This window comes from Sphaerodactylus townsendi, linkage group LG04, assembly GCF_021028975.2.
Source record: "Sphaerodactylus townsendi isolate TG3544 linkage group LG04, MPM_Stown_v2.3, whole genome shotgun sequence".
Taxonomy (NCBI): domain Eukaryota; kingdom Metazoa; phylum Chordata; class Lepidosauria; order Squamata; family Sphaerodactylidae; genus Sphaerodactylus; species Sphaerodactylus townsendi.
The window spans coordinates 63,189,891-63,251,385 of record NC_059428.1 but is presented as its reverse complement, the minus strand read 5'-3'; the positions used below and the strand labels follow the sequence as shown (position 1 = coordinate 63,251,385).

The 61,495-nt window shown below is 41.7% G+C and overlaps 1 protein-coding gene across 1 annotated transcript; it reads left to right on the top strand.

Moving 5' to 3' along the window:
* Window positions 1-1,184: 1,184 nt before the first annotated feature.
* Window positions 1,185-17,071, top strand: ADAMTS1 (ADAM metallopeptidase with thrombospondin type 1 motif 1). The gene is made up of 9 exons (XM_048494559.1): window positions 1,185-2,180; window positions 6,144-6,490; window positions 7,356-7,488; window positions 7,709-7,876; window positions 9,665-9,942; window positions 11,415-11,601; window positions 11,688-11,863; window positions 13,517-13,692; window positions 13,917-17,071. Exons 1-9 carry the CDS (start codon window positions 1,259-1,261, stop codon window positions 14,656-14,658), a joined length of 3,129 nt encoding a protein of 1,042 aa, XP_048350516.1. The 5' UTR covers window positions 1,185-1,258; the 3' UTR covers window positions 14,659-17,071.
* Window positions 17,072-61,495: the final 44,424 nt, after the last annotated feature.

The window sequence follows — 61,495 nt, the reverse complement described above, 5'->3', positions numbered from 1 at the left end:
CAAGGCACAAACATATTTGTTCTTTACCTTGGGTCTCCACAAGAGGCCTATCTCCACTGGGCAGCGGGGGAAACACAGACAAGAATGGGCAGAAAGGACAGTTGAAATAATGCACATCTCAAAAATGACGTATATAAAGAATTACATGAATTAACTGTACCGCTGAAATTTAGTTGGGATTTTAATAGAGGCTGATTGGCAGCACAAATGCACCTGTTTAAGTGATTTGAAAGGAATACAGTTTCCCAGAAATACAGATGCACAACAGATTGCAATAATAAGGTATATTATGAAAGAAGGGTGCAGGCTATACAGAAATGTATTCTTAAAACTGATAATAATATTCTGAATGTGGTCTTCCTTTCTATCCTCCTGCAACTAGAGGTCTTTTAAATCACCCTGTCAGATCTAGTGTTCCACATGAACTTCTGTTATCTGCAAATCAAGTAGTAAGGAAAAATAAATATTTTATTCTGAGTCAAAATAAACTCCAAATCATCATTGCCCCTTCCAAGGTGCAAAACAGAAGATATTAAGATGTGATCTACAGGATGTGAACTCCTCTTTTATGCTGCTGTTTGGGGCTTTGTTTAAAATGTTAAATAGTGATAACAACTGGCACTTGAAATCTGATGTGAAAAAACCCACCTGTTCAAAACACCTCCCACAACTTACTATTCTGTGTGAGAGCCCATTCAGGGTCTTGCAGCAGGTGGTTGTCTAGAAAAGAGCCGGTAACTCGACACTACTATTTAGCCTGCTGCAATGACAGAGAAGGCTGGCTCCCCTGCAAAAGGAATTGCCCACTTCCTCCCCACATTTTTAATCGTAGTCCTGAAGGCCTTGACTTCTCAAATGGCTTGGAACAGCCGAGGGTGGGGAAAAGGAGGATCTGGCAGGGACAGAGGTCCGCTAGGGTGGAAGGGATTCAAGGAAACTTTTGATCTCCCTCTCCGCCTCCTGTTATCCTTTCCTTGGGGCTCTCAGCAACCGCAGTAGCCTCCTCCTACGTGGAAAACCTGAGCAAATCGAAAAAGGGGGTAGAAAGAAAAGAAATGGAGCGCGATTCGAGTGTTTTTCCTGGCCAGTTCGGATCGGAGCAGCAGCTCCACGTGTGTTGCGCACGGAGCTCTAAGACAGGTATCTCCCTCTTCGCCCTCGCTCGCCTCCCCTCCCCTCCGCTGGAGGGTGTGGCAGCTCGTGGGGCTGGAGGCAGGCGTACAGCAGCTGGAGCCGCCACGAGTTACGCACTCCGAGCATGTCCAGGGGGTCCCCGCCTACCAGAGGAGGGGCAGTGGGGGCGCCCCGCTCGACTACAATAAAAGGAAGCGCGGGCTGCCCCGGCTCTCACATTCAGGCCGAGAAGCCGAGGCGCTTGATTCTGAGGAGCCGGGCGGCTGCAACTTTACGTTGGGGCGCGAAAGGAGTCCAGCTCTGCAGCAGCAGCGTCCCTTCCACCCAGGCTTGGCGAACCGCGAGCCATTCAGCTGGGGGCTCAGTCACTCCGCGAGACCCGGGCTCAGGCGCTGTTGCCGTGTCAGTGAACCCCCTCAGACTCGCCAAGCAGGTCTCTGGGCCGCCTTTTCTCCCGGACTGCGAGCGCAACATGCAAGGGACGGCGGCGCGCCTGGCGCTAAGAGCGCTGCTCCTCTGCTTGGCCGCTCGGGGCAGCCCGCTGCTAGAGGAACAACTAGTCGTGCCCGTGAGGCTGGACTCTCCCGGGCAGGAGCCGGCTGAGGAGCGGCTCTACCGCCTGGACTCCTTTGGCCAGCGCTTCAGTTTGGCACTGCAACCCGATAGCAGCTTTTTGGCGCCGGACTTGACGCTGCAGTACGTGGGCGGCCGCCCCCAGACGTGGGAGGAGGCGGAGGCGCCCGAGCAAGCCGGACGCGCCGACCCGTCCACTTGCTTCTACTCGGGCACCGTCAACAGCGACCCGGTTTCTGCGGCCGCCCTCAGCCTCTGCGGAGGGATCCGCGGCGCTTTCTATCTGCGCGGAGTTGAGTACTTCATCCAGCCTGCCAACGCCTCGCACGCGCAAGGAGGACTCCAGCTCCACGTTCTGCGGCGCCGCCTGCAGAGGAATCCCCGCCAGGGCAGCAGCGCTAAATGTGGCGTGACGGACAGCATCTTCCCTCAGTTCGTAGACGTCCAGCAGCCGCAACGCGTGTTGCGTGCAGGTATGGAGCCAGCCTTGAGCTGCCCTTGTCTGACAAGAAAGAAGTTCTGCTTCGGACCGTCGGCGGGACGCTGCGTGGCACGCATGCGCCCCGCTGAACCTTTTAGGGGGGAAAAGGCCCGAAGTAGTACGAAAACTCTTTTTGGGTGTTTTTTTTTCTAGTGGTTGGTCCCTCCAAACGCTGCCACCCCCAAAAAAGAAATCGCACAACAGAGTGAATCGAGGCTAATTTGTTGTGGCTTGCAGTTTGCATCCTGATGTCTCCTTAAAAACAAACCAAAGCCCAAAACTGATGTTTGGCAAGCAGCAGTTGTTTGGAAAATAGTTTCCAAAAGTGCCTTTTAGTTTTTGATCCTAAGTACGCTTGTTTGGAATTAAGTCGTACTCCTTGCAATAGACACTGTTTCCAAAAAATTTTCAACACTGAACCTCTCATGGGGAGGAGTTAACGGACAGCTTGGGACTGCCCTGGAGTAACTGTTGTGTGAAGTGTAGCCACTGCCTCTCAGAAGAGTTTTCAAAATTCCTGATTCCATTCTATGCCCATCTGCACAACAGTAGCTTAAGTTGGTAATTAAGTATATGAGAAACGTCTGAGTGTCTTTAAGGCTCTTTTGAGCCTGTGTATTTCAGCCACAGGTATCTCCCACCTCTTCCTGTACAATAAGTGGTTTGAAGTTCATTTAGTAATAAAAATATCCCCTCCCCCCAAAAACCGCTAGGGATGCCCAGTGGATCAATATATCAGATTTAAAAAACCCTACAAACACAATCAGATCTGTTACATTAAAATCGTGCCATAAAGGTCTATGAGCATGTTGTAGAAATTAAGAATTTCAGGGGACCTTAATTGAAAGCCAATTCCATTAAAATCAATGCATTGTATAGTCTAATTTGATGCATGTTTGTCAATTGCATTGAATTCAAAAGGTTCCTGATCCAGGGTAAATCTGTGTAGGATTGTAGCCTAAATGTAGTGCACCAGAGGTATATTTGCCTAGGGACATGGGGTATCCAATGTCCCCGAGTGCCACCATTCTAGTCACGTGGAGGGAGCCAAAAAGTCCCCACACACAGACTGAACATTTAGCCCTTCATTCAAGCAAGCCTCAACTAACATGCGGCACTCGGCTGCCTCATGCTGCCTGTGCTTGGTTGTCTCAGCCCCACCCACTCTGGACAGTGGCCCAAAGTGTCCGGGGGTGCCCTCCCAGCACTCCCCCAACCTCCACAGCTGCTCAGTACCTCCCGGAAGTCACTCATCCGGAGCTGCTCATTTCACTTTTGGCAAACAAGTTTTTGCAGTTTGTGTTCCATCAAACGCCCATGGAGCTTCTTTTGGCCAGGTCAGTGAAAAGGCAAAAAGCCTCACTCAGCTGCGTTGCCTCACACATGCCCCTTCCGTATATCTGTCCCTCATTAAAAAGAAAGAAAAAAGACTTCTTCCCTCTTAAGAACGACCCCCATCACCACCAAAGCCCCTTTCCCCAGCAAACCAATTCTGCCTTTAATACTGTAATCCTCCCTCTCCCCCATAATCAGGGCTTTACACAAGGTGATCCATCCAGTGTGGGCTGATTTATATTACTGCTCCGTGTGTGCGTGTGTATGTATGTGTGTGTTATAACTGCAACAGCACATTTAGGTTCCACCTTATCAGCCCACCTTAAAAGATTGTCTCGATTATTTCACAGGCACCCATCCGGGCCAGGGCCGGCACTAATAGTCCAAGGCAGATATTGAAAAGCAGCGCAGGGCCAGGCAGATCCATGAGAAATTCCCATCCACGCACCTCATACATACTGCTTTCTGATGGCAAGCAGCTGTGAAAGCCCCCGTGGGAATAATATATGTAGCAGGGTTTGCTGCGAGGAGGTCACAGCCAGGGTGCATACAGGTTAGTTGCAGAGGACCAAGGTTCTGGTGTAGGAGCCATTTGTGAGATTTTATATATTTTAAATCTAATCCTTTTAGCTCTTTCTCTGGGTGGCAGAAGGAAAGCTTTTCTCTGCACTGCTCGTGCATACTGTCCCCCTTCCCCCAACTTCCAACAATAAATGTGCAAATGCTTTTATAATGGGGAGGAAAGTACCTTTCCTGTAAAGCCACAAAAGTCACCAATGGATTTATGTTTTTTTTTAAAAAGCCTAATGACACTACCAACTTAATTGTTTACTTTGATAGCAAGTGTTGAAGAAGTACATGAATTACTTGTCACCATTATTTTTCCTAGAATGTTTTACCTGCTAGCTGTTGCTGGACATTCATGCAGATATTTTGAGTTTACTCTGAAGCACTTCTTCCTTTTATAGCCATGATATTTAATTATATGGGTTCTTGTCTCAATTAATAGCATTGTTTCATATTGTTAGCATATTTAGGCTAGAACATGATAAAAATAATTGAAACAAATTTGAATTTTAGCTACTTCTGTTGTACTATAAACTCATGCCAATAAAAGGATGATGATGATGTAGATGATGAATTTAAGCTGAGACAAATAATGAAGTTGCAGTGGAATGACAGCAGAGAAACTTGTTGAAACTTAGCTGAGGACCTGATTAACCACCAATTCATAGCTCACTGTCTATAACTTAAGTGAGAATTGGATGAAATTTTTTTATCAGGAACTACCTTAGGTAGTCAACTACTCTAACTATATCTATCTACTTATAGTTTGCATCCTTTTCTCCAGTCCCCAACATGATACTCACTGGTGCATTTTCTGGCACCTACCAAGTGGTATTGGAAAGTATGTGGAGACAAATGGTGCTTTTATCCAGTGAGTAAGACTTCTTGGTTGGCCTCTGGAGATCTGATTGCCTTTCTTTCCTGGCTCTGCTGTGTTGGGCAATTGGGGGGACTGGATACAACAACATAAAATGTTTTCACAGCAGTAATAAAACATTTTGAAAGCATTTTGAAGACGTTTTCCATTTTTTAAATTTCTACTGTGTGGTATGGCCCATTGCTATGTTCAGGTTTGTGAGTTGGGGCATGTGATGGTGACTTTGAAATGACCTGTTGCAATAAATCATTGTTCAGTCATGGTAGGGGAGGGTGGCCATCCATTGGGGGGAGGGGTCAAAACTCAGATTTTGTCCCTGGGCTCCATTTTCCCTAGTAACACCTCTGCAGTGCACTCTTTAGATCAAGATGAAAATGGAAGTTTAGTGTGCTGCAGTCACAAAATGCAATGTAATGTTTTCAAATCCAATGTGATTTGCTTGGTTTTTAAAGTTTAAAAGATGGCTGGGCCTAAGACTGAGATTGCAGTCTTCACATGCTCACTAGGAAAGTTCTTGATTGCATCAAGGAGAAGAGAATTCCTGACTGTTTGTAACACACTAATGTGTTTGCTTTGTGAAAGTGGGCTCCATTGAAGGAAATCGGTACTACTCTAGGTATTAGAGGAGAGACCTACACAGGGAAAATAATTCCTTATTTCCATACAGTGCTGGACAAAGTTCAGGCAAAGTTCTGCTCATTGATACCATCAGAAAAATGAACCTTCTCTGTCCAAGGAACAGCTCCTCCTACAGAGGAAAGCAATGCTGTTCCCAAATCAAACATATCTACTTTTATAATCATACAGATGTACCAGTTCTAGGAACAGCAGGGAAAACCCCACTCACAGCATATGACAGCATAGCTCAAGGACATTGTGGATATATGTAACATACATTGGATCCGTGCCCTCAGTGGAAATATTTTAGTGTAATCAGTCTGAGAGTTGCAGACTTCACAAATGAGACTATGCTAAACACTGCAGAGGTTGCAGAAGACAAAACAGCAAAAGAATGCTTTTGAGCTCCCTTTTGAGACTCTTTTATTAGTAACCATATTGCCTCTTTCCTAATAATTTAAATGCTATTGACTGTATTGTTTGTTGGTAATGCTCAACACTGTTACAGTAAAGAAATTCGAATTTGGCTGTTAGTAAGTCTTTATTTCTTTAATACAGGACACGGGAGTACAAGGAAAAAAAGATTTGTGTCAAGCCCTCGCTATGTGGAAACCTTACTCGTAGCAGACCAATCTATGGCAGAATTTCATGGCAGTGGGCTGAAACACTATCTCCTGACACTCATGTCTGTGGCAGCCAAGTTGTACAAGCACCCTAGCATCCGGAACTCCATCAGCCTGGTGGTGGTGAAAATCATGGTCATTTATGATGAGCAGAAAGGACCGGATATATCCTCAAATGCTGCCCTAACCTTAAGAAATTTCTGCAACTGGCAGAAGCAGCACAATCCTCCCAGTGACCGGCATTCCGAGCACTATGACACTGCAATTCTTTTCACCAGACAGGTAAGGGACAAGGAAGAGCAAGATCTGCATTTTACACATTCCAGAAAATATACTTTTAACATTTGCTGCAACTGTGCTAAAAGAAACAATCGTTTGTCTGCAGTTTTGGATAAAGTCTTGATTGACACTTTGGGAGGGGTGTGTGTTTAATGCAACAGTTTTTATCTATTGTGAGGTCACTTTTTGTAGTTGCCACTAAGTGGAAACTGTAAAAAAAATCTTAGCATACCTACAGCTGATAGTTTGATTTTTGAGCCTTGTTTAATGCATTGTTAAAAGACAGCCAAATTCACACTGCATTCACAAGAAGTTCCAGGTGAATCACATTGCTCCACAACTGTAAAGTCAACTGCAGGTAAGGAAAATTAATAGAAGAGTATATAGACTGAAAGTATGTGTCACTAAAAATAGTTCCCGTGAAAAGCTTTTGTATGGATTGCACTATATACATAATATACATATTATGCAGCCTGACTGTAATAATTTGTGTACTAAAGAGAAATTATTTCTTTGTGCCTTAGACCAGCAATATCTCGGGGGTATAAGTTTTTGAGGTCAAAGCTCTCTTTGTATCTTCCAAAGAGAGTTTTGACTCTTGAAAGCTTATACCCCGTAAATCTTATTGGTCTCTAAGATGCTACTGGACTCCAGTCTTGCATTCTACTGCAGACCAACTCAACTACCCTCTGAAATAAATCCTTTGTGTGCTTTCCATGGAGGGAGAGAGAGAATTATGTTTATACCTGTTCTAATACTGAGCATTAATGGTCTAAACATAAGGAAAGGCCACTGTCAAGGTAATATTTTTTCTGCCAAGATTAAAATCTGACATAATGAAAATAACCTTTTCTCCCGCCACTTTTAGGATTTGTGTGGTGCTAAGACATGTGATACTCTTGGGATGGCTGATGTGGGAACAGTTTGTGATCCAAATCGTAGTTGCTCTGTCATAGAAGATGATGGCCTGCAAGCTGCCTTTACAACCACTCATGAGCTAGGTAAGAGAGATTAAAAGGACATATGTGGCAAGACTGTTCATTGTGAAATCAACATAAGTATATCAACATGTCATATATATCAAAATAGGTATATCAACATATTTTCCCAGAATATTACTATTTTGCTTCATCAGTATAAACATTTAAGAATGGGTGCATAAATGATTTGAATAGATGTATTCAGCAGAGTTATGGCATCTTTCTGCTTTTGTTTTTAAAGGACATGTATTTAATATGCCTCATGACGATGCAAAACAGTGTGCCAGTGTTAATGGTATAAGCAGGGATTACCACATGATGGCATCTATGCTTTCCAATTTGGATCGAAGCCAGCCTTGGTCTCCATGCAGTGCTTATATGATTACTACATTTTTGGACAACCGTCATGGTGAGATGTATTTGTTTTATGTTTCTATAAACGTGTAACTCTTTGTTTCCCACTTTACTAAACATAACTCTGCATAGTCATTCATGATGAGAAATTCTAGCAAGAAGCTGCTGAGAGGTATCCTTCAGTTGTTTCCCCAACTGCATGGGATCTGCTTACTTGTTAGCAGTGCTTTCAAGGCTGGGAGAATGTTTATTTGAATGATCTGATTGTGGCAGCTGGGTCTGTTCCTGTGGGTCTTTCCTACCATCTTCTGACATGATACTGTGTTTTCCCGAAAATAAGACAGTGTCTTATATTAATTTTTGCTCCCAAAGATGTGCTAGGTCTTATTTTCAGGGGATGTCTTATTTTTCCGCTCCACAGATGCATGCTCTGGTGTTCTGTTCAATGGGCATGCTTCCAAACAAAAACTTTGCTACATCTTACTTTCGGGGGATGCTTTATATTTAGCACTTCAGCAAAACCTCTACAACATCTTATTTTCAGGGGATGTCTTATTTTCGGGGAAACTGGGTATTAATTGATTGGGAAACACCAGACAATAAGTCTCCACCTGCATGGCTCAATAATTTTAAGTAATGTTGCAGTCATCACATGGATAAGTAATTCACATCATAAATGGAGAATATAATCTAGGCACTTCCCTTGGCCTACATTTGTATCAGACTATAGTTAGCCATGCTAGATAAAGGGAGCCTGCTATACCCAACTACAGATTACCCCTGATCGCAGAATGCAAAGTACAGGACAGAATTGATATAGTCATATTTTCATCTTTCTGAAATCATTTGGATGATCACAGGATTCTTGAAAAGATAAACCTTTTCTTACATTCATACAATAATATGTTCTGAATCCCTGGGTCCTGTCAAGCAGATGTGTGCTATTCATGGGTTCCTACAGTAACCCATTAAGTGTTTTAAAGCTGATAATCAAGATTTGATAGAGCCACTTATATAGACTACTAATAAACATGCAGAGGACCAAATCCAAATGTTAACCCCACAGATTACAGCTGGGTTATTCTAGACCAGGGGTAGGGAACCTGCGGCTCTCCAGATGTTCAGGAACTACAATTCCCATCAGCCCCTACCAGCATGGCCAATTGGCCATGCTGACAGAGGCTGATGGGAATTGTAGTTCCTGAACATCTGGAGAGCCGCAGGTTCCCTACCCCTGTTCTAGACTAAAACATATATCTGTTTCTAGTCCTTACAACAGCACTTCTAATGACCCAAATTTTTAGAATTATGTCAGTAATTTTCTCAACAGCTTATCGAAACTGGTGACTGCTATAGTCATCTTGTTCTGTGGACTTGAGGTTGAGAGAGAATCCAAGCTACTTAGTAAGTTTGTTCATGAGCAGGCCCATGAATACCAGTATTCCAAATCCAAGCCTTATGTTTTGCCTACTTGTTCATACTATACCACCTACACAGCTCATTGTTACCAGATTCACCTGTCAAACAGTCATGCACAGAGAGTACTTGGATAAAATTCACATCAGGGCTTGTGCCTCCCACCACTTTCAAACCTGAAATGGCCATTTCCACTTGGGAAAATAATGCTGGGGATGGGCTAATGCCTTCTCTCCTTGTTTGCAGTTATTATAATTGAAACTGGCACCTTTGCTCATGGGAAACCTTAGATTTACCTGGGAACCCCCTGAACACATCGGCTTGACAAAACCCAGGAACCCAGAAACAATATATTCTATCATTAGACCTTGTTTAAAATAAATAAAATCTAATTTCTTACCATAGTTTACCTGTATCCTTTTTTCAGGTGAGTGTTTGCTGGACAAACCTCACAAACCTATACAGCTCCCCTCCGACTTACCTGGAACAGTGTATGATGCCAACAGACAGTGCCAATTCACATTTGGAGAGGAGTCCAAACATTGTCCTGATGCAGCCAGCACGTGTACGACCTTGTGGTGTACTGGAACCTCTGGAGGAATGCTTGTATGCCAAACCAAACATTTTCCTTGGGCAGATGGTACCAGCTGTGGAGAGGGGAAGTGGTGTGTGAATGGCAAGTGTGTAGACAAGAAACATTATGATGTAAGCATTTTTTTAAAATATATAATATTGCTGTATATAGATAGATAGATTTGTTGTTGTGGTCAGTGGACCCATAAAACATACATACATCAAAAAACAGTATCCAGTCAACATTAACAAATAGTTCCATAGATTAAAGAAACAAAGGGGGTAACGTTACATAGACTTAGGAGCAAAATATTACAACAGGGGAAGAGCTGCTTGAGATCTGTTTTTTAATTCTGAAAACCTCTTCCAAAAATTTTACAGCCTCAGATGTGATCCTAAATTTTTTGTCTTTTAACAAAAAATGTATGCAGGATTGTTCTGTATTGCCTCTAAATTTCAAACATAGAGGAAAAATCCTCTGTTGATGCTCATGATGATAACATTTGCAAGAAAGAATGTGTGGTAAGGTTTTGATATCCTGAGAGTTGCAAGGGTATAGTCTGCCCTTGTGAACAGCCACTGATAGTGAAAAACTGTCAGGGTTCTCAAGCAATTAGAACAACAGCCTGGGACCACATAGCTTATATGAAAACAAGTTGGGGATGTGTGGGCATGGGACCAGAGATCAGCTGTAGCAATATCCTGTAATCTCTGTGCTAGAGATTAAGTGCCATGTTGAACTCCAAAAGAGCTAAAAAGGAGAGAGAAAGACCTATTGAGGTAGCATTTCTTGCTGCCAGTTTCATCCAGTTACTGAAGTAATCATCCTGAGCTAAGTAGGTTAATAAACCTTTGCCCTGTGAGAATATCTTTATTTTGAGCCAAAGGCTTAATGCTATGGACCATGCTCTGTAAGTCAAAGGACACTCACCCATTTCTAATAGGAAAACTCCATTCGAAACACAGTTGGGTACCTTGAGGATCACTCTTACAAATCTAGCTGGAAGTCTGTCCAGCTCCTGAGAGGCTCCACCAATCCATGGTGCTGCAGCATACAACAGTTGCATCCCCACCTTTGCATTAAAAGTTTTTATAGTGGTAGGAGCATAATGCCCCCCTCCACGGTGGAGTAAAAACATAGGATGGATAATAGATCAATGTTTTCTTTCTTCAGGGCTAATTGTCTGTGGTTTGTCCAGGAACCAGAATGGTGAAAATTTAAGCCCAGGTATTGGAGGTTCCTAACCTGCTCTAAGGAGTGGCTGTCAATAGGGCATCAACATTGTAAATAAATTTTCTCAAAAACCATGACTTTAGACTTTGAATAATTTATCTGTAAATCATTTACATTACAGTAGTCAAGGAATTTTCCCAATAAATATATCTGCTGTATACGTAATATTTGCATGGAACAATAGTTGTATGTGTAATTGCTGAGAATTGTGAAATAGAAAATATGGGATATTCCTTCCAGTATTTAATGTTTGTAAACCTCAATATTTATAATTAACTAATTTCTCCCACTAAAGCACCATGCATTTAAAAAATATTTTTAATGTGAAAGGCTTGCCTTGTGTGTGTGTGTGTATGTATTTTTAATGTAGGTTCCTGTCCATGGAGCTTGGGGACCTTGGGGACAGTGGGGAGAGTGTTCAAGGACATGTGGTGGAGGAGTCCAGTATTCTATGAGGGAGTGTGACAGTCCAGTTCCAAAGAGTGGAGGAAAATACTGTGAAGGGAAACGGGTGCAGTACAGATCTTGTAACATTGAAGACTGCCCAGACAGCAATGGTAAGCTGTAATTAATGTTTAAAATGGAATGTTCTGAAATAGAAAATTGGCTTCTAATGCCCAATAAATGCCTTTTCTGTTTGCAGGCAAAACCTTCAGGGAGGAACAGTGTGAAACTCACAATGATATTTCCAAATCTCATTTTGGGAGTGGTCCTGCAGTGGAATGGACACCCAAGTTTGCTGGCGTCTCTCCCAAAGACAGATGCAAGCTTGTCTGCCTTGCAAAAGGCACTGGCTATTTCTTTGTTCTTCAGCCAAAGGTAGGTGTGTGTTTGCTTATCTAAACATGTTTGAGGCACTAAATATAACCATTGCTGAGGATGATTAAAGAAGGTTCTTATATGAACATCAACAGTATGAACATCAACAATTTATTCCAATAACTATTTATTCATTGTCTTCTTCTTCCTCCTCCTGCTCCTTCTTCGCTATTTCTGACTCTCACCATGGGATCTAAAGTGGCTTACATTATTCTGCTCTTCTTCATTTTATCCTACTATCCAACAAGTCCAAACAAAAATTACTCGTATAGTTATTCTCCTTCTACATCTGATTTCCCCTTCTTTAAATTTAATTCTTTTAATATTAAAATTCTGATTTTTTTAAAGATCTACCTGTTCTTGTGCCTAATTCACAGTGTTCACAGTGCCTACTTGGTAATGCCTAATTATTTAAAAATATATTTATGTAAATATTTAAATCCTGTCTTTTCCTCCTTCATTGAAGGATAAAAGATGGCCAAGCATGACAATGATCTATTTTGTTCTGTTTGAAGAAATCCTCACAAAAAGTATTATCACATGTAAACTGAGGAATATAATATTTTTATAAATATTATTATATAGTGATATGTTGATTGCCTGGGCCTTTAAAACAGGCTTCTGCAGACCTTAGTGCCTGAAGACTGGAGTCTATTTGTTGCCTGTACATTTATTTTTTATAATGACATCAATGTATAGAGTAGTAGTGTGCAACTACCGTACAGTAGATGGCTACTACTGTATATTCTGACAGAGCAGAACACTTATTTGAGAAGAATATAAAGGAGCTGAATTCTGGCAGGGAAGGAGATAACAACAGGAGACAAGATTCAGCCCTTCATTCTTGCTTCCATTTCAAAAACAGATGATTGTCACTATCAAAACTCACTGGGCAGAACTTCTGTTTGGTGTTACACATGCAGCCACTGACCCATAGTCAGGAACAGTAGATGCGGGATGCCAAGGTCTAGCTCTAAGAATCTAGCAACTTTTTGTATATGTAGCTTGAAGGTGTCCATGTGTACCTCACCAGCTGGACTGTTTCTGGGCATGAATCACACTCAGTGCATGAGGAAAAAACATTTTAAAAAATGTTGAGTGTGTTATATATGGCCATGGACTAGTGTGACTTTTAATTATCTGCCCTACATTCCTGAACCTTTTTTCTACTTCTACTTAGATGTATGAGACAGGTGTGACCTGGGAGGATGACATGAATTTACCCTCAAATGAAATTTCCTGTTGCTCAGCCAGGACAGTTGGTAGTACATGTGGCTGGGCCAAATGGCCTATGCTTCATTGTTTTATTTTCATACGTTTATTTTCTAGATTCTAGATAGAGGGAAACAAGTACAGTTGCAAAAAAAAAAAAAGAAGCACATAAATGCTTAACTATGTGTCCATATACAGTGTAATCCTTAGTAGAGTTGCATTTCATTTTTCATAGTTTTTGCTCTGTTGATGTGGTTTTACAATAAGTGGGCCCAAAGTTAAGCACACGTTTATATTTGTTTCGAATGAGGCAGTTTAAAATACTTTTAAATCTGAAATATTGTGTCTTAAAAGTTCTTCTCGCACTACGTCATCCCCAGTATTCTTATTAACAGTATTTTGAATAATTGTGATTTTCCTGGCTTTTTTTAAATTAAAAAGGTGATAGATGGAACCTTATGTAGCCCAGATACCACTTCAGTCTGTGTCCAAGGGCAATGTGTAAAAGCTGGATGTGATCGCATCATTGGCTCCAATAAGAAGTTTGATAAATGTGGTGTTTGTGGAGGCAATGGCTCTACATGCAAGAAAGTATCTGGCATGCTTTCGAGTTCCAGGTATGTGATTAGCTTTTTCATTAGAATCATAGATCAGGTGTATTTGTTTAGTTTAGGAACTGAACTATTTATCTGTTAATAATAGCTGATTTCAATTATTTAGGAACCTGTAGTCTTGGAGCTAAAACAAGCCATCTAAATTCTTATAATAAGGATAATTATATTCTTGAAATAACAAGGAAATGCAGAACACTTACCTTATGGTTTTTTTACTCCCTCTTTAGCCGTGGTTACCATGATATTCTTGTAATTCCTGCTGGGGCAACAAACATAGACATTAAACAACGGAATCACAGGGGCACAAGACAGGATGGCAGCTTCCTAGCTATTAAAGCTGCTGATGGCACCTACATTCTTAATGGCGACTACACACTGTCAACATTAGAGCAAGACATTACTCATAAAGGCAATGTTTTGAGGTACAGTGGCTCATCGGCCTTTTTGGAAAGAATCCGCAGTTTCAGTCCACTGAGGGAATCTTTAACAATACAAGTCCTGACTGTGGGTGAATTGCCACGTCCTAAAATAAAATATACATACTTTGTGAAGAAACCAGTACAATCCGGGCCTGAGAAGCCTTCTAGTAAAAAGACTGACTCTTTCAATGCAATCAAAGAGACAATTTTATCTGAATGGGTTATTGAAGAATGGAGAGAATGTTCAAAGTCATGTGGAACTGGTTGGCAGAGGAGATCTGTAGAATGTAGAGACCTCAATGGACAGCCCTCAGCAGACTGTGCAAGAGAACTCAAGCCAATTGATATCCGGCCGTGTGCAGACACTCCATGCCCACGGTGGCAGCTAGGAGACTGGTTACCATGTTCTAAGACATGTGAGAAAGGTTTCAGGAAGAGATCGTTAAAATGTGTTTCATTTGATGGCATCACACTGACACATGAAAGCTGTGACCTCTTAAAGAAACCTAAACATTTAATAGACTTCTGCAATGTTAAAAAATGCAGCTAAACCATTGTCTTTTATGCATGCACAGCGGTCAGACCTGGTGGTGGGATATCATCCATAATACAGAAGAACAACCCTCTCCCCCTTTTTTCTTTTTGCACTGAGATTCTAGCATTACTTTGCAGTTACAATTTGAGGCAGCAGTTCAAAAATATCTCAGCCTCTATTTCTACTATTAAGAACTACCAACCCAGAATGGAAGCCTAAACAACTCCTAGAGCAGACACCATTGTCTGAAGGAATAGAAACAAGTAGCCCACCCAGAAACACAAACAACCACATTTTTCAGCTGTATTAGAGTTGCAGTAACACAATTGTTACTGCAGCAGTCCTTTGTCAGTTTCCTCCTAACTGTAGCCACAGTGTATCTTCAGCTTAACATTGCATTACTAATTCAATATGAAATTGACAAAGATGATAAAATCAATCTGGTTTGTGTATGTGCCCTAATGTTACATCACAAATGCAATATGACTAACAGACCAATCCGGAGTGGTTGGGCTGGTAGAGATAGTGCCACTCTGGCGCTGCCCCCTCCAGAGGGCTTTCCTTCAGGATAGGAAACCCTTAAAAGTTTTTTTAAGGCAAAACTCCCCCATAGGGAGTAATAGAAATAAATCATGCAAATTGTGGCATATCTCCACTGGATTAAGTGGGTCAACAGGGCTCTTTAAGTCAACTAAGGTCAGCCCCACCCCTGACTCCCACTGACACACCAGTGCATTTTGCGACAGTCAGCTTCCAGGTCAGAGCTGTATGGCATTTGGCCACCTGGGGCACGTTGCCCCTTCTTTGGCACATTTTCCCCTTACACCAGCAGAAAGGCAGTTTCCGCTGGTGCAGAGATGCACACATTCCAGGGGAGAATTTGGGCCTCTCCTGGATTGGGCTGAAAGAATCCTTTTGAAAACTGAGGGGAAGGAGAAAATAGCTGGCGGGGGGGGGGGGGGGGGGGATTGGGTGATTACACACGGGTATGAATAAAAGCCAAGTGTTTAGTGGGGTGGAGAAGTAAAGACTTTCAACAGCTCAAGGGAAGCTGGCTCAGAAATGAATGAAAAAACATTGTGGCAAAAGTGCTTGGGAAAACAATGGAGGAAATATGAAAGGAAAACAATTCCAAACCCAAATGAAGGAAAAAGCATCCAGAATTAAAAGGAAAGGATAAGTTGTAAATAACTTGTGCAGAAAAGTCCTGTGAAACATTGAAAAAGCTAATGATGTATGTTTCAGACCTAAGCGCCGAAAAGGAGGGTGAATATATCAATCGTGTAATTTTCATTGCAGAATTCACAATGGAGAATTTACTGAGATGCAGCATTGCAAATAGTGTTGTATGGGGTGGGGAGAGGGGAGTTTGTCAACTGAAAACCTGATAAAACAGAGACCTAATGTTACTAGCTATTTCATCTTCAGCACATAAACCCCAAGGCATTACAATTTCCTCTTTTAAGTCTGTTACAAGTTAAACAAAACATAGGCAGTGGCCAAAGCAAGTTTAAACAAACATTTCGTCTTTTTTTTCCCTTGTGTTGCTGTACTGACCAAAAATCTTGTTTCCTCAGTCAAAGTTGGGAATGAGAATGATAATTTTTTTTCTAAGCTTAATTATTTGTCAGGTATTGCCTACCTCACAAAGAGCAAAAAACAAACTTTCAGTATTTGAGAAAAACCTTCAACTATATTGCTCATGGCTGCTATTATTTTAGATAATACTTTTTTATATAAACAGAAAGCCATATTTCTGCCTGTAAATAAGCAAGTACAAAAATGGCTGTTTGTTAAATTTCCTGATGACCAGAATGTAGTGCACTTTTAAAGTTTCTTGATTTCACTGAGGTGATTTTCCCCCTTGCAGTCAGCCTGCAGAGCTGGGATCATAACAGTTCCAACAATGCATACCAATCTCCTTGGTTCAGATGTGCTACTTTTTCTGTCTGCAGTTCGCACTCCTACCAAGTACTTAAATCAATTTTAACTTGGGAGGATATCTTTGTTTTTGAGTAAATTATAACAGAATTTCTTGGTGGAAGTGTGGTTCTACCATGCTGCCATTTTGATTTAGGGTAATGGTCAGATCTCTAAGATACAATTTACAGTGTATAGGCCAACAGTATCACACTTGCTGCTGCAAACATATAATGTCATTATGAATAAGAAGTCTTTAATATAAGGCACCTGGTGTTTTTACACTTCTAAGACAGGGAAGACTTAGCTGAAGGATAGCAGGTCCATCCACAGCAATATGCCAATATGTGTGTATTTAAAAGTTTGTGCCAGTCCATGGACTCAGAAAATATGGCTCTCTATATGTACATAGTAAATATAACTATAGATGATACATACTTTAAAAGTATTTATATTATATCTCTTCTGTGAAGGGTTGTAATTGTAATAAATGCATATATTGAACCTATTTATTTTTATATTTCTTGTCTAATGTGATCTAAGTTATCACTTTTTAAAAGAAAGACATTTAACAAGGATAGAGTATTTATGCAATATAATATGATATTAGAAATAATAAACACTATGTATTTTGGAAACAGTGTTTTTTTCCCTTCATTCATGTGTACAATGAAAGAAAATGACTGCCATTGCATAATGTAGCAAGAGACAAAGCAATTGCACAATGATCCCAAGTGGAGAATCAGCTCAAGGCTTAGCACCTGTCCCCCCCCCCCCACACACACACACACACACACTCACAGTGTACACACCTTGCAGCATAAGCCATCATCTGGAATATGCAGTCACTGCCACATCTTTTGCCATCCAACCCTCCCTCACACCCTGGTGTAGCTGGAGCTCAACGACTCAAGTGACTCAGATTCTAATTGTATTGTTGCCGTTTTGCATATGGGGACTGATAGGTACAAAAACACCCTTGAAATGCAAGTGCATGGATGGAAAGTCATTTACATCAGGCTAGATTCCACACAAATCTTATCACCACACTAGAGCTATCCTTTTGGAATGGAAGAGGAAGTCACCAGAGTTGTGGGGTGAGGTATACTGCATGACTCACTGAATGAAATAGCTTCTGAAAAATTGCACTTGCTTGTTGGCGGCTAATTACAGTTATGACAGCTGATTCTGCACAACCAGATTTTAAAATGCAGTGTGTCAGAAAGCATATGTATAGCATTACAGAACTTAATATTTTATTTCTCCTCCAGGTATATAAGGTTACAACTTCCAAAATTTATATTGGAATTACTTATGCCTAATTTTAACTTGCAACTGCACAGTGTATGCTTTTGTATAGAGTTCTTTGTACAGAATTACTGCTAAAGTGACCAATTACTGGAACTTAAAAGCTAGATAGAGACAAACCTCTGGTGGGTAAAGTGTGAATTGTCCATGTTTGCTTACATTAGTCAGCAAAATATGTGTGATACAAGGAAAGGGACAAATTCTAGAACTGCAAGTGTAGTATAGTGTGTAGCAGCAAAGATGGCACAGGAACTATCAAGGAACATAGCAACAGGCCCAACCCCTTGCCATCTCTGAGCTTAGAAAATGGTTGACCCTGCACACCAGTCCATGAAAATGAGGATAAGGGTTTTTTCCAATCAAGGGAAAGTATAGCCTCTGTATGAGGACTCCAGAGAGATTTAGCAGCTCTTTATGTTTGTCAAAAATACTCTGCACATGGTTTTTCTCTTGACCTTTTAAATTTACAGTTTTATTTATCTATATATATAAAAAGCTTTCCGTGTATGTGTTGATGACAGGGTACCTCAGAAGCTGCTGGACGGATTGCCCCCAAATTTTCAGGGAACGCTGCGCATCCATGCGAGATTGTTTCCCGCCAGTTGGAAGTCTCCTGCGACTCACCTGAGCCAGGTGAAACGCGAAAACAGGGGGCGGCATCCACTGCGCATGCGTGACTCCTTGCAGCCGTTGGACATAGCCCAGGGACTTCGGCGCGAGAGGAAGTGAAGCGCACGCAGGCCTGGAAAGTAAGCTACGACTTTCCCGCCTGCCGCGGGGAAGACACAGAGGCCCAGCCAGTTGTGGCCGGGTCCCATCCCTCAAGCTCAGTGGGGTTGGAGGGAAGGGGAAAATCCAGAAATGCCGTGGTCCGGCTGCCTGCCGCCACAAAACCCTCCCCACCCCCCACCCCTGGCTTTCCCCGGCTCACTTCATCCCAACTGCGAGCCTCAGTCACTTTCGGCAAAACGCATGCCCCGCCTAATCGCGTGACAAACTTTCCCTCCATTACAGAGTTACTAAATATGTGTAAAAGGGGGCAGGAGGAACCTCAAAGTGGAAATATTCCACCTCATACATGTCAAGGAGTTTGAGCGTCAAGAGTGCGTGGAAAGTACACTTGACTCATTTCTAACACCCAAAACAAGCTTCTCTTTGGATGCATTTTCGAATTCTCCCTTGAAGCATCGAGAGGCGGCGCTATGTTTTTTTAAGGAGGACGGTGCCTGCCTGCCAGGCGTGAGGGTGGCTGCTTTCCTCCCCGGGCCTCCGGCCCTGATCTGCTGCCTCCCGTGGGCAGGCTTTCGCCCGGTGGCTTCACCGGGGAGCAGCGTCCGGCCGCCAGCGATGCGCATTGTGCCTGGGCCCTCCGATGGCGCCCTGGCCGCCTTCCACACCGGGGCTGCTTCGGGCGGTGGCCAGCAGCGAAAGTATTGCGCGGAAGCCAGCAGCCGCCGCCGGCCGGGCTGCCTTAGCGTATGGCTCCCTGGCAGCTGCCAGGTGCCGCCTGCCCAGCGGTGTCTTGGCAAGGTCCGCGCCAGAGGAGTCCAGGCGGCTCCTCCTGCTGGTTCTCCCTCCTCGACAGCCAGCTACAAGGGCCGGGCCGCTTGCTCACTGGGAGGCCAGCTCTCTGCAAGCCACCGGCCCGGCATGCCCGGCTGGGAGTCGCCGAAGCCGGAGCCGCCCCGGATCGCCAGAGAAGGTCGCTGTGGAGGCCGGGGGCGGGGTGTCAGAGAAGACGCGAAGGCAGTGGGGGAGAGTCTCCGAACATGTGCAGAGTGCTTTCTCCAAACAACTCTCTCACTGCACTCACACACTTCAACACAACCACCTCATCTCACACACTCCTCTCTGCCCTCCCTCACAGCCACACTTCACACAGCCATGGCCTTCTCCATTCTTTTCACAACTCTGTCACTGTACTCACACACTTCTACACAACCACCTCATCTCACACACTCCTCTCTGCCCTGAAAAGGGAAAAAGGGATTCCATTTGACCACCCCAAAAGCCTAGGCTGCGGATCATTGAACCTGTATGCGCATCTGTGTGGGTTGCGGACTGTTATGAGAAGGACAATTGCCACAGCAACGCGTGGCCGGGCCCCGCTAGTTTATTACATAAAACAGCATAATAGTTTGTGTCAAAAAGGAGAGTCCCTGCAGTGTCCAGCATAGTTTCAGCTGGACCACATCCCAGGAGACACATAGTCACAGCCTGGCAACCAGAAGGCAGACACAAAAAACTGTAAACACAAAAATCCTGGGTGAAATAAAGTAGAGCTTCATATAAGCCTGCTGAAATGATGCACATTAGTATTTTCAGTTTTCATTGTTTATGAGGCTGTATTTTGTAGGCCTTTTATCAGTAATTAGCCAGTTCTGTGGTATCATATAAAATAAATTAGTTTGGTGGTGCAAATCAAATATTTAGCAGTTTATTGAAGTTTTTATATTACATTTCTTTGGAACTGCATTTTTTTAATTTATTGTATTTTTTAATTTATTGTATATCTGAACCACAGACATTCAATATGTTTAAGCATGACTAGGTCCATTTATTTCTTGCCTTGGCTGCTGTAACCTTCTCACTTCACATCTCAATCCTCTCACCTCAGTCCAAAAATAAACATTTTTATTCAGCATTCTCCTTAAAAACCTTCAATGGTTTCCCATTCCCTTCCATTTCCAGCATAAAGTTGTGCATGGCTTGCCCTAGCCTATTTTTTCACCCTTGTTTCTCATTCGGGCTTTGTTTACATGCAGCAGGCATCTTGTTTTTCTTTGAGTCTCTAAATTTCCCAGGCAGTGGTATGACTCTATTCCAATCAGGTCCTGGAGAATCCTCCCAACCAACCACCAGAGAAGATACAGAGATCAAAGAAGAAATTTACATGGAAGAGTCTCTACTGAGCTATGAGTGCTCAGTCAACACCATTTACAGCTCCAAATTTGTGCAAACAACTTCCCAATTTTTAGGATCAGGAAAAAGTCTTTGGGGGGTGTCAATTCTCCACCCCAAGCAACCCCCTCATCCGAAAAATTAATTTCTATAAGTTTTAAACAATGTTCTTGGAGCTGATGTGTGATTCTTATCAAAGTGCTGAACCCGGAAACACCTCATAAACAATCATACTATGTAGCTTAGCCTTCAGACTTTATGTCTCAGCCTTCTATCACCACAACTTACCCCTCCTCCTCCCCTGGAACTCCTTAACAGTAATATTAGTAATTAGGATACACCTACAGGCGACACCCAGAATGAAGAAATGTGTCTCACAGAAAACAGATTATTGATTCATCACAGATTACACACACACTATTGCATTTATTTTAAAATGAACTATTTTCAAAAATGGCAGAGACAGGGTGGCAGAGGAAGCCTTCTTCAGTATGTAAAAGACAACAATGAACCTGAACAAGGAAAACTGGTAAATACAGAGTTTTCAGTGGAAAAGTTATAAACAATCAGTCTCACAAATATAAGGCTCCTAGGCCATGAAAGTCTGAGCCCAGAAACTGGGTAGCCAATCGAATGACTGTAGAATGACAGGAATATGCATGCTATATTGAGCCCCTGATAATAGCCAAGCCCAAGCATTCTGCACCAACTGAATTTCCAAATACTCTAGTCTGGATGTTACCGTGGCATGGAGCTTGGTGACCAGATTAGCCGTATCAAGGTAAGGCTAGGCTGAGTTGGGATGAAGCATTTTTTGCAGCTACATTAACTTGCTTCTCCAACAGTAACATTGGGTCCAGTATAACCCCAAGGTTCTTAACCAAGTCAGCAGTTGTCAGCTGAACTCCATCAAAAATATGGAGCACAATGTCCTTCAAGATCTCCACCTTCCAAACTAACATTACCTCTGTTTTCCCAGAATTTAATTTCAGTGTGTTTACTCTTTGCCAAGTTACCACAGCAGCCAAGTAGAAATTTAGGACCTCTATTGATCACCAGGAGAGTAGCATGGAGATGTATAGAGCTAGGTATCTTGTACATATTGATGACAACTAACCCAAAATGAATTATTTATCCTAAGAGATTAAAAACATGGAGGATAGAATTGTGCCTTGTGGAATGTGACACTAGGTCTCACACTAACTGATTTCCAATAGCAAACTTTTGAGACCAATACATGAGGAATGATTTGAACCAGTTCAGCACACATCTCCTGATACCTAGTTCTGCTTCCAAGCATCTCAACAAGATGGCATGATCTACTATATCAAATGCTGCAGATAAATCCAATCCAATAAGAGCAACTAAGAGGCATTGGTCACTGTCTGTATTCAGATGATGATCATCTAAAGCTAACATAGGCCGTTTCCCCACTTCAGAAGTGAAAGTGGAGGCAGACCAGGCTCATAAGAACTGGGAGTAGTTGAGTGCGAGTTAATGCTCCCCACTGCAGTTTGTCCATTTGGGGAACTCACCTTTCTGCTGCAGTTTTTTAGATGCAGCACTCCCCACGGCCCCACTTTATGCAGTGATGAGCAGGTCTCTGTTACAATTGGTTGAAGTCCCGTTTTGGAGGCTGAACCTTTTGTTAATTTTTTTTATTTTTCCTTCCTGGGATCAATGTTGAAACATTCCCACATGCACATGCCATCACAAAGCTGCCCAATGCGATTTCCCTGCTTTTGGTGCTGGCTTTTGATTGGCCAGCATGTTGCGGCGTGAAAATTTGCTGAACTTCCTGGTTGTTTGCTTGTGGCTTCATGATCACGCTGGGGACAGAAACTGTGGGGATTCATTGTGGTGTGTTTTGAGTAAATCTAAATAACAGTGGGACCGGTGTATCAGAATCATGCTGCTTTCTACCCAAACACAAAAAAACTTGTCTGGTCAAAAATCAGCCCCAATTCCTTCAAAGACAATTTTTTTCTTAAAAAAAAAAACTAGTCGTCCCTAGCGGGATTAGAACTGGTGAGCTTTCACATTGCAGCATAAGCAGACAGGAGTCTGGATTACCTAGTTAAGCCACAGAAACTCTAATAGCAGATAGTGGTAAATACTAGGCTTTCAGTGAGTGCTCCCTTGCATTGCTATATAAATCACCCTATGTTGCAATGTAGGATCATTTATATAGCAATACACATCATATATAGCAATACATTTTATATTGCAATACACATGAAATACACGTCGATCTCTGTTCCCCAAAATATTTGGCAAAAGGCTCCACGTCACTACCAGGGGCGGGAAACTCAAACCCGGAGTCACCCCCTCCTCCGGACTTTGCCACTGCCCTGTGCTCTGCGCGGGGTTTTCCAAAAGGTGCTGTTCCGAACAGGAACAGAAATGATGCACGCTGAGGGGTCGCGAGAGAGGTGGAATTGGGGTGGCTGCGTTGTTGCCACTCCTGTAGTGGGGAGTGCCGCTGGACCCTGCGTTACTTGGAGTGAGTAGCACGCAACAAAAGGTGAGTGGGGAAACGGCCATAGACATCTCCATCCTATAACCTGACTGAAGCCAGAATGGAAAAGGACAGATGAGTCATCCAAGAAGATCTGGTGTTGATCTTCTGCTACTCTCAATCATTGCCCAGAAAGGGCAGGTTAGAGATTAGGTGAAAATTGGCCACATCATTTTTCTGTAAGGATGGTTTTTTAAGTAGTAGTTATCTATCTACTACCTCTTTGATTTGCCAAAGGAAGGTGCCCTGAGTTAGTGATTGATTTATAAAGGATACCAAGAGTTTGTTGATGTGTTCCTTACATAATTTTAGCAGCCAGGCTGGCGAGGATCATTCCTTATAGTTGGACTATCTATCTTGGACTCTTTTGAAGGCTTTGTGTCTTGTGCCCTTCTACTTATTAGGGTCTACTTATAATAGAATTGATCCCATTCATCTTGCAATTTCTGCAACTAGAGAATAATCTCTCTCTATATATAAAAAGCTATATATATAAAAAGCGGACTGTGATGAGAAGGACAATTGCCACAGCAACGTGTGGCCAGGCCCCGCTAGTGGTGTATAATGGCACAGCAATATCAGTTTGTTCCATTTTCACATGCTAATTAACATTATGAGCAACCCAGATAAAAAACTTAAGAAATCTTTTTTATGGAAGGCATGTGTCAAGAGATAATCCATTTTGTTGCTTTAAGGCCTAGTAAAAATTCTTTTATTTCTCATGAGCTCTGTAGTCATAAACTGCAGGTGTTTGGTAATCAGGAATGAGTGTGCTGTTTCTCAAAGGTCATATTGTTTGTTAAAGCTATGTGCTCATCTTTGTTACTCTTGACCATTTGAAGCCAGTCAACTATAGAGGCTAATTGGATAAGTTTTGTTTCAGGAGGGAAGGGCAGCCTTCTCCTCTTCCAGAATATTCTCACCAAAACTACTCTGATTGGTTAAATAATTATTATTACCCTGTTTCCCCGAATATAAGACATCCCCTGAAAATAAGACATAGTAGAGGTTTTGCTGAAGTGCGAAATATAAGGCATCCCCCGAAAGTAAGACGTAGCAAAGTTTTTGTTTGGAAGCATGCCAGACGAACAGAACACTGAAAAATAAGACATCCCCTGAAAATAAGACATAGCGCATCTTGGGGAGCAAAAATTAATATAAGACACTGTCTTATTTTCGGGGAAACACGGTAGCTGGTGTGGCCAGCCTAAACAATAAATTAGTTATAACAGTGTTAGTAGTTACTTTCTCTTTTCTTTGTTTAAGCTTTTGCCTTCACTCTGCCTAAGGACTTTATCTGTACTTTGCACATGCACTAAATATATCTAGAACCTCTTTTGCCTGCAAGGATTGCTTCCTAGAAAGTAGACTTAGCTTTTGTTATTTTATTGTGTACCTGAATTGCACCTTTGATTTGTGCTCACTGTTATGTTTTTAAACTTTTGTTTTACAATCTTTCTTTAATAAAATTTTAAAAATACAGTTATTTGTCTGGAGTGCTGGTTCAGAACTCATAGTTTGGTAGTGCTACCACCCCTATGGCCATGTCAGGTCTTTGACACCATAGGCCAATAGAGGGATTTTTACATTGAATCAATCGATGGGTTATGATGATGAGTTATTGCCATTTTCTGAGCTTACATCTAGATATGATTTGCTACCTTATATAGAACGGCAATATTTTCAGTTGCAGTGGTTGATGGTATCGAAATATGGCCCTGTCCCATTAAGTGTCTCAGAGTCCCTTTTGCTCCTGAAAACGATAATTGAATCAAGGCAGGAAAAAAAACCCTAAAATATTTGTTTATAAATATTTGATGTTGACTAATAAGTATGACATGCAGAGACCCAGGAATGAATGGAATAAGGAGTTAGATTTTATTTTGCCTAAGCAGTGGGATATTGTCTCAAAGTTTATAGCTATATAATCCATAAATGTGGAAGCACATCTGCATTCTGCAGCTTAAGGAAAAAGAACCATTGAAGCCTCTGGACCCTGCTGAAAAGTCTAGCTTACCTCTGCCTGGGAGAGATTTGCAGGAATGGCTCCACCTAGTCAGGAGGTGAGCTAAAGGAACAGTTTACAGCAAAACTATTCATGAGCTTTAGAATACTATTAAATACAGTACTATACAGAATTGTTTGGTGAGCAAAGGTGACTTAACATACATATTACCGGTAACTTGTTTTATAAAGTCTGCCATTGTATAAACAACCCAAATTTTGCCATTTTAAAATAATACATTGCTATCCTGCCGTTTCTCCAAGAATTTCAGAGCAGCATACATAAAGTCCTGTTGAACATATTTATAAAGAATACATGGCAACTACTGAAAAAAACAGATCTGTGTCCATTTCCATCTACCGGTCCACAATTTACGTTGTCCTATGACTTGACAGAGGCTTGGATTCCACCTACAATTTCCAGCATTTCTCCTCCCTCCTCCTGCAGCCCAAAATGCTTCAAGAATAGTTTGGGATAATGAACAAAAATGCCCTTCTCCACACAGATGGATGTTTTAGGCAAGACCAAACCAATTGTTGTGATATGATAAAATATGTCGTAATTTGTTGATTGTGGAAATTCTTTTGAGCTTTTTGGAATCCTAGAAGACAAGGCATTGCCAAATGTTTCTTAGGTTACAGTCAGGTAGGGTTGCCAACATTCTGAAGAAAAAATGCTCTGTCCTTTTAAAAGAGGCTTAAAGGGACATGATTTAGGAGGTTATGTTATTTACCTCCATGTCTTTAAAAGTTCCAACTTCCCATTCCCACAGATTCTCTATTAAAAGGGAAAGGCATTTTTCCCTCCAGGCTGATGGTAATCTAGAGTCAGGGGCTACTGAGAGATGTAGTCCTTCAGAGAGTCCATTAAAATGGCTAAACTACCAGTGACAAATAGATTTTACATTCATTTAGGCTCGAAAAGACAGGCCACTTAATTTGCACCTTCAATTGTCAGCATTTGTATCATGGCTACCATCATGCAAGTCACAGAGATTCTTGCTTTATGACAACAGCTGTGATACAGAGAAGAAGATAGCACAAGTCCAAATTTTTTGATAGCACAAGTCCAAATTTACTTGGTATGGGGCCCACTCAAAAATATGTTCATGCATAAAGCAATAAAGTTCTAAGAGCCTCGGATCCACTTTCACAAGTTCCCCACAGTTTGTGGAAATGCTATGCTGGAAGTGTTATGCTATACCATCAAAGTTTAAAAGGTTACCATAAAGTCATGCATAACTGGAGATAAATAATTGACTAGCAGACCAGTTTTGTTGCTTCTTTACTTTGCAAGAATGATACAAAAGAGCTGATTTTAGTGGTGTGGAAAGCAAGCTAGGACCCAGAAACCCAGACCACCACTAGTTTTTTTTTAAAAAAAAGTTATCATGCAGTTTGGCCTCAAAAGTCATTCTCTTGCAAAATAGCTTCAGTGGGGATAATCTGAGGCAAAATTGATGAATTGAAATTCATTAAGAGGTTTAACATCAAGTTTACTCTTGAGGGCACTTACACACTTGATGAATAATGCACTTTCAATTCGCATTCAATGCATTTTAGTTTGGAAATGGATTTCGTCATTTCACACAGTAAAATCCAATTGAAAAGTGTACTCAAAGTGTATTGGATGTGCATCATTCAGCATGTGACTTGGGATTTTTTTTCTCTATAGGTGCTAAAACCTGGCATATCCATCTTTCTACTTAAGATACACCTCTATAGCGTTCAATTTTTTTAATGCACTTTCATGCACCTGGATCACTTTTCACATTAATCTGACTTCACTTGTCTATCAACATCAAGGACTGAGCTCCAGCCACTCTGGAGTAGATTAATTATTCTTTTAGTTGTATGATGTTTTAAATAGCCTTCTCTTCCCTGCACTTGCCTTTTTGCCATTCGAAGTCTTTCAAGTAAATTTATTGTACTTATAGATGTATGCAGCTAATAAAGTGAAGTCTGACTCACAAAACCTTACACTGGAATAATTCTGTTAATCTCAAATGCGTGTTTTACCATCCTGAACAAATAGCAAGACATCAGTCTAACAAAACAGCAGCCATAATAATTGTTAGAAAATAATACACGGTGGTCTCAGAGAAACTTTTCTTGCACTTGAAAGCAACTGGGAAGCTTTTAATATAGGATCAGACAACATGGGTTCTCAGCATGACTACACCAGCAATCAAAAGATGTTTGTTTTTGGCTAATGTTTTTATCCTGTCGTTCTTTTGCAACAGAAAAAATCAAGGTGGTTAACACAGGAAATCTAAAATTAAAAACTAGGATGTGATTGAAGTTATACAATCTCTTCCTATCATATTTGTGGCCATTTTCCTCTTCCATGCAGCTATTTTGGCAGAGAGCAGCTGTACATTCTCTTCCTTTTTAAGCTATGAAGTTCAAACCTATGCCACAAAAATGACCAAAACAATGCCAACCTATGGGTTAAATTTTTTTACTTGTGTCTGAATTCCCCAATCTTACTTACAATGTCACTCATACATCAACTGTGAATTCCTAGATGTAAATTCATTTCCCAAACATGTGAGGTCCCAAATTTTAATTGGGATCATGCCATGCAGTGAGAAGGGGCTTCAACTTTCCTTCTGCTCTGTTTTCCAGCTCCAGAATGGTCCCAGGGGATGCTATTTGCCTCAGCGAAGCCTACAGTGTTCTGATGGGCTACACATACTATATGTTCTGTTTCTTCTCTAATTTTCTTTCCCCTCGCTATTGAGCAAAGCCTTGTCTAACCCGCTAATGAAAAAGAAGTCATACTGGCCCTTGACACAGCCTTGATTTAGAAACAGAATGACCTCTTGAAACTAATGGAAAAGCAAGTGCCCAGAATAAATACTAACTTTAAGCCTGTTTATCCTTTGACTGGTTTAGTGATTCAATTTGTTTTATAAGCTTACCATTGTATCCTTTCTTTTAGAAAGAATAGTAGTGACAATATCCAGTGACAGAAAATCTATTCAGCATTATTTGTAGAATGAGCAGGGAGGAATGTCACTGTGGTTAGAAAAGAGAGAGGAAAGGTGTTTCAAATAAGATTTTGCCGATGATGAATTATTATTCTTTTTTTGATAAAGAATTGTGTACATACATGAAATAAAAGCATATTGATTCCATCTTCTCCAAACAGTTTCTTTTCTTAGTCTCCACTCAGTTTCCTGTTTTGCTCTCTAATACGCCAATGTTTGCATACACAGAACTTAGCTATGTTGGCCTTGTATCTTCTAAATCATTTCAAGTTGTCTGGTTGAGTTAGGGGGGAAAAAGAATGTTCTGCAGAAAAGGAAGATAGATTAAGCAATGAGTATGGCAAAGGGCTGCTTCAGACATTATATTTTCTTCTGCACGTGTTGCTTTTATTCCATGTGTGGCAGGAAAAATACTCATTCCATACATCATTCATTGTGGTATTTATTTATTTTCATATTTAAAGTGTACCATTTTACTGATTCAGGATCGTCACAGAGGCTTACAATACTAACTGTATTTCAAACTAACGATTGAGTATCTTAAATGCAGCAAAAATAATAGTCAACCAACTGTGCCCATAAATCTCCCTAAGTTAGAAAACTAGATACTATTCCCATATGTAGGAATTATATTTTCAAATGTCATGAATTGAGTGATCATTTGCGACGGCTTGTAGAATACATATGAGAGAAGATATGATCTAAATTTTCCAATCTGTACTTTACAGAGTGGACCTCCTAAGCAGATATAGCAATCATGCAAATAAGAGAAAACAGAATTGTGTTTGCATTTAATTTTGTGTGCAGTCCCTACGTGTCTCCAAACTGTACACACATAGGGTCTTATGTGATATCAGAAACCTTGCATCAATTGATTGATTTATTTATATGGCCTAGGCCATAATTTTTAAAAAGACAAATTACATCTGCATAACATCACAACATACATACCAAGGAGCAATAATTACAAAATGTTATACTGTTAAAATGACAATATTAAGATGAATAAAACCTCAGAAATTAAATTACTACATATTGTTTTATCAAAAGACTGCATTTTTACACAGAATTTCACCACAACATGTAATATTGAGGTCCCAACTTCAAGCAGGACTTTTATATGGAAGAAATCCGTTTCAGCTGCACCTGCATGTGTGAACCAGAGACTTCCTTTCCTTTCTGTAAAATTCACAGTGGAGAAAGATGTGGGCAATAGACTCCACATCCCCTGAATTGCAGTTACAACTTCTTAACTCACATGGGCAATATTTTATATTTCCTATCTGATTGTCATATTTCTGCAGCTATGTCAAACTGGACTACAATGGTTTGGCTTGATTTCCTTATTGCAGTAACATTATTCTTCTATTATCAGAATCACCAATGAAGTTGCTGTGGACTGGGTTGCCAGTGGAACACGAAAGGAGGAAAAGAACTGTTTGCAAATTCCACACTGCATTTCCTGACATACTTTTTTTTGGCATGTAATAGAAGCCATTAACTGAATTCAAAACATCATCTAGTTCTTCTTGAGTACATTAATGTGACTGATACATAACATAAAAAGGTGTTGATGCAGGTCACTTCCTAACAGATCTAACAAAACATCCCTGGCCAAAATAAATAGTTTGAAATAATTATGAAGACGCACAATGTGATTATCTCCTTCAGTCATCAGAAAAGAACTGCAGTCAAAATTCTAAGTAAAGGTTTTAGCACTCATGTATAAAGAAGAACTCTTGTGTATAATGGATGAACTACACCAGCTATTCATCATGGAACAAGCTAGGCAATTGTAAAACCATTTAAAACTACAGCAGATAAGATATTACTCTCACCAAGGCTTAAGGGCCAAACTTCACACAGTGACACAGTAGAACTGTGAACTCTTTCTCTCCTGACTGAGCTTTGTGTACTTGTCTTTCAACAGCTCTCCATTCTCATCACTGCTGATACCTACATATTTCCCCTACATATGTCCTGCCATAATTAATTTTGTCCTAATTTTGCAAGAGGTGATACCAGGTTACGGTCTATTTTGGAATAGGCATGGTCAATGGCAGTTACAATTGCTCTCATTGCAGTGAGACGGGATACAACTCAGGTTCTGCCTGGATTGGGTCTGGCTTCAGCTCCTGGGTTCAATGGCTCATTCCGCACATGCAGAATAATGCATTTTCAAACTGCTTTCAGTGCTCTTTGAAGCTGTGTGGAATAGCAAAATCCACTTGCAAACAGTTGTGAAAGTGGTTTGAAAACGCATTATTTTGCCCCTATTGATATGCCCCGTGCCACATCAATGTTTATATGTAAGGAGTCATGATCCTGTGAAAGTTTATTAATATTTTTGCTTGACTTTAGCAATGTCCTTTTCACTTCTATAAATGTAGCTAAACAGCATAAAATTTGTGTCATACACAAAGCAATGAAGACAGATGGGCACCAGTAATTGTTCTTATACAATTTGTTGATACTTCCCCTTTTCCCTTAAAAGGTATCAAAATTCACAATTGCAACTGTTTGCATCAGGACAGTTATATAAGTCTCCCTTTGCCAATGCCTGTAAGAAATTTTAGTCATTTTCGTCACACTTGGCATTCCCTAGTTTGCCAGTGCATTCAGTTTCAATTAAGCTTTGTTCCTTTGCAGTGTATTAAATTGGTTCTTAGAATGTGAGGGAAAGAACAGGAGCGTTCAGGGTCACCACATTTGCTTATTAAGTTTTACTCACTTGGACAGAATAAGTATCTTCATTGTATACTTTCTGCCAGGGCCAAATTAGACAGGTAAACCTGCAACAACAATTTTTTAAAAAGAAAAAAGAAAAAAATGAAGTGTAGCCATGGAAAAGGGCTGTGAATCAGAGCACAGGAGAAAGAGATGTATTTCCCAGAGGGCCATTTTGCCAATTAAAATCTGACAAATAACGCCGTCAAGATTGCAGCTGGCTGCAGCTGGAGGTTCACTGGCAGATAACCAGCAAGTCTGCCTGTGCCCCCCACTCGCAGCTTTCTTTATAATGCCCTCCCAGTTTGGGGGGGGGGGCAGTGAGACCTTCCCAGTGAACAGCCAAATTGATCACCGTCTTTGGAAAATAAAGTGCAATTGAATCCAGCGCACCCCTGTCCTATGCACGGAGGAAAGAACTGGATTCAACCAGGCGTTGTTTCTCCTGCAAGCATGTTTACACATTCGCTCGTGCCCACACATCCAGGTTTCCCAGCTTCCACATGGCTACGCCCAGCATGGCAAAAAAAAGGCTGTGCGCATTGTGCACAGCCCACTGTGCGCTGATTGGCTGGAAAGCTTTCGCGTCACTCCCAACGGCATGAAAACAAATGCACATTCGACTCCTGTCCCTCCCCTCAGATCCAGGTTCAGCGTTTGTTTTTTTTAAAAGATTCACATTCATGGGAAAAACCCATGATGAGAGGTGGAATTAGCGACATAACCAGGATGAAGACAGGTTCAGCATGTAAGCCCTTGCTCAAACTGGGGAGCCCTTGCTCAAACTGCATTTTTTGGCATAAATAGCACGCGTTTTATTGACGGTGGAGATTCGGCCACAAGAGCCCTTCTTTATGCATGAGTGCTAAAGTCTTTACTCAGAATTTCGACTGCAATTCTCTTCTAATGACTGAAGGAGATAATCACACTGTCCCTCTTCATAAAAATAATGAATGAATGAGCTGGCCTGCATGTACAGCAATCCTTTCTGGCTGAATCACTGAAGCCACCATTTCCACCACAGCCCAGCAGGCTGCTAACTCAACAGTGAGCTCTCTCCCACCATGCTGAACATGGAAGTAATGGATCAATGCAGGGGGAAAAGAAGCTGAAACATATCAACAGACATTTCAAGCCTTTTGTGCACTTGTGGTCTATTCGCATGGTGCACACATTTCTGTCAGGTTGGCTGCACTCATTTTACCCTCTTCAAAAACCACTGCACTTTCAGATCAGGAAATCTTTGTTTGTAGCATTTGAGCAATAGGGTCACAGCTGAAGTAAAGTGAATTAACTGTATAAAATTACCCAGGATTCACTTCAGGTAATAAGAGAGTGAAGGAGCTCTGTCTTTCTTTTCTGTCCAGTGGCAAAGTATGTCCTGATTAATTTTAAAGTTTTCTTCCAATGAATATGAATAGGGCTAGACTAATTACCAGGGACAGTTCCCAGAGCTAGCTTCTATCTGGTGGCAAACCACCTCTGGAATTTTTTTGCCCTTCCACTCACTGTGTGCAGTGGAGTTCCCTTTACCAACAAACCTGCTAAATCACGATTAGGGAATACTTTGGGGTCTTTTCAATGACTTTGAAAGGTCCTCTTTAGAGAACCGTTGAGCTAGCATAGTCTCTGATAGACACAGAATCCTGCTCAACCAAATTCTACCAACAATGAATCCCAGTGCTAGCCTGAAGGCACTGGCACATAAATTCTGACTGTGCTGCTTCACTAATGTTCTTTCACTCTTTCTGAACCACAGGTTTAAACTTTATAGGAGGAAATGTCAAAGGGAGAAGGCCCTTATCTATTTAATTGTTCACTACAGAGGAGGAAGATCCTGGGTTAGGCTGATCATCTTTCTGTTCACAGGCTACAAACTTACGGCTTTGAATCTCTTCATGCAATGATAACATTGGACCCAAACAAAAAGGAGCAAAGGGGAAGAAAATTTTGCAACAGCTGCCTACAATCTGATCTTGCACTAAGGATCAAGCTACACATCACACACGAAATCCATGACTGGATATAATGCTGTTCTCATTTTTATGATGAAATGTTCGTGGGAAATTCGATTACAGCAGTGGTGCCGGCATATAGTTTAACCCTTCCCTCTCCATGAAAGCTTACTAGTCAGGATCTCTTCTGGATCTCTGAATGTATCTTTCCTCCACTAGGCAAATGACATCTTTTTTTTAGGAGGGGGAGTAGTATTTAGCCTTGGAGAAAAACAAGGATTTCAAAGATTAACCATACTCTCTGCTGTCACAACTGCTCTGATCAAGTCTTGGATATCCCATGTAGCATGAATCCTGACATTTGCTATTTCACATGCTGACTCAAGGCTTGCCATTAGCTTTGTAGCCTGTCAATTTCATTTGTTTATTTAGAAACCAGACCAGCTCTAGAGGCTACCAGCTAAAGCAAATACATTCACAGCATGCCCAAGCCCCACCTCAGGTACAAATGTAAAATTGGACATGACTAGTGGATGCAATAGCTCCCTAGCCAATGGACAGTTAGGCTGTATTCTGACAAAATATAGGCTCTTACTATCCTGATAGTATATTGTATGGTTAGCTGGTTTCTTCAAGATAAAGTAGGATTTTTTGGATTTCCCTTAATGGTTCTTAGGAATTGTTTTCATTTGGTCCACACTGTCTCTATGAGGTAGATATAAACAGGCTTAGTCTTTAATTAGTTAGACCATAAACAATTTAGCAGCAATGGGAAAGAGTTGGGAGAGTTGACAATCACTTTGAGGCACTGTGTATGAGGGAGTATCATTTCTTGAACAGCCCATCATGCCTCTTGGTACTGAACCTAAACCTAGTAATGGATTAGGAAATATCAGAGAAGAGCAGTGATGGTTGTCACCTCTCAGCAGATTATATGTGCAGGCGATGGTAAACAATAGTTACTGGCCAAGTTTGGGACCAGGGTGGATTTGCTCAAATAATGGCAGCCATGTTAAGGCTGCTTAGCCTTGGAACATATTTTAATCAGTTAGGTTGTAAATAGGCTATTTAAATAATCTGATTGAATCTATGTAGTCTTTATTTGGGAGGGTATGTGAGAAAAAATCTATCAAAAAAAGGCAAATCAGAAAAAAACAAATTGAATAGTAGAACAAAGACAATAAAACAAGCCAAGTGAATAGAATTTAAAAAAATAAATACAGATCAATAAAAATAAGTCAAGCTTGTTTTAAAAAACCAGGGAATAAAGCACATAAAGCAAATCGAGTGGCTTAAAATGATATTAACTATGCAACCCAAAGGGCTGAAGATAAATAGGAAATGGTGGAAGGGTTGTACAGCATAGATGCTGGCACCAAAGGAAGACCCCTGTGGCCAGCTACTACAGTGCCCAAACCCAGAAGTTCCCTGTGTAAGTATTTTGGGTGGTTTTCCAGGGGCATTCCTGGAGACGGAGCCGACTTTAGTCAGCTCCCAATGCATGTTTGGCCTTGGACTCAGTGATGCAGACTTAAGAATGCAAAAAGCATGCCATAAGTCATTTGGGAGAATGGGCTCCATCTCCTATGGTGCCCATGCCACCAATTCCCCCTTTGGAGGCAGTGTCATGGCCCTGTCCCCACCACCACTCTACCCCCCCCCCCCCCCGCTTTTGGATTGGGCTGCTTTAAAAGACTCAAATCAATTTTGAATGTTCAGTCTTAATAAACAGCACCTTCTTCCTATTTACTGCATTACCTCACTAAAAAAGTAAAACTTATTTAGTCCAGAACACTTCTGTCAGCTTCAGTTACTGTTATTCCATAGTAATTGATTTAACATTTGTGGCTTGTGGCCATGGACCATTTGTTCAGGCAACACCACTGATATTAACCATGAAAATGTATTATGGCTTGCAGCCCACAGTCTCTGTGGTGGCAAGCCTCAGTAATAATGAGGAGCAACCAAATAATGCAATTGCAGTTGAAGACATGAGAAAATGGGTTGTGGCAAATGGAGAAAAACTCTTCTAATTAAAGTTGAAATGTTCTTCCATTGCAAAATCTTAAAACCATCCCTAAATGTCAGTAACTGGCAGATAAATAAACCATGCTGAGGGGAGGTAGTTAATTAATTTAAATCAATGATGGACTTCTGAGATTCAAATTTATTCCAGATGATCTCACAATAAAAGTTATAGAAAACACGTAAAGCAAATCTATTAGTCAAGCTGTAAATTACAGAGATTCGTACAAAGCCACAAACACTACTTTTATCATAATCCAAATCTATTCCAAAGCAAATAAACAAAGACAGTAATTCACCAGCACCCTTAAAACCAACTAAAGTTGAAGGTGCTGTTACCACAATCAAAAGCATACATTTGGGTTAAATATGGCTTGTCTTTTATGCAAATGGAGGCAGCAAATATACATTCTAGCTATAACATAATGAGAATTATATAGTAGTTGCTATATGTACATGTTGGACTTCTGGGCTTGTGCCATATTTTAAAGATCATTATTAAAGATCATTATTAAAACTGAGGAAATAAGATTTTCATTATTACCATCCTTTTGCTTTTTTGTGATGTCCTGTTACGTAAATGACTACATTAAAAAGAGGAGAATGAGGTCATATTTAATTTGTTGGTTCAACCACAGCTATTAATGTCAAAATAAGGTAGAAACAAATGGCAATGAAAAGCGTAGGACATTTGCTTACAGTTCAAATTAATTTACATTAGTAAATTATGGTCAAGTTATATCCATGGAATACTTAAAACAATAGAAGGTAACATCGGGGCAGTTGATATGATGACTGTGTCATCTTATATGTGAAATTAATTAAAAAATACATTAGGGACTTTAAAAACTTGATTTTTTTTTTTAAAAAAAACCCTGTACTTTAAGCAACCCTCAGAAGTTGTTGCAATCACAGGTTCCAGGCTTCAGTTTTTGTCAGTAAAAGGTAGGGGAAGGCAGCAGTGTCCTTTCCAGTCCTATTTTAGCTTTTGGGGGAGAATTCATTGGAGCCAGGTCTGGCTTGGGTGGCCAGTTCCAGTTTGGAAATTCCTAGAGATTTTGTAGTGGTGTCTGAGGAGAGTAAGGTTTGGAGAGTGGAGAGGCCAGAGCTGGACCATTCTCCATTTTCTTCAGTCCATTCTCCATTTTCTTCAAGGGGATAGATGTCTGTCACTTGAGTTCAGTTGTAATTATGGGAGATCTTCAAGTCCCACCTTGAGGTTTGCTACCGTAGGCTCAGCAGCAATTTCTGGGTGACTTGATACTTGAGTCATCCAGGTCTGGTTGCTTGCTACTGTTCAACAACAGCCACACTATGAAAGTCAGGGGAATGTAGCATTTCGTGCTTCACAGCAGACTCTGCAAAACCCAAATTCAAATCCCCATCTGGTTGTGGAAGCTCACTGGGTGATTTTGGATTAGTCACATACTTTCAGCCTAAACTACCTCACAGAACTGTTGTGTCATTAAAAAGGAGAGGAATCCAATGTAAGCTGCTTTGGTCTCCATTGTGGAGAAAGACTGTAGTGTTCCAAGGAAGAGGCTGCAGGGTGGCAGGATAGGAAAAACCCAAGACAGAGAGCCAGTCAAAAGTAAGTTGGCTGTTGGGTGGGAAAATTCCTGGGTTGGGAAATTCCTGGACATTTAAGGGCTGAAGTCTAGAGAAGGGGAGGTTTGAGGAGGGGAGGAACCTCAGGAGGCCATCGTCTCCAGATGAGCCTTTAGTGAAAGGCTGGAGATTATCCATAATTATAACTGATCTCCAGATGACAAATCAGTTCCCCTGGAGAAAGTGGCTGCTTTGGGAGCATTATACCCTGCTGAGGTTGCTCCCCTCCCCAAACCTCACCCTTCTATAGCTGCACCCCCAAATCTCCAGGAATTTCCCAACCTGGACCTGGCAGCCCTAAAATGATATCTGTAATCACGGCCAAATGTATCTATCGGCTTGACAGGCTGAAGCCTAGAGCCTCAAAATCTAGGGGGCTTCTTGTCAAGGTGTGCAATATTTTTGGCATTGTCATAGACCTAAACAACCCTTCAGTAATTTTCCTTGTTTAATCCTGAGTCCACTAGGGGAGCTAAAGAGTTATGATATTCCATATATGGAAGAATCTTCTCAAATTGACTGGAGGACTTGAAGCTTCAGAAGAACTCCAACCTTGTTATAAACTACATATTAATATCTTAGCTATTAGAATTTCTTATACTGATTGCTGGAAGGGAGGATTGTATTTACATTAATTGGCTGTTAGCATTTATTTTGATTGTGTTGTTTGAATGTTTACAATGAATGTTATATGATTTATTTCATGTACTGGTCACTCTTTAAGGTAACTGTTGACTGCTACCTTGATCCCAATGGCATTTTATTATTATTATTATTATTATTATTATTATTATTATTATTATTATTATTATTGTTGTTGTTGTTGTTGTTGTTGTTGTTGTTGTTGTTGTTGTTGTTGTTGTTGTTGTTGTTGTTGTTGTTGGTGGTGGTGGTGGTGGTGGTGGTGGTGGTGGTGGTTGTTTTACTTTTGCTCATGCTGCCATGCAACCTGCTGTCCTGAACCTCCCTATATCTGCTGTACATATGAAAAATCAAATTGCCTGTCAGGTGGAAATGTTGTCTCCTATCTGTACAAAACTGGAAGAGACTGTACAGTCCCCAGGAATTTTACCATTGGATGTAAAAGGGACTTACAGCTAGTTATAATATGTTTCTCATTATAACCAACAGGAAGACAAATAAATAACTTAAACCACTAGCTTAATAATAAGTTCTACTAACTTGATTTTTTTAATTAATAGAAAGAAAAAATAGTATTGTATATATCTCTACCATTGATACACTCTGGACTGAACTAAAATTACATAACTGTGTAAACTGGAGCATAAAACTATCCCAATAAGATAGGAAAGGCTTGATTTTCAAAGCCAAAGGTCTATACTTATTTCTAAGTGACTGGAGCAGTTTTGCTCTCAAGTATGGTTTGGCCTTGCATGATTATGAAAAAGAAACAAACAAAAGGCTTAGCATCTTTGTTATTTTCTAATATGTAAATATTGCTGATGGGAGTGTTTTCCTTCACTGTCAATAGCTCTGAATTAATCTGAAAGTGAGTGACATCTAAAAGTGCATTCTCTACTTTAATTTTTTTTACAATGTTAAAGGCACTTTTGATGAAATACATTATGAAAAGTGGTAATTGTGTGAATTTCAGCCTCAAGATGGGATGTGGTCAGTGGTGGGATTCAGCAGGTTTGGAAGAACCAGTTGTTAAAATGGTGCTTATAAACAACCAGTTGTTAAATTATTTGACTCCCACCACTAGACGTTGTGATCCGCCAGAATTACAGCTTATCTCCAGACAGCAGAGATAAATTCTTCAGAATAAAATGGATACTTTGGAGGGTGGACTTTACAGCATTCTACCCAACTGAGGTCCCTGTCCTCCCAGGCTCCATTGCCAAATGTCCAGGAGGTTCACAATCTGGATCTGGCAACCCTCTTTTCCCCGTGGATGATCAGGGGAGGTCTAGCAACCCTAAGCATTTGAGAGAAGTTGGTTTCTGAATCACTGACATAGTATTCCCTGTTATTACGTATGGGTGTGAAAGCTAGACAATGAACAAAGCTGATAGGAAGAAACTGGATTCCTATGAAATGTGCTGTTACAGAATTTTAGAGATACTATGGACTGCCCAAAAAGACGAACCAGAGAGTTCTACATCATATCCAACCTGAACTGTCCCAAGAAGCTAAAAATGACCAAACTGAGATTATCATACTTTGGTCATATTATAGGAAGACAAGACTCACTGGAAAAGACAATAATGCTAGGAAAAGTTGAAGACAACAAGAGGAAGACCAACATGAGATGGATTAACTCTATAAAGGAAACCACAGCTGTCAGTTTGCAAAACCTGAGTAAGGCTGTTAACACTAGGGCCCTTTCTGCACGGCCATTGGGCCGCCCCTTCGCGCTCCGGCAGAATTGCTGCCCGGTGCACAGGGTGAGAGCCGATTCGCGATACAGAAGCGTGGCGAAAGCGGCCTACCTGCAGAGGTTCCGAGCAGGGAGAGGCAGCTCAGCATCGGAGTCGCCTCTTCCTCGTCCCTCTCCCACTTCACCTGTCGTGCAGCCATGCGGTGCGGCCCTGCTGGCCCTTCCGGTTAGACCCAGCCCATGCGCTGCCCTCCGACCTCCAGGGGTCGGAGGACAGCAAGGGAGGGTCGTCGGAGGCCAGCAGGGTGACGACGGCGACGAGGTGAGTGGGAAAGGGACAGGAAAAACAGCGCATTCCCGGCGGTGCCGTTTGCACCGCGCCGCCGGGAATGCGCTGTTGTTCGGAGGTTTTTGGAGGCGGCCTGAGGTTGCCCTGGGGGACAGGGAGGGGAGCCAGGTCGGCGCTGCTGTGTTTTGGCAGCACTGCCTGTGCGAACGGCTCCCTGGGGACGGCGTTTTTGCCATCCCCAGGGCGTCGTTAATGGCCCGTGCAGAAAGTCCTAGGTCATTTGGGAGGACATTGATTCATAGAGTTGCCATGAGTCAGTGGAGACTTGATGGCACTTAAGACACACAGACAAGTTTCTGTGATACATTGTTTAAAATGCTAGTTCTGAATAATAAACTCAGTTAATGTTCATGAATAAATCCAGCTTTTCTTTCATTATGCCAAATTTCTGGTTGAAATTAATACATGAAAGTTTGCTCATCTCACCCTGCAGCCTTTTTTAGATATTATACGTGTCAAAACACAAGCTCAGCACATGGTATCATAAACTAGGCTATTAAAATAGTAGACTTTCCTGTGGTTCATGTAGTAGATCACAGGAATATGATTAAATAACAAAAGGGGGTAGTGTCTCTGGATGCAGAAGACGTTTCATAGTAATATGCTCTATAAGATGTATAAATGTTGCTATTTTAAGGCTTGTTGAGTGCATGCTTTAAAAGCTAAGAAGCCCAAGCCATTTTTCAGAATAAAGTCTGAGTTAAGAAAGTAGATTTCTAGCGCTGTCCTAAAGAGAATTACTCTCTTCTTACATTGTTAAGGTCCTTGGGCTTAGAAGGGTTTAATACTGTTTGAAATTGCTCTGTTTGATTTGTACACAGTACCCCCTGGTTACACCCCAGCTAGAAGTATCATAAAAATTTATCTCTTTTCCCACTTCCTCTGTGGTATTTTAATACATCTGTTTTTGATCAAATAAAACAGGGAAGTATGGATTTAAATGAACACTGAAGAGAAAAAAGATGTTATGTAACATTTAGTTACAAAAATAACTGACTGGTAGGTCTGAACAAATTTTGTTGGATTTGCTGCAGATCTACATATTATCACTTGCATGTATCCAGAAACAGCCTATAGCAGCCTCTGATTGCTCAGTGTCCCAGCCATATGTTTCAGCATGGATTCTTCTATTGTATAATCTATAAAAGCACAAAGGTAAGGTGAAGCATCACAGCCAGATGTTGCAGGGCACCACAGCAGCTGGGTGCTGGCAGGTTTGTTCCGCTGCTGGTGTAAGTCCCCCAGAAAGGTCATTTATGCTCGTGAAAGCCTGCACCGCATCCAGAGGGTGATTTGCCCACCGGATTGCCCTCGGATTGCCATGCCCCTCTTCTGAGCAGAAGATATTCAACCATAATGCCTTCTCATCCATCTTCCAAAAATAAGGTTGAAATTGGTTCCCAATTAATTCTTTGTAGATATTAGTATGTATGTAAGTACTGTCAAGTTGCAACCAACTTATGGCAACCGCAGCAAGGAACTTTCAAGTCAAATGAGAAACAGAACTAGTTTGCCATTGCCTTCCTCTGCTGAATCTTCCTTGGTGGTCTCCCATTCAAGTAGCTTTCAAGATCTAGAGAGTTCAGGCTATACGTACCATTCCACATCCTGCAGTTATTAGTACCTATACATAGTATCCATATATAAAGGTTCAAGTGAAGCATTAATTATGGCAACATGCCTGTCTCAAAATGGGCCTTCAACCACCACCAGCCCATAAATCAAGTTGATTTACAGTGCTGCCAGCCAAATCTCTTGAATTAAAGTCACTAAGATCAGTGCATGAGATACTGTACTCCCAAACAGCTTCTAAACCTCCCCAGATCCTCCATGCATCCAACATGGAGATTATCCCCATTAGCTCATATATGCATCTGCCTGATCTTTAAGTTCATATTTTTGCAGGAAAATTGTCCTCCCCAGGCATCCTATAAAAAATAATAATTACAAAATAGAAAAAGTGATGTCGTAAAACTATCCCAAATCAGATAAACCCCATTCTATTAAATATTTTAATGCAGCACCTCAATCTAAATATCCATTTCGGTGAAAATCATCCATATACAGTTTGCTGTCACCCCTCACACTTAACAAATCACAATAATAATAAAGAAACTGAGATTTGCATAGGCCTGCATTTCAAAATAGATTTGGGTCACCCCAAATGTCATGTCTATATCCTCAGGCAACTGACCCTAACAATTCCTGTGAAATATTGGCCAATCAGAAAGTCCAATTGGTCCAGATTGCCCTTAAATTGGTATTATATAGAGGCTTGAATAACGGTGCATAAATACAAAAATAATTGAATAATGCAGTTCCATTTGTGCAAGATCTTGCAGAACATCTAACACTTTGCTCCCTATATATTATAATTTCACAAACTGGTTGCACAATATCTTGTGAAGCAGAATCACAAGTGGAATGCAGTAAGTTTGCCATTGTTCAAGTGGCTGGCACTGCCTTCTTCTTGAGTCTCTACTTGCACAAGAGTTTCCACTCATTCTAGCTCAAAGGGGCTTTTGCTGAGTGGCAGAGCATCTGCATCAGTGGTGGGATCCAAAAATTTTAATAACAAGGTTCCAACGGTGGTGGGATTCAAACAGTGGCGCCGCCACACACACGCACCTCCAGTCCCTATTGGGCAGGGAGGTTGCTTTAGTAACCTCTTCTCGGCACTCAGAAAAAAATAGAAACCACTTCTAGAGAAGTGGTGAGAACTGGTTGGATCCCACCTCTGATCTGCATGGCATGCAGAAGGTTCTCGGTTTCTCCATCTGAAACCCCGGAGAGCCACTTTCAGACTGAGTAGACAATAGTGTTATGATTTGATACAAGGCAGCTTCATGTGCCCAACTGAGTTGCTAATTGTAAAAATATATGGTGTAAATTATTCTTTATGGGGGAGAGTTCTTTGCTTTACTTTAATGATTCAGTTCTATTGACCTAAAGACCATGATCCAAATCGCAATAAAATTCCCTGAGATAAAATTATCCATCATTAACTTAGATTTTTTTGCAACTAATAATGTTATACTAGGATCTGACCCAGCAAGCAAAAAAAAAATATTAGGCCGTTTCCGCACGGCTCCCCAGGCGCCCCCACGCCGGCAAGAATTCTGCCGGCGATGGCGGCATGGGGAAGGTCGTTCGCGACGTAGCGATGCGTAGGCAAGGTCGCGGCCTTCAGGGGGGAGGTCGGCGTGGATGACAAGGCATGGCTCCACATGGAAGCCGCCGTCACCCTCCCTCGTCCCATTCTCACCTTGTCCCCGTGATCGCGACCTACTGGCCTCTGAAGCCTTCGGCCCCCATGCGCTGCCCTCCAACCTCCAGGGGGGTCGGAGGGACAGTGAGGGGAGGGGCTTCAGAGGCCAAAGCAGGCCACCGGCGACAGGGAACAAGGTGAGTGGATCGGGGAGGGGAGCCAGCGTGTTCCCGGTGAATGCCCGGTTCGCAGACCGCACTGGGCTGTGAACACGCTGTTGGGGCAAAAACAACCCTTTAAAGGGTTGTTGTTTAGGGCGGCCTGACGCCGCCCTGGGGGATGGGGAGGCAAGTCAGGTCGGCGCTGCTGCGTTGCAGCAGCGCCGCCTGTGCGAATGGCTCCCTGGAAACGGCGTTTTTGCCGTCCCCAGGGTGCCATAAAAAGGCCATGTGGAAACGGCCTTAGTTTGTCTCCTATAGGTGCATCTGTAACTCTTTGCAGACAGAAAGGAATACATTTATTTCTTATGTGCATGTTATAGTACATAATGATGTAGAGGTTAAGAGTGGTGGACTCTAATCTGGAGAACTGGGTTTGATTTCCCATTCTTCCACATGAGTGGAGACTCTAATCTGGTGAACCAGATTTGTTTCACCACTCCTTCACATGAAGCCAGCTGAGTTCTTTCAGAACTCTTTCAGGCCCACCTACCTCAGAAGGAATCTGTTGTGGGGAGAGGAAGGGAAGGAGTTTGTAAGTCACCTTAAGACCCCTTACAGTTGAGAAAAGTGAGGTATAAATATAAACACCTTCTCTTCCTCTCCTCCTCTTCCTCCTCCTCCAATGTATCTATCTGCCCCAATGTGCAATGGCATGTCCTATTAGAATAAGGCCTATTATTGTATTGAACATGTAATAGCTGAGGTTGAATTGCATTTCTTCATGATAGCGTAAAGGTTTTTCTATAGCTTTGAACAGTTAGTATATATAGGTACTATATAGTCAGATAGTATATATAGGTAGGAGGGTCTTTACAAAAGATCTTTGAGCTGCTTACATCAGCTTAATAAATGTAATTCAAGAAGTCGTTTGGTGATTACAGAATTGGTACAGGACAGTCCTAAGACTGTTAATTCCATAGACTGATACCCTAATACTAAAACTCTTGATTTAACTAAGTCCCTTGGACTTAAATAAGAAGAGCCTCTTAAAAGGGATAAAGTGGCATACCACCCATGGGGACATGGGGTATCACATGTCCCCAGACACATGCCATTTAGTCACATGGGGGGCACCAGGCACCGGCCTGGTCCTTGCACCCAGCCTGTCCTGTGGCACGGTGACCCAGCCAGTGCCCAATGGCTCCCTCTGTGCCAGGGTGCCACTCACAGGCCAATCTGACTGCTGACAGGGAGGCGAGGGAGGGTAGGAGCTGGCCTGCGGTCACAGCACCCACCTGAACCGCCTGCCTGAGCCCCCTGCTGCTGAGCCTGGCTGGGCCGGGAGCTTGCCAGGGGACCACTGGGGCCCCCTGAGCCTGGCCCCGCCATGCCCGGCCCAACCAGGCTGCCCAGGACCACAGTCACCCTTCTCCGCTGGCTAAGGTAAGTGGGGTGTGGGGGGCACAGGGGTAGAGAGTGCTAGGCAGAGGGAGAACCCCGGGCACCATTTTCCCCTGATAAGCCTCTGGATAAGTATCCATCATTGGCAAGCAATATTTTCAGTCAGCACCTAAAGATGGCCCTCCATTCATAGGCTTCAAGTGAATATAAACCTAATTCTAATCTTAGAACAATTCCCACAACGCATTGTGGTGACCAAGTAATCTTTCAGAGAAAGGTTACCAGTGCATAGTCTTAGGATTCATGGCATGCCTCTATCCACACAGGAATGTCATACAATAACTAGGAAGTGATCTTGCTCTTTGAAGAGTACACTATTATAATTATGAGATGCATGAAATTAATGTGGTAGAAACTGGGACCAAAACAAAACAGCTTTTAGACAACAAAGTACTAACAGTACTGGTTACAGTTGTAGCTGTTTTCATAAACATAAGGAAGTTAATGACAACCGAGTAAATTGTAAGTAGCATATTAACTAGGCTGCTGGTTATCTTGAAAACAGAGTCTTTAGTAGTCTCACAATGGGAGTCTTTCCAAACTCTTTGAATCATAAATGATTTCTGAATGCATTTAAACTGCCAGGTGAAACTAAAGAATGCAATCTCTGGACATAAACATATCTTCAACTTTTGCTATCAGAATTCACTGTTTTAGCAGAACAAAAATTCCTGTGTTATATGATAAAAAAGCTCTGTGCCATTTCAATCCAATCTGCATGTATAACTTCCACTCATAAATAGTCTCTTTTATGCACAACATCTGTGAAAAAGGCCGCTTCCCAAGCTGGCCTCATGCCTGCCAAACAAAGCCCAGAGGGAATTCACCAGGCAGTTCTGAACACCATTGTGAGAGAGGTCAAGGTTTCAGAATGATTTTTGATCCGACAGCCTTTGACTCCACTGCTGAACTCTCTGAATTGCAAGAGCTAAGGGGACTAAATAGGAGGGTGACCTAGTGAGACCCTAAACGGATGGCTCCATTTTAATAAATGGCCTCACATAACTATTAATAGCCTTTGAGCCTATTCCTGGAAAATATTATCATCAGAAAGTTTAGGAAGTAGTAAAGATAGCCAAGCAGATAGCATTAAAGAATTCTTTGTTTTCCATATCCTTTTATAATCATCTTTATTAATAACATTAGGCATCAACAAAACCTCAACTGGAATACTATTACATAAATAACATTTACATGATCATTTCAGAGCCAGTGTGTAATGTCATGGAAAAACAATTGGACTAGGAAGCTCACAATGCAATCCTGATTGCTGCTGCCATGTCAGCCTCCGGAGAGCAGCCATGTGGGGAGGCAAAAGAAACAAAAAACCTCCCTGGCTGTCCAAAAGCCCTCCATAGAGGAAAACAGAGTTATACCACCCTTTTGTCTGTCTTCCCCACCACCAGTATTCCCGGGGCCCAAGCCTGGAAGGAGCTGATGGGAACGCCCCTTTAATGTCCCCAGTTGCATCAGCCTACAAATTAGACCAACATAACTCTGGAAGCAGTGACTAGAAGCAGGGCAGGCCTCGCTGTTGCCTGCCTCCTTGTTTGTCCTCCCAGTTTTCATAAGTACCATTTATGCCAGCCAGTAGGGCAAACACGTCAACAAGAGCCTCCTATGGCCATTATACCCCCCATCTGTGGACTAATTAGTTCATGTTCAGCAAGTCCTTCTCCTCCCCCCCCACCACCACCATTGTTCCACTTGTCAAATTAAGCTTTTTTTGGAAGATGGCTGAAAATATTAAACAGTCATAGAAGCAACTGCTTATTCTAAGCAGAAGTAGGATAAGATTAACCATTAAAAATGCCCAAAAATAATAAATGCCCGGTATCAAATTTTTGATATGACATTCTTTCCTTTTCCCAAACTCACCATATTAAAGATCAGTGAATAGACCAGACAGATCTCTATATAAAGATAAAATGCTCCATATATATATTAAACTATTAAAACTACAACACTTTAAAACTTAATCCAGCATCCCATCTCATGATGGCATTTGAAATGGCATTCAGATGGCACTTAAATCCTTAACCCCAACTGAGGGAGAAAAGAGGAAAGGAAATGGAGGGAAGGAAAAGAGAAAAAAGGGGAAGTAGGAAAAAAGGAAATAAGAAAAAGAAGATGGAAGGGGGAGGGGGGAAAGCAAAGGGGGGGGGATTGGTATAACAACCAAAGCTGCTTCAACCATATGCCTATGGAACAGCTCTGTTTGGCAGGCCTTGTGAAACTGTATCATATCCTGCAGGAGCTGGATCTCACTAGACAGAGCATTCCATTAGATTGGAGCCAGAGCCAAAAAGTCCCTGGCTCTGGTTGAGGCTAGCTGGATCTCTTTAGGGCCAAGGATCTCCAGTAGATTTCCATTTGCTTTCTTGGGTTTGCTTGGTTTGCTGCTGGAGAGCTTCACTGGTGCGGGAGTGGTGGACTCTTTTGAAGCTGGTTTCGCTGGACAAGTGGCTGCCAGATGCCCACTCTCCCTGCAATACAAGCAAAAGTCCAGCCACCTCCAATGAGCATAAGCTGATTCTTCTTCAACAGCTGTCGCATGGCTTGGCGACTTACAGGATCCAGAGGGTGCTGGAGGTGCGCAGGGATGTCCAGAGGGTTTTGGTTTGAATGATTTGATTACCGTCATTCTGGCATTGGTGTCATCTGCAAGCATTTCCCTCAGATTTGTCGGGTTTCATCATGACCCATTTTTTGCAACTCCGGCCTCTGTAAACGCATGCACCAGGGTTTGGTCAGGCCAGTCTGGAATTCTGCTAGCCAGGGTACGGAACTGTTCGGAAAACTCTACAAACGGCTTGTTCCCCTGGCACATCTTCATTATTTCCCGCTTGGCTTGCTCTCCCATAAAGGGGTTTTCGAATCAGCTGCAGAGAGCTCTCAGGTAGGGTGAGGAGTTCACCTGCCTGCCATTGGAACAGGTCTACATACCAATCAGCCGCTGCTCCCTCCAGCAGTGCTCCCTCATCACTCTGTTTCACTTCGGTACTGTTGACCATAATCTTGCATATGGGCATCCACCTGAATAAGGAAATACTGTAGCAGTTGTGGTGATCCGTTGAAGCGTACTGTTATCTGCCTTCTCGGAGGCACTGGAGGGGGCATTGGCACAGGTACGATCTGGATCTGCGGTATAGGAGCCACCGCTGGGGGCTGTCCCTGAGTGCCAGTTCCCAGCAGGACGGTCCCGATGGGTGCTGTGCCTCCCCCCATAGCTCCATCAGACAGCTTGTTATCATCTGGGTCAGCCTTACTTCCACAAACTGAGCTCTTGCCAGTAGAAGGTCCATTTCACGCTCCCAGGGTTAGGAGGTTTTATATTGACTCGCTATCTTTCAGGTTTTAATTATGCTATGGTTGATTGTTTATATTTTAATCATTGTAATTTTTTGGTGTTTTAATCCCTTTGTACACCACCTAGAGCCTTTCAGGGATGGGCAATATGATACGTTTAATAATAAAATGCAAAAATATATATATTTGGGAAATATGTTGTGATTCTAGGAGATCTCTAGGCCCCACCTGGAGATTGGCAACCCTTGAAGGAGAGAAAGAAGCTGGAAAGGGGGGTGGGTTAAGGGAGCTTTTGGGAAAAGAAAAGAGGAAATAATGGATAAAGGAGGAAATGAGATGCCTTCTGCATGACCTTGATGGTTACTGCTTATGTGTTTATAAAATTTCAACTTAAAGAGCACAAACACAAGAAGACTAAAACAACCTGTGCTTCTAGGCAGTGACATAGGTATAGATTTTTTATGGGGGGGTCGGGGCGAGGCCACGCCCCCACCCACCCCTGGAGGTGTGGCCACACTTCCCCAAGCCATGCCCATGGCCTCAGTGCTTATAAAAAGCAGCTCTCCAAGGCAAGGGATGGCAGACTCCTGTGACCTGCCCCCTCCCCACTGGCTGGGCTCCCCAGCTGGCAGCCTGCAGTCCCTTCTCTGTCCCCTCCAGGCAGAGAGGTAGCTAGGAAAAATGGAGCCCAGTGCAAAATTTATTTATTTATTTATTTATTTATATTTTAGATTTATAGGCCGCCTCTTCCCCGAAGGTTTGCGCACCCTCCCCACTATGGGTGGCTGCTGTGACGCTGGAATCCACCCCAAAACAGCATCACTTTCAATGGTGTTTAAATTAGGGAGCCCAGATTCTCCTTTTAAATCCACCTTAAAGGGAGAATCTGGAGTCCCCCGTAAAAATAACATTGAAAGTGATGGTGCTTTGGGGTGGATTCTCCCCCACCCTGAAACAGCATCACTTTCAACGTTTGAACTGGGGACCTCAGATTCTCACTTTAAATCCATGCTGAAGGGGGTGAATTTAAAAAGAGAATCTGGGGAAAATTTCAGGGTGCCTTCTGTCAGGGGTACAATTGTTAAGCTAGCAGCACCAAACTTTCAGGGTATATTTAGGAGACTCTCCTGATGATGATACCACCCAGGTTTGGGATGATACCATCCCAGGAAGTTTGTTTCAGGGGGTCCAAAGTTATGGACTCTCAAAGGTGTAGCCCCATCTCCTATTAGCTCCCATTGGAAACAATGGGAAATGGAGGCACACCATTTGGGAGTCCGTAACTTTGGACCCCCTGAACCAACCTTCACCAAACCTGGGTGGTATCAGCGGCAGACTATCCTGATGATACCACCTAGGTTTAGTAAAGTTTGATTTAGGAGGTCCAAAGATATGGACTCTCAAAAGGGTAGCCCCATCTACTATTAGCTCCCATTGGAAACAATGGGGGATGGGGCACCCCTTTTGGGGGTCCATAACTTTGGACCCCCAGAACAAAACTTCACCAAACTTGGCTGGTATCATTAGGAGTGTCACTTGACGATAGCCTGAAATTTTGGTGCCGTTAGCCTAAAAACTGCGCCCCCTGCAGGGCAAAAACAAAAAACCACTTTAAAATGCAAAAACCCACAAACGGGGGGGGCGGAGCTTTGGACATGCAATGGGGGGGTTGAACCCTAGAACCCCCCCTTACCTATGTCCCTGCTTCTAGGATTTCCTGTTCATTGATTTTATTTTTTGAGTACAAGAAAACAAAATAATATCCCCCCCCCCCATAGGATTCTACAGCCTTTCTCAGGTCAAGCACCACCACTACCTTTTTTTTTCTTCAGCAGGTGTCTGCCTTGTCTTGACGTCTGCAATTGATGCTAAGAAAACTTTGAACAGTAGGTATCCCAGGAATTTTTCTTTTGGAACAGTCATGCTGTCCAACTGTACTATTTCAGCTGGTTCAGCTTTGGCTACAGCTAGTCTTTCAATATGCCCTGATTTATTAAGAGCCTGGCATGGCAGCAGAATAAGCACCTGGCATTTATAAAGCAGTGACTCACGACTTTTCCTTCTGTGATCTTTGCCTCATCTTTTGCCCTCAAGGCCTTCACACTGGTTATCCTTGAATTCTTAGCCTCAAACGACCAAAGAGGTCACAATACAGCTACAGAAAAAGAGTTGCCAATTTCAAGAGGGGTGCAGGCATTGTGCACATTTGAGTCGTTGGGGGGAAGGTCAAGTCAAGGTTTCTGAGTTGAGTAGGTTATTACATCTCACAGCAGCAGCATAATGAGATAGCACAAGGAAGTTTATGGCATGCATAACATTCCAGATACTTTGCTGAAGCAGATATGGGCATAGTTGCAATTTGAGGAAGCCATAGGAATGAATAAATCCTTCCAGCTTTTGAAGACGGGGGTGGGGATATGAATAATTTTATCCCTATCATGAGCCAGTTCCCTTATGAAAAAGCAGGGCACCATCCATTCAGCATGAGATGACAAAATCCTCAGAAGTCCTTTCCCAAATAGGCCAGAAAAAAAATTCAAAAGAAAATCATACCAGAGAATTTAAGAACAAAATCGGCTTTTGCTTCATTGATTACAGCAAAGCTTTTTGACTATGTGGATAATGAAAATCTGATTGGTTGTAATAGCTTTGTCACAACATCTGACTGTTCTGATAAGCAACCCATGTAGCCTGTAAGAGGCTATTGTTAGGAGCAAAATAATGATTTCTGATTGATTAAGGTGTCAAAAAAGGATTATTTTATCTTCCTATTTTTTAATCTATTTGCAGAGTGCAGAACATATAAGGAAAGATGGATTAATTTAGATAGGCCACTGATCTGATCCAGCAGGGCTCTTCTTATGTTCTTCAGTGAAGCAGAACTATTCAAGAGGTATTTTCTACACAGACAACAGAGTATTAAATGATTCACAAAATTTATCTGGAAAAATTATAAGGGATTGTGGTCTATACTACTGTGTATCACTTGCTGAAACTAGGATCCTGTTATAGAATTTTGTATAATTTAATGTGTAATGTTAATATATACGCTTTGCTGTAGTTCTATTAGTAGACTTCTGATCCATTCTACAGTTCTAGTCCTATTGCATTGTTTACTGAATTTCCAATTCATTGATTATATTGACTCACTAGGCACAATATGCCTTGAATCCAATTTGAAAAGAAGAACTATAAATAAAATAAATAAAATAAAATTTTAAAACTGTGCATTTAGATTAATACTGTAATTGATTTAAGTAGGGAATATTGAATCTCTTGCTGTGTTACGTAAGGCTAAAGACATGAATCACATCTCTTATTTATCTTTATTGTGGTCCAGGAAGGCAATGAATAATATCACCCATAAAAATGTTCCAAACCACAGACATTGGACAAAAGATGAAGAAAGTAATAGTTGGACAGAATTAATATATAGGAACATATAAATATATAAAGAAGTTCATAAATGTTCTATTGTGAATTAGACATCTTATCCTTCTGTGAACAGGTGCCTATTTTTTAACATAAAAGATTATCACAACTTGACACATGGAGCTATGTTCTGTATTCATGCTCTGGGTAGGAAGTTGAAGGACCTTTATACACAAGTTGTCATTTTACCTCTTCTCCCAGTTGAAAGACACAGCCCAGGGAGGTAAAGAATACTGGAGGCTTTCCCAATGATGCCACTGAGAACGTGTTGGTTTCTTGGTCCATGGTCTGTAGTTTCATGAAAATTGACTTCTGGCAAGGGATGGGTTGCACCTCATATCAGTTGGCAAAAACATTTTTGAAAGGAGGTTCACAAACCTGATTGGGGGGGGGCTTTAAACTTAGTTATGTGGGGGAGGGAGACAGTATTCCTAAGGGCAGGAGTTCATCAAGAGCTGGATGTAATAAAAATAAGAAAATTGAGCAAACAGTACAGGAACCCAATGGCAGGAGGAAAAAACCTTTAATTAGCAGCCAAGGGAATGACACATGGTCTTAGATATCTATACACTAATGCACAGAGCATGGGAAATAAACAAGACGAACTTGAACTCTTGACACAACAAAACAAATATGACATAATAGGCATCACTGAAACCTGATGGGATGAGTCTCATTATTGGAATGTAATAATTGAGAGGTATAACCTCTTTCAGAGGAACAGACCAAATAGAAAAGGAGTAGCAGTATATGTCAGGGATAATTATACCTGTGAGGAAATTCATGACTTAAAATCCTGGAAGCCAAGTAGTGTCATGAACCAGTCTATGGACACTGAAGATTCTGATGTAGAGCCTGAAGATACTGTGGAGCTAGAGCTGGCTCCCCACAAGGAAATGCAGACAGCAAAACCAGCTCCAAGCTCTGCTGCAAGCCAAGGCAGAACCTGGCGCCATGCAGCTGAGAGAGCCATCAGGAATCTCAGAAGAGCCAAGTAACAAGCCAGCAGCACAAAGGAGGCAAAGATAGATGCAACAGTTACAGAATAAAGAAGTGCTCACATTGCTGCTAGGTATGGCAGAAGGTTCTGCAAACTGGAGGCATCTGAGGAGGACTGAGTCAGGATCATAGAATTTCCTACATAAAACCTGTCTTGAATTTGACTCTGTCTGGGTGTAATAAGTGTACCATGTGCCTGGTCTTCCTCTGGCTCTCAGCCTGCCTGCCTGATCTCCTGTCTGTGCCTTGACCATAGGTTTGCCTGCTGCCTGCCCTGGCTCTGGACTGTTTTGGACTATGCTTTTGCCTGCTACCTGCCCTGACTCCAGCCTGTCTTGACTATGTCTTGCTTGCTGCCTGGACTCTGGTTTGTTTGGCCATAACCCTAGCTAGCACCTGGTGGTAGCACAGGTTGAAAGCATATGGTTATAAATTAAGGGAGAGATAAACAACAGTGATGTCACTGTGGGGGGTTTATTCCCAAGCCAGACTGAAGGCTTGAATGATGCCTTCCTGGAACAGATAACCAAACTTTCAGAAAGGAAAGATGTAGTAGTAATGGGAGATTTCAGTTGCCCTGATACTTGCTGGAAGTCAAACTCTGCCAAGAGTATAAGTTTCAACAAATTTCTCATTTTCTTTGCAGACAATTTTGCTGTCCAGAGGCAACAGGGTATCAGCTATTTTAGAGCTGCTCCTAACCAACAGTGATGACCTGGTTAATGTGGTGGAGAGTTGGGATCAATAGGTGGGAGTGACCATGTTCTCCTAGAGTTTGTTTTATAGCCAAAAGGGGAAGCCAAGTGTAGTCAGACAACCCCATGGTTAAGAATACTAAATGAGAAGAAAATGCATAATGGATGCAAGTTTCTTAGAAGTGAGATAGTGAAGGCACAATTTCAAATAGTTTCAATGAGGGTAAACAGGAGGTGTCTAAGAAACTGGGTGGATGTCTAAAGTAATTTCAAATTAGCTAAAATTTTAAAGGGACACATGCAAGAAATTAAAAAGAGGACTTCAAACAAATAGCCAGCATGTGTAGGGAGAAAGTGAGAAAAGCTATAGCACAGAATGACCTCAGGCTTGCCAGGGAAGTTAAAACAATAAAAATAGCTTTTTTGTTATGTCTAAAGAAAAAATATTTGATAGGGTCACTGTGTAGAGAAGATGATGAAATGCTAACAGGAGACAGAAAAAAAGCAGAACTACTCTTTGCCTGCTTTGTCTTAGTCTTCTCCCAAAAGAAAATCAGTGTTCAACCAGGGGGAAATGGAGCAAATGATGCAGTAGGGAAACTCCAGCTCAGAACAGATAAAATGGTAGTAGTGGAATACCTAACTATTTAAATGAATTCAAGTCTCCAGGACCTGATGAACTACATCCATATAACTAGCAGAATTAATCTCAGAATCACTGGCAATAATTTTTGAGAATTCCTGGAGAGCAAGAGGAGTCCTAACAGACTGAGGAAGGTAAATGTTGTCCCCATCTTCAGAAAGGGGAAAAAAAGAGGACTGAAACAATTATCACCCAGTCAGCCTAACATCAATACCAGGGAAGATTCTAGAACAGATCATTATTCAGACGTTCTGTAAGCACTTAGAATGGAGTGTTGATATCACTAAAATTCAGCATGGGTTTCTCAAAAACAAGTCATGCCAAACTAATCCTATCTCTGTATTTTTTTAATTTGATCAAGTGACAAGCTTTGTAGGGAATACTGTGGATGTAGAATATCTTCATTTCAGTAAGGCTTTTGACAAGGTCCTCCATGATATTCTTGCAAAGAAGATACCAAAATGTGGGCTAAACAATGCTACTGTTAGATGGATTTGTAAGTAGTTGACCAACTGAACACACAGGGTACTCACTAAACCCACATGGTGGCTCATCATCAAAGGTGTATCTAGGCAAACTGGAGCCTGGGGACAAAACCTGAGTTTGGTGCCCCCCTCCCCCCATATGGGCAGCCACCTACCCCACCATGACCAAACAATGATTTTTTGCACCAGCCCACAAAACACCTCCCACCCCCAGCAAAACATGCATGGCTTTCTCCCCACCAATTTTCTTTCCTAATTTTTTCCTCACATCAACCCTATGAGGTAGGTTATTAGCCTGAGAAACAGCTCCAAGCCAGTGCAAGGGGGTATTAAGCATGTAAATCTCTCACAAATCACCCCCAGCAAAACATTTACCAAACAAATGTTAGCATCATCTCTCACAAAACACCTCCAGTGGAATCCACCCCCAAACAGCATCACTCTCAATGTTTAAACTGCGGACCTCACATTCTCCCTTTAAGTTCATGCCAAAGAGGGTGGATATAAAAGGAGAATCTGGGGAAAATTTCAGGGTACCTGCTGTTAGGTGTTCAATTGTTAAGCTAACGGCACAAAAATTTCACGGTATCTTTAGGAGACTCTCCTGAGGATACTGCCCAGGTTTGGTGAAGTTTGGTTTAGGGGGTCCAAAGTTATGGACCTTCAAGAGTGAAGCCCCCATCTCCAATTAGCTCCCATTGGAAACAATGGGGGATGGGGGCACCACTTTTGGGAGTCCATAACTTTGGACCTCCTGAACCAAACCTCACCTAACTTGGCTGGTATCAACAGGAGGGTCTCCTGAAAATTCCCTGAGATCTTGGTGCTGCTAGCCTAAAAACTGCGCCCCCTGCAGGCCAGAAACTGAAAAAACACTAAAAATACAAGAAACACACAAATGAACCTGAAATTTTTGCACACACACACACCCACTAGGGGATGCCCGGGGACATAGGGTACCCATGTCACCTAGGCAAATATGCCACTGCTCATCATCCTGAAGAGAAGTGACTAGTGGGATGCCAGAGTTCTTTCCTGCGCCCAGTGCTATTCAATATTTTTTATCAATAACTTGGATGATGGATTGGGGGGCATGCTAATCAAATTTGCAGATGACACTAAATTAGGAGCAGCTAATTACCCCACAGGACAGGGTCAAAATTCAAAATTACCTGGACAGATTACAGAGCTGTGCCAAAGCCAACCAAATGAATTCAACAGGAAGAAATGTAAGATACTTCACTTACAGCACAATCCAAAGCCCTTTTTGGATGGGGATGGTGCTGCTGCAGTTCCACCACACCACCTCCAAGGAGGAGTTTTGGTGGTGCAGGGGGGCAAAAAAACCTCCCCCCATTGGAGAGCCCTCTATAGGGTTTAATGGACTTACCTAAAAGGGTGGCATAAATCCAAGATCCAGGTGCCAGCATTTTGAGAGGCAAAGATGGGGTGGGAATCAACTAATGTTGACTTTACCCCTTGTTATGCCTCTTAACTGTCCCTGCTACACTGGCAGAGCCACTGGGGGTGCAGAACAGCAAGGGTGCTGTTGTGGAGGGTGCAGCAGCCATCTGTCAGCAGGTTTGGCCCTTCACCAGAGTAAATGCCCCATAGATGGCAAATCTCCTTGCACAGCCCTGTGCCTAATAATTTCTTTGGCCCCACTCCCTTTGGATTTGGTCATTAGACAGAAAAAAATGAAATACACAGATATAAGGTGGAAAACCCCTGGTTTGATAACAGCATATATGAAAGGGATCAGATGGAGCTTGAGGGGCAGAGCCAACAGCTAGAGGGACCGAGCTAGAGGGACAGAGAGTAGCCAGCTTCAGTCTGAGCTTTGCTGAGGCCAGGTTTGGATCTAGCTGTAAGCTGCATGCTGCAGCTTAAAGCTGGGTCTAAGCCTGGCCTTAACTGGACACAAACAAGCCCTTGCTGCTCCCAACTCCATGTGGAGATAGAGTGTGCCACACCTGTCTTCCATGTGGAGATGGGGGTAGGGCAAGCCTGGCAGGCCCTGTGGAGATTGTGAATGGGGTGAGTTCCACTTGCTGACCTTCAACTGTGCTCCCAAATGGAGAGTTCCGGAATAGGGCACAGTTGGGGAATGGGTCAAAGCTGCAAAATGCAACCCCAGAAGTGGTACCTGTGTCTCATAACACCCCCACGCCTTAGATATGCTACTGGTGTGTATGAACGGGAAGGGAGGGGAAGAAAATATCAGCTCTCGTCTTGAGAGTACTGGATGTGATGATATATGTGGCTTTAAGTTTAAGTTGATGGGCAGAGTTAAGAGAACCAGGAAAAGCAAATGTCTGGCAGAGTTCAACAGACAAACTGTGCTGCAGGCTGTGGGATGCCTCCTTGTGTGTCAGCAGAAGAACATGAAGAAACCTCACTACAAGCCCACTGTGCAGTAAAGAGCCCCAATGTAAGCATTTCATGTATGTTTATTTCATGTCATGTTTATTTAATTGGTAAGCATGACATTTTATACTTTCCTACTAATATCTACTAGATGTCACAGTTACCAGAGCTGGGATGTTCTTATTTATAACAATGTCCATACTTCCAGAATCTCAGAAAGAGAAACAAGACAAGTTGTAACACATTACTGTTTTTAAATAGGAACAACATGCAGAATCTATCTGTCTAAATAACACACTGAAGTCCCTACTGGATTCCTTGCTTAGTTAGGATACCTCTTGCCCCTTATGTCTCCAGAATCCAGCTCTTTCTTTTTTTGTACATGGCTGTTAAACTTTCCCACATTCTTTTTTCTCTCTTTCATTCACTCATTCTAACATTACGTTCAGACTTTCAAATCTGATTGGTCCATGCTAAAAAATATGTGTGTGTGTGTGGGGGGGGGGTACTTTTCCATCATATTGGGAGATTGGGGCCAAAGGCAGGGATTTGCCTGCTTCAGCAAGCCTAAATAAAATGGGGAAAGCACTTGTGCTATATTTTTTACTGCACCTTGTGCTGTGGTTTGCTCATACATGAAAAGATAGTAGGGATATAATAATTTCACACAAACGGCTAGCAAGGAGTAATTTTAGCATTTCTGGTGGGGCAATGGAAATATTTCATGGGTTCCAACCCAAAGTTAAGAATACTAAAATGTCCAACATCTGGTGGTGTGTATTGCATAATTTTTTTATTCTTTTTTATTCAACATTTTGTTTGATGAGACTCATTTTTTGCTTTGTCACATCCATTTGAAGTCAGATAAAAGAGATCCTGTACTCTACATTATTGTACAGAACTTCCTGTCACCGTTCTTCTCTCCTTTTGTTTCTCCCAAAAGATTCAGAGAAAGTGGTTATGGAATGCTTTGGTTTGTATGAGGCACATTAGAACAAAGGATCTGGGAAACATTTGAGGAGCACAGTGTTCTTGACTGAAAATCTATTTAGGGATTTCAACAATTGAAAATAAACTCTTCATGAATATGAAGTGTAGATTTTTGTTCCCGTTGTCTTCTGTTAGAATGGTTTCTTTTCACTTCCTAGCTCACGATCACATTGGAAATAAGAAGACAGCAGCATTCATGAGCATGCTCGGTCACAGGAAGCAACTCCCTGCCATATAGGGTTCCCAACTTTCACTTGGGAAATGCCTAGAGATTTGGGGGTGGAGCCTGGGGGGCAGTTTCAGGGGGGAGCAGGGTATGATCCATAGGAGCAGCGGTGACATAGAAGTTAAGAGCAGGTGCACACTAATCTGGAGAACCGGAATTGATTCCCTGGTGTGCCACGAGCTGTGGAGGCTTATCTGGGGAATTCAGCCTGTGCACTCCAACAAACGCCACCTGGGTGACCTTGGGCAAGTCACAGCTCTTCAGAGCTCTCTCAGCCCCACCCACCTCACAGGGTGTTTGTTGGGGGTGGGAGGAGATTGTAAGCCCATTTGAATCTCCTTACAGGAGAAAAAGGGAAGGTATAAATCCAAACTCTTCTTCTTCTCTCCCAAGTAGCCATTTTAACCAGGAACACTGATTTCCAGATGTCACCTGACAGTAAAGCAAATCATACTGTACCAATAGCTATAAATCTCAAAGAACTCAGTCCATTCATGCATATCAATTTTATAAATTGTTTTTAAAATGTACTATCAACTTAAATCAATTTTTTCTTAGTAGTTTCACAGATCAAGACAACTAAAATCAATTTTCTTGTTTGTTCCACAGGTAAAGATAACTTCACATTACACAATAAAGAAGATTCAACATTCAACAAATAATCTGCAGCAATACAGCTACATTCTGATAATTATAATAAACATTCTAATACATTAAAGTTCACGTATTGTGTTCTCCTCTTATTGATATCAAACAATGATTTCCACCTATATGGTGAATTTTAGGGCAATTAACCTCCTTTCATGGGTCCTTCTGCAAAGCTCAGTATATAGTCAATGTGCTCAATTGTAATCTTTGTAGCCTTAAAAGAAACAGTAGCTTGTATCCCATGGTTTGACAACAGGTGAACAAGCTATGCCCCCCTTTCCCCTGCCTAGACCACTGTTGTTTGCCCCTAAAGATCCTTTAGCTTTCAGATACTTGAGTTGTGAGGAAATGCATGTAGCATTTTTTAAACATATGTTCTTTTGATCAAGGCAGGAAGTTCCTCTCATGTATTCAACAGGAAGTAGTAAAGAGTCTGAACTCTCCAAAAGAATCAGCCATGAGTTATTTGAATTTTTGGAGGACAATAATCGAAGCCCTCTAAATCTACATCACAATTAACTCCAGGAAGAAAAGCCATTCAGCTCATCCCCTGGATATTCTTGGCAAATCTAAGTCAAGATCATCTGCCTATCCCCATTCTGATTCAATTACCTACCATCAGAAGCATCACACATAGCTCTCCCAGCACATTTGCTGCTCATCTTCCAGTGCCAGTATAGATCCTAGTTCTCACCAGGCTAGGCCAGTTACAGGCCTCTTTCATTGGTGGCAAGGTAAATCCAGGAACATAAGGAAGGGATCCCAAGCTCTGATCTCCATGGTAGGTTCCTCTCCAAGAACCTTCTGCTGCTGCCATAGGCATGACAGCATCAGATCTTGCCACTTCAAGACTGGAAGAATGAGCTTTCTTCTTTTCTGTTATTCTTACCACTTCAAATTTAACCATTCGTCTTTCTACCTGCTCCCCAGTCTGTCCTACTGCCAGGCAATCATACTGCACTGCATCCCTTAACTGTCAGCAATTCTTTCCCTTTAAATCTTGTACTCCTTCACTTATTTATCCCACTGCATCTTCTGGTCCCATTTAGAACAACCCTCATCTATCTCTTTCCTTTAGTTTGATATGCTCTGGATTGGCCAGGTGAGAGGAATGTACTTTAGAATAATTTTAGGATTGGCAACTAAAAAAGTAACCCAACTGCAACTAGAATATGCTGGGGTATTCTCTGCCTTGTAGTATTGTCTTGAATTCCCTGTTCTGTTTTCTGTAACTTTTTGGTTAACTGCTTGTCTCAATTCCATCACTCTCTTCTCAAACATTTATTGTGCCAAACCAGGACTTGTGAGTAAAATAGACTAATAAAATTCATTTTTGCCCCAGGACTCATATTGCAGTTCATCATGTTTAGGGGACACTTTTCATGTGTGAGTGAGGCCTGACACGGGAAAGCACTTCCATCAACAGAGGAAAGCTACTTCTGTGGTTCCAAGCAGCCACTAAATTCCCCTCATATCTCACAGAATTCAAATTAGTATATCTAAGACCCATAATTCAACTTTTATGCAATTAACTCAGAAAAATAGAATATTGTGTTAGAATGATAAACAACTGGCTAATCTCAGTGATGTGTGTGTGCTGCCAGTGCTCATTCATAAAGTTGCTCTGATTCCTATCAATTCCCACCTCCCACTCTGCAGATCTCCACTAAGCGGTTCCTGAGGGTCCACTTTCTCTTACTCTGACTGAATGGGGTGGGATGATACATGAATATGGGGACTTGGAACTCCAAAAACAGGTGTGTGTGCATGCGTGCACGTAGACTCAAAGTTCTGTCAAGTTACAGGGGCCTTATGGTGACAACCATAAAGGGGCTTTCAAGGCAAGTGAGCAGAGATAGTTTGCCATTGCCTTCCTGTGAAAAGTCTTCCTTGGTGGGCTCCCGTTCAAGTATTGACCCTGCTTCATTTCTAAGATTTGATAATATCAGGCTATATCATGCCATTTACCAGTACTTGATACTAGTAAAGTAACATGGTGGAAAAAGACCTAACTATCCCATATCTGATGGATTTTCTAAAATGCTTTAACTGAAATGTTAAAAGGTGCACTGCTACTCATGTCCATTAGGTGGCATTCGATACCCAGACTCTAATGTCACTAATTCAGTTACTTTTAATGATTTATATCACCATTGGCGCTTTTATGGTACAGGAGAAAATTATCAGACTTATTTGAAGGACTGTTGTAGTCCATATGAAATCCTGTCTGTGCTTTCATTTGTCAGACGGATGATGCATTTTAAGTAAAATTAAAATTCAGAATGTGAGTAAATCTAGATTTCTTAATCAACTAATTGTGGACCTAATAAGTGTTCCTTGAAATCATACATATCAAACTTCATGCATCATGTTTGTTGCAGAAAATTATTTCACATTGGCATAATCTCATTCAACAAAGTTCCAGACATAGCTTTCCAAGTTTAATCAGGCATCTCAAACTCCAACTGGAGAAAAGTAGATGAGAAAAGACAAAATGGTCAAACTTCTTTCCCTCCCACCCTCCTGCCCATGCAAACTGCTTCTCTTTTCCAAATTACCTTTTCCCCAGTTGGCTTTCCATACTGCAGGGCCAAAAATATATATACAACTCTATTTTCTTTGAAAAATTGGAAAGAGTTTGTTAGATATCCCATTCCAAAGTCAAAAGAATGCATTCTCCAGTAAAATAATGAACACTCAGTAGTAAACAAAGATTTCTTATTTTGATATATTTGGTGAGGAGATGCATGCTAATTTTAAATGTATTGAGTCTCTTTTTATGCATTCCCATAATCATACATGAGGATAGTTTGTTTTTTGACATCAAGTCACAGCTGACTTATGGCAACCCAGTAGACAATAGCCTTCTTTAGGGCATATAATTCCCTAATTCCCTAAGGACAAATTATGCCAAACAAACATATTCTGAAGTTTATGTTAAGGAAAAGGTGTTTAGATGAATTGTGGAAAGAGGGAAAGTAAAAGTGAAAGCATGATCAATTCAAGAAATGTTGAACACATGGATCTTCTCCCCAAATGTTTGTAACATTCCTGAATAATTTTATCAAAAGGGGGGGGGGGTCTGACAGTGAGAATATGGTAACATAATGTACTTCTATGGTAATATAACAGACTTTTGATAGCCACATCCCAATCTCATTAAAGAAAGATATTTGAACTACTCCCAAAATATCTTACAAGAATGGCTGTTTATATGTACTAGTATTAGTATGCTATTATTATTATTATACACATAAAACACTCGTTGTTGTTGTTGTTGTTGTTGATGATGATGATGATGATGATGATGATGATGATGATGATGATGATGATGATGATGATGATGATGATGATGATGATGGTAGATTTCACAGCTGCAAGATCTTTAGCTGGTTGTTGACTTTCATTATTACTGTTGTTGTTGTTGTTGTTATTTAGGGGAGCACCACTGAGTATATATAGTTCCTATCTAATAACTATTTTCTGAGCTCTGAAGAGAATCTCTGATTGTATGTCTATGGTGTAAAAGAGCATAGTTTTCATTAGTAATTATAGGATTCTGTCCATAGTGTTTTCGAC

Excerpts from the sequence above, each read along its gene's own strand:
- ADAMTS1 (XM_048494559.1), top strand. The coding sequence starts at position 1,259 with ATGTCCAGGGGGTCCCCGCCTACCAGAGGAGGGGCAGTGGGGGCGCCC. Across the intron at positions 2,181-6,143 it reads GCAACGCGTGTTGCGTGCAG|GACACGGGAGTACAAGGAAA; the intron begins GTATGGAGCCAG and ends TCTTTAATACAG. Across the intron at positions 6,491-7,355 it reads CAATTCTTTTCACCAGACAG|GATTTGTGTGGTGCTAAGAC; the intron begins GTAAGGGACAAG and ends CGCCACTTTTAG.